This window comes from Malania oleifera, chromosome 4, assembly GCF_029873635.1.
Source record: "Malania oleifera isolate guangnan ecotype guangnan chromosome 4, ASM2987363v1, whole genome shotgun sequence".
Classification (NCBI taxonomy): Eukaryota; Viridiplantae; Streptophyta; class Magnoliopsida; order Santalales; family Ximeniaceae; genus Malania; species Malania oleifera.
Window position 1 is genome coordinate 95,239,053 of NC_080420.1, and position 72,089 is coordinate 95,311,141.

General features: G+C 36.6%; 1 protein-coding gene across 1 annotated transcript; it reads left to right on the top strand.

Annotated features, from left to right (window-relative positions):
- Positions 1 to 15,822: 15,822 nt before the first annotated feature.
- On the top strand, positions 15,823 to 27,136 carry LOC131153621 (chromatin assembly factor 1 subunit FAS1). Its single transcript, XM_058106050.1, has 12 exons — positions 15,823 to 16,694; positions 18,829 to 18,928; positions 20,455 to 20,602; positions 20,690 to 20,813; positions 21,158 to 21,525; positions 21,613 to 21,918; positions 23,662 to 23,743; positions 23,827 to 23,964; positions 24,712 to 25,113; positions 25,316 to 25,453; positions 26,589 to 26,634; positions 26,738 to 27,136. The coding sequence occupies exons 1-12, from the start codon at positions 16,212 to 16,214 to the stop codon at positions 26,923 to 26,925; spliced, it is 2,523 nt and encodes an 840-aa protein (XP_057962033.1). The 5' UTR covers positions 15,823 to 16,211; the 3' UTR covers positions 26,926 to 27,136.
- Positions 27,137 to 72,089: the final 44,953 nt, after the last annotated feature.

Here is a 72,089-nt window from a genome sequence, read left to right on the forward strand (position 1 = left end):
TCATCGGAGTAGGTAAGGTTGGTAAGGAACCTTCCCTAATTATTGACAATGTCTTATTAGTTGATGGTTTAAAACATAGCCAACTGAGTATAAGTCAATTATGTGACAAAGGTTATAAAGTGTTTTTTGAAAATAACAAATGCATTGTTGAAAATAAATCTAATAACAAAATTCTTTTTAATGCTGATCGTCACGAAAATGTTTACACCACTAGTTTTAATAACTTAGCTTTACAACATGTAACATGTTTTTCTGCTATAAATAAAGCAAGTTGGTTGTGGCATAAGCGTCTAGGGCATGCCAGTATGGATCTTTTATTAAAACTTGTGAAAAAGGACTTAGTTAAAGGCTTACCAAAAACACCTTTTGTGAAAAATAAAATTTATGATGCATGTCAAATAGGTAAGCAAACGAGGTCAAGTTTTAAGAAAAATAAAATCATATCCACTACTAGACCACTTGAAATGTTGCACTTAGACTTATTTGGTCTTAATCAAACTCAAAGTCTTTGAGGAAAACTATATGCATTTGTGATTGTAGATGACAATTCCAGGTTCACATGGATGCTATTTCTTACACATAAAGATGAATCATGTGAACAATTTACTAGACTTTGTAGAAGAATCCAAAATGAAAAGGGCTACAAAATAACATACATTAGAAGTGATAGGGGAACCGAATTCAAAAATGATGGCATAGAGAACTACTGTTACTTAGAGGGTATATCTCATAATTTCTCTACACCTAGGACCCCACAATAAAACGGTGTTGTTGAAAGAAATAATAGGTCCTTGCAAGAAATAGGTAGAACAATGCTTAATGAACACTAATTACCCAAATATTTATAGGCTGAAGCAGTGAGCACTGCTTGTTACATAATGAACAGAGTATTAATCAGACCCTCTATAAATAAAACTTCCTATGAATTATGGAATGGACATAGACCAAACATCTCTTATTTTCATGTTTTTACCTGTAAATGCTTTATACTTAGGGATAATGAGCACCTAGGAAAGTTTGACTCAAAATCTGATGAATGAACTTTTCTAGGTTATTCACTTAATAGCAAGGCTTACAGAGTATTTAATAAAAGAACATTAACTGTTATTGAATCCATCCATGTTGTTTTTTATGAGTCTAATCCTTTTTCCAAAAGTGATGATGAAGATGATATTGAAATTAGAAAAGGATTAGAGAAACTCTCCATTGAAAATAATATAGATAAGAACTCAGAGATTAATGACAAATCCATTGAAAATAATAAAGTTGAAAATAAGGTTCAGGAACTACCTACAGACTGGAAATTATTAGAAACCATTCTTGAGATCAAATCATAGGTGAACCCACACATGGTGTTATCACACGTTCTTCCTTAAGAAACCTGGTTAGTCATTTTGCATTATTATCTTAGGAAAAACCTAAAAATATTAAGGAAGCCATGGAGGATGAATCATGGGTAATGTCTATACAAGAAGAGGTAAATCAATTTGAAATAAGTAAAGTTTGGACTCTCGTTCTTTGACCTGACGATCACACTATTATTGGAACCAAATGGGTTTATAGAAACAAAAAGGATGAAAATGGTGTAGTGACTAGAAACAAAGCTAGGTTAGTAGCCCAGGGGTATAATCGGGAGGAAGGAATAGATTTTGAGGAAACATATGCTCCCGTGACTAGGATAGAAGCCATTCAAATGTTACTTGCATATGTTGCTTTTAAGGATTTTAAATTGTATCAAATGGATGTTAAAAGCGCCTTTTTAAATAGCTATATAAATGAAGAGGTCTATGTAGAACAACCACCAGGATTTGAAAACCATAAATATCCTAACCATGTATATCGATTGTCTAAAGCTTATATGGATTGAAACAAGCTCCTAGAGCTTGGTATGAGAGGATTAGTGGTTTTCTTCTTGAGAATAAATTTACTAGAGGCAAAATTGATTCTACACTTTTTATTAAATCTAAAAATGATCACATGCTCCTTGTACAAATATATATTGATGATATTATCTTTGGAGCTGCAAATGATGAATTGTGCAATGAGTTTTCTAAATGCATACAAAACTAATTTGAAATGAGCATGATGGGTGAACTAAGATTTTTCCCAGGATTCCAGATTAAACCAGTCAAACATGGGACTTTTATATGCCAATCAAAATATGTTAGGGACTTGATTAAGAAATTTAATATGAAAATGGTAAAATTCTAGGAACTCCTATGAGCTCTTCCACTAAACTTGACAAAGATAAGCAAAGGTATTCCCGTTGATGTCAAACTTTATCGCGGCATGATAGCTAGTCTCTTGTATCTTATAGCTAGCATGCCTGACATTATGTTTAGTGTTTGTATGTGTGCTAGATTTTAAGTTGCACCTTAGGAGTCTCACTTGTTAGCAATTAAGAGGACACTTAGGTACCTTGTTGGGATTATTGAGTTAGGATTGTTGTAACGACCCAAAAATTGCACCATTTTTTTTCCTTAAATAAAAACACATAAACTACTCTAATATCCCTGCTATAGCATCTCAAGCCTCAGATGAGCACTGAGGTACTCCTGTACATAATAGACACACCTATACAGTGGAAACATAAGTCATACAACCATACATATACATACAATACCAGAATCTAGTTTTAACAAGCCATAATTATATTTTACATCTCTCACTAGTACCATCCATCCCAAAACACAACGATCTATACACACTTATCCTATAGGCAGGGCAATCAAGGGATCACTCTATCTGTGAGCCTGATTTGCGAGCCTAGCTGGCTCACCTGAAAAATGTTAAAGTAATGGGGTGAGAGAACGCTCAGTAAGTGGAAATATGTCATTACTAGTGTGTAGCAACCAAGTTGTATGACAATTATAATAACATCTGAAACTGTATAAGCTAATAAATCAGTAAAAATATATCTTGCATTTGTCACAGTTTAAAAATATAACTATATCATCTGAATTTTTCTACTTTTCATACTTCTAATAACATACTATATTATCAAATGTTGTAAAATTGTATACGTATACATAACTATGCTTTTTCCCTAAAAATATGTATGTCATGATTTAATCCCTCATGACAGGGTTGTGCGGCCTATAGGCGGAACTTAACTCTAGTTGGCCCACCAGGTAAGTCACTGTACTCAACCCTTCCTCAGTTCAGCCAAACTACATCCTCTCCTAGGCACGGAACTGGACTACTACCTCATTAAACCGGGACCCCTCAACCCAGAAACTGGGGAGCTGCATCCACTTTGGACGCGGTTGACAGTACCCACATATTATCTAAGATATGTGGTTGCATTCTATTCTGTAAATAGCAATGGTACCGTGCTCTGATAACTGTATCTGTCTGTGATATTTTCTCAGGGATATGATATTGTATATATATATACTACTATAATTACCTTACTGTTTTCATCATGTTTCCAAAATAACCAAAACACTATAATTCTATACTGGAAATACTGTATATCTGAATAACATAACTGCAGCATCTGATTGCTATAACTGTATACCTAACTGTATAATTTGTTCGTATAATCTGAGTGTTATGGTATTAGGAAACATGGCATTCTGTAAATACTGTAATATACTAATCTGAATAAAATCTGTAATACTTGTATGATAAATATCTGTTTATATCTGTCTATATCTGTATATACTGTAAATCATGATATGCTGGAAAAAGCTATATAATTTTTATATCATGTAAATATCTACTCAGGCCACACAAACATTAAAACTCACATTCTGTGTAACTAGATAATAAACTGGTATACATATATATAAATCTACATAGAATTTTTGAAAACTTTGTTAAAAACTCCTAGCATAACATATTTCCCTTACTTGATTTCTACGAAAGCCCCCTACTGTGCCTGGTCCTACACCCGCAGGGTTCTCCACTCAATACCCTGAAAACCATCTCCCAGAATAAAATATCATTATTTCTCCACGTACTACATTTTATGTAACTATAGGAAAGGCAAAAACTAAATAAAATGCCTTACGCTGAAATTGGGATGGAATTCAAATCACTTCTACCAACAATCCACTCCAGCAAATTTGCAAAGAACTTTCCAAAGAGCATCGTGGTGACCTCAGATCCTCGATCAGGCAAGAAACGGGGCCGAAATCAAAGAGAGAAGGAGAGAGGGGCGTCTTAGAGAGAGAAAAGGGTCTTCTTGCGCAATTTTCTACTGAAAAATCTGGGTTTTAGCTATTTATAAGCCCAGATTCATCAATGAGACATGTCATCTCGTCGACGAGTCCCTGTAGAAAGTTCGTCCAAGAACATGAACCCCTCGTCAACGAATTTCAGACTGCTAAAAACCCCCTCTCGGTATCTTCTCGTCAACGAGACGTGTCCTCGTCGAATTCTCGTCGAAGAATCCCCTATGTTCGTCGACAAGGCTCTAATTAAAATTTCAAGCTCGAAATTTGATATCAGTGTTGAACTTCATCCATACAATTTATAATCCCATAAAGATAAATGGTCTACTTATTTTATTACTTGCCCTCACTTATGGCGGAAGAATACCGTGGTTACATTCAAGGTCTTGGGAGATTACAATTATAAAAGAAAATTCTCCCAAAACCAAAACACTACCTATCCTATAATCTAAAGAAAATTCAACTATACGTTCATTATCTAATACTAAACAATATAAAACTATTATTCTTGAACTTTACAAACCACTACTATATCCCACTAAACAAATGCGGGTATTTCTATTTAATTTCTTCTTCAAGCTCCCATGAAGCTTCCTCTATAGCATGGTTCCTCCACAAAACTTTCACTAGCTGAATTTCCTTGGTGCGCAGTTCCTGTGTCTTTCGGTTCAAGATCTATACTGATGCTTCCTCATAAACTAGTGAATCTTTAAGCTCTATTTTTGCATAACTGATTATGTGGGATGGGTCTAGTACGTATTTCCTTAACATAGCAACATGAAACACATCATGAATTCTAGACAGAGCTGGCGGCAAAGCTAGCCTATAGGCAACTAACCCCACTATTTCTAGTATCTCAAAAGGGTCAATATGCCTAGGGCTCAACTTGCCCTTCTTTCCAAACCTCATAACCCCTCTTAGAAAAGCTATCTACAAAAACACCCGATCCCCCACATCAAACTCTAATCCCCGGCGGCGTGTGTTTGCATAGCTTTTCTGCCAACTTTGCGCGAATCTGATTCTTTCTTTAATTAGTTGGACCTTATCATACGCCTGTTGCACTATATCTAGACCCAAAACTTGCCTCTCGCCTACTTCATCCCAAAAAAAAGGAGAACTACATCTCCTACCATACAGTGTCTCATAAGGAGCCATCCCGATGCTGGCCTGATAGCTGTTATTGTAAGCAAACTCAATTAACGACATAAACTGGGTCTAGCTACCCCCAAAATCTAACACGCATGCCCGAAGCATATTTTCCAATGTTTGGATTGTCCTCTCAGTTTGACCATCTGTCTGGGGACGGAAAGTAGTGCTGAATGCTAATTGTGTACCCATAGCCTCCTGAAAGCTTTTCCAAAATCATAAGATAAATCAAGGATCTCGATCCGAAATTATGGATACCGGTACACCATGGACTCGAACTATTTCCTAAACATATATTTCTGCCAATCTGTCCATGGAGTAACCGACCTTAATTGGTATGAAATGAGCAGTCTTCGTCAGATGATCAACAATCATCCAAATTACATTCAATCCCTGTTGCACTGGTGGTAACCCAGTAATAAAATCCATAAAGACGTGATCCCATTTCCACTCTAGAATGAACAGTGGCTACAACTGCCCTACTGATCTCTAGTGCTTAGCCTCAACCTGCTGGCACATCAAACACTGCTGTATAAATTCGGCAATTTCTCTTTTCATTCCACTCCACCAGAAATACTCTCGTAGATCCCTATACATTTTAGTACTGTCGGGATGAACTGTGTATAATGATTTGTGAGCCTCTTCCAAAATTGTACTTCTAATATCATCATTTGCATGCACACGCAACCTGGTACAAAACCTCTGGGCTCCATCATCAAAGATACTAAATTCCTTTTCCTGACCTTCCTGTACTCTAGTTATAACCTCTACTAATTCTGTGACATCACTATGAGCGACCTTAATCTTTTCATATAGCGTCAGCTGCACAACTAGGCTGGCATTCAATGCCTGAGGATTATCCTCTACCAACTCTATGCCAAGTCTCTCCAGATCCATCAGGATCGGATGCTAAACCTCCACAACTACCAGTGCTGATCCCACTGATTTCCTACTCAACGCATCTACTACCACATTTGTTTTCCCTAGATGGTAACTAATAGTGTAGTCATAATCTTTGATGAGCTCCAACCACCTTCTTTGTCTCATATTCAATTCTTTCTGGGTAAAGAAATAATTTAAACTTTTATGATCTGTGAAGATTTTGCCTTTCCCACCATATAGATAATGCCTCAAGATCTTGAGAGCGTACACCATTGTAGCTAGCTCCAAATCATGCACCAGATAGTTCTTTTCATATTCTTTAAGCTGTCTAGATGCATAGGCAATAACTCTTCCATGCTGCATTAACACACATCCAAGACCTTTCAAAGATGCATCGCTGTATATCATAAATTCGTCCTCCCCCGATGGAATAGCTAGTACCAAAGCTGAAACCAATCGCCGCTTTAATTCCTGAAAACTCTACTCACAATCATTGGTCCAATTAAACTTCACATTTCTCCTCGTAAGTCGTGTTAATGGACCCGATAATCTTGAGAAACCATCCACAAAGCATCGGTAATAGCCTGCCAATCCCAGAAAACTCCTAACCTCTTGGATATTTTCCAGCCTTTCCCAACTCACCATTGCCTCTATTTTACTCGGATCAACTGATACACCCGCCTTGGAGATTACATGGCCGAGAAAAGAAACCTGTCTTAACCAGAATTCACATTTATTGAATTTTGCGTACAATTTCCTTTCTCTTAATATTTGCAACACCAGCCTCAAATGATGCTCGTGCTCCTTAAAACTCCTCGAGTAGACTAGTATATCATCAATGAATACAACCACAAACTGGTCCAAATATTGGTGGAACACCCGATTCATTAAGTCCATAAATATTGTTGGTGCGTTAGTCAACCCAAATGGCATCACTAGGAACTCGTAATGCTCATGTCTCATTCGAAATGTTGTTTTCGAAATATCTTCTACTCGAACTTTCACCTGATGATAACCCGACCACAAGACAATTTTAGAATAAACTCGGGTCCCCTGGAGCTGATCAAACAAATCATCAATCCTAGGGAGAGGATATTTATTCTTGACTGTCAATTTGTTTATCTCCCTATAATCGATACATAATTTCATGGTCCCATCTTTCTTCTTTACGAATAGAACTGGTGCACCCCAGGGCGCGACACGCTGAGCTTGATAAATCCCTTGTCCAATAATTCCTGTAACCGATATTTCAATTCTTTCAATTCAACTGGAGCTATACGGTATGATGCTTTAGATACCAGTGCTGACCCTAACAATAGATCTATAGTAAACTCAATCTCTTAGTTTGGTGGTAAGCCAGACAATTTCATCTGGAAAGACATCCGGAAATTCACGCACTACTGATATATCAGCTTGTTTTAGTTCCTCATTTGGCGATTCCTTTATATATGCAACATACCCCTGGAAACCACCCTGTAATAGTCTCCTTACCTGAATAGCTGACACAATCTGTGGCAAGGCACGCACGCATGAACCCACAAATCTATATTCTTGCTCACTCGGGGGTCTGAAAATCACTTTTTTTTATGGCAATCTATGCTGACATGATGAGTTGCTAGCCAATCCATACCCAGTATCACATCAAACCTTTGCATATCTAGGACCACAAGATCAGCTGGTAGTACTCTCTCCTGAATACTTACTGGAAAATTCCGAAGCACCTTTTTACACCTTACCACAGATCCCATCGGTGTACCTATGGACAACTCTATATCTAAGAGTTGTGTCTCTACCCTAGTTACTTTGACATACCCTACCGATATAAAGGAATGGGTGGTACCTGTATCAAACAAAACAATAACTTTATATGGTAAAGCAATAAGGGTACCTGTGACCACGCCTTCTGCTGTCTCAGCGTCACCCGGCGTCAACGCATAGACCCTTACCGGTGCAGTATTCCTCTGTCGACCGCCGTAGGGCGCCTGGTATCCACCCCAAAACAGTCTGGGAGCTGATGCATAATTCGATGGCATCTAGCATGATCGAGCCATATGGTCGGGTCTCTTGCAGCGATAGCAAACATTCTCCCATAGCCGGCACTCCCCTGGATGTCTCTGTCCACATACGGGGCAAATGGTAGGAGGTTGTCCACCCTTAAATCCACCGTGCTATACCATCTGCCTCTGTCCCCCTCTAGATTTACCTTCTCTCCATGGGTCTCGGCTGGACCCCACCTGAAAACTTGAGGGTGCGGTTTTCTTCTTCTGGCTCTGTATCTCAGTCTCTCTCAGCAACCTCTCCTATGCTATTATGGCCCGGTCAACCAACTCTGAAAATTTATGTATCCTCAATACTACTACCTGCCTATAAATATCTTGTCTTAGATTTCTCTAGAACATTCTAGCTTTCTTAACTTCATATGGAACAATATAGGGGCAGAAACATGATAATTCAATAAATCTCGTCACGTACTGCTGGACTATCATCGAACCCTGGGACAAGCTCAGAAACTCCTGTACCCTAACCTCTCTAACTAAGGCAAGATAGTATCTATCGAAGAAAATGTCCCTGAATCGAGCCCAGGTCATCAACACTGGAATAACCCTCTGCTCTTCCAATAATCTAGTCGCTGTCCACCACCTTTCTGCCTCCCCTGTCAGCTTGTGCATAGCATAAAGGACCCTATGTTCATCGGTGCAGTGAAGCACTGTCAAAATATTCTCTATCTCTTGCACCCAATTCTCTGCAACTTCGGGATCAGCCGCTCTTGAAAATGCTAGCGGGTTCATTTTCATAAATTTCTCTATCATATACCTTTGAGCTAGAGATGGACCTCCCTGCTCCCTGGAGCTTCGAGCAATCTTAGTCATAACTTGTTGAGCCACACTACGTAGCACAGCATCTGAATCCCCACCTCCTGCACCAGAAGGCCCAGCTCCATCATCCCTACTAGCGTGAGCGCTACTACCTCCTAGGTCTATCCTACAATATTACCAAATTATTTTAAGTATCTGAATCCTACAATACTATACTAAAATACCCCTAACCTCTCATTACTAATTTAAGGTTGAGTCCTACCGTATGAAAATAGAAATCATCGATAGTTTACTATGGTTTTCCTGAAATCGTCACCCCAGGAAAATCACAAAAACCACCCCGAAACTCTGCCTCCAAATCGTAAAACAAAACCCTAAATTCTCAACCTACTTCCCCAATATCACTTTCATTGATACTCTGTTCAACTCTTCTTAAGGGTCCATTCCTAAATTCTAGTATTGTTTTCCATTGTACTATAAAGTCTATAGAACCTAGCAACCTAGGCTCTAATACCAAACTGTAACGACAAAAAATTACACTATTTTTTTCCTTGAATAAAACACATAAACTACTCTGATATTCCTGTTATAGCATCTCAGCCCTCAGATGAGTACTGAGGTATTCCTGTACATAACAGACACACCTATGCAGCGGAAACATAAGTCATACAACCATACATATACATACAATACCAGAATCTAGTGTTAACAAACCATAATTATATTTTACATCTCTCACTAGTACCATCCATCCCAAAACACAACGCTCTATACACACTGACCCTATAGGCCGGGTAATCAAGGGATCACTCTATCTGCGAGCCTGATCTGCTCGCCTAACTGGCTCACCTGAAAAATGTTAAAGTAATAGGGTGAGAGAACGCTCAGTAAGTGGAAATATGTCATTACTAGTGTGTAGCAACCAAGTTGTATGACAATTATAATAACATCTGAAACTGTATAAGCTAATAAATCAGTAAAAATATATCTTGCATTTGTCACAGTTTAAAAATATAACTATATCATCTGAATTTTTCTACTTTTCATACTTCTAATAACATACTATATTATCAAATGCTGTAAAACTGTATATGTATACATAATTGTGTTTTTTCCCTGAAAATTTGTATGTCATGATTTAACCCCTCATGACAGGGTTGTGCGACCTGTAAGTAGGATTTAACTCTGGTTGACTCACCAAGTAAGTCGCTGTACTCAACCCTTCCTCAGTCCGACCAAACTGCATCCTCTCCTAGGCATGGAACTAGATTGCTACCTCGTCAAACCGGGCCCCCTTGACCTAGAAATTGGGAGCTGCATCCACTCCGGGCGCGATTGACAGTACCCACACACTATCTGAGATATGTGGTTGCATTTTATTCTGTAAATAGTAACGATACCGTGCTCTGATAATTGTATCTATCTATAATATTTTCTCAGGGATATGATACTGTATATATATACTACTACTACTATAATTACCTTACTGTTTTCATCATGTTTCCAAAATAACCATAACATTAAAATTTTGTATTGAAAATACTGTATATCTGAATAACATAATTGTACCATTTGATTGCTATAACTATATATCTGACTGTATAATCTGAGTGTTATGGTATTAGGAAATATGACATTTTGTAAATACTGTAATATACTAATCTGAATAAAATCTGTAATACTTGCCTGATAAATATCTGTTTATATCTGTCTATATCTGTATATACTGTAAATCATGATATGCTGGAAAAAAGTTATATAATTTGTATATCATGTAAATATCTACTCAGGCCACACAAACATTAAAACTCACATTCTGTGTAACTGGATAATAAACTGGCATACATATATATATATATAAATCTACATAGAATTTTTGAAAACTTTATTAAAAACTCCTAGCATAGCATATTTCCCTTACTTGAATTCTGCGAAAGCCCCCTACTGTGTTTGATCCTACACCCGTGGGGTTCTCCACTCAACACCTTGAAAACAACATCTCCCAGAATAAAATATCATTATTTCTCCATGTACTACATTTTATGTAACTATAGGAAAAGCAAAAACTGAATAAAATGTCTTACCTTAAAATTGGGATGGAATTCAAATCACTTCTACCAACAATGCACTTCGGCAGATTTGTAGAAAACTTTTCTAGAAGCGTCATGGTGACCTCAGATCGTCGATCCGGTGAGAAACAGGGTCGAAATCGAAAAGAGAAGGAGAGAGGGGTGTCTTAGAGAGAATAAATGGTCTTCTTATGCAATTTTCTATTGAAAAATTCGGGTTTTAGCTATTTATAACCCCGAATTCGTCAACGAGACACGTCATATCATCGACGAGTCCTTGAAGAAAGTTCATCAACAAACATGAACCCCTTGTTGACGAATTTCAGACTGATAAAAACCCCCTCTCGGTATCTTCTTGTCGACGAGACCCTCATGTATTCTCGTTAACGAATCCCTTATGTTCATCGATGAGACCCCGATCAATTTCCTAGGTTATGACAATTGTGGTACTCTGAGCATGCTTCATTTGAGATTGTTAGTTACATGGATGTCGACTTTTCCGGTTGTAAAGTAGATCATAAGGGCACTAGCGGCACTTGTCATTAATTAGGACAATCTCTGGTTTCTTGGTTCTTCAAGAAACAAAACTCAGTTGCCTTATCCACAGCCAAATCGGAATATATTGCGGCTGGAAGTTGTTGTGCTCAAATGCTTTATATAAAGCAACAACTTATGAATTTTGGTTTGCACTATGACACAGTTCCAATCAAATGTGATAACACTAGTGCAATCAATATCTCCAAAAATCCCATTTCACATTCATAAACTAAACACATTGAAATTAGGCGTCATTTCATTCGTGATCATGTGCAAAAGGGGGATGTGGCACTTGAGTTCGTGTGCACTAATGAACAGTGGGCTGATACTTTCACAAAACCTCTTTAGAAGGATAGATTTATACAGATTAGACGTGAATTAGGCCTAATGCACAGTAGAGATGCCACCTAGAAGAATGATTAAATGCATAAATTAAGGGGGAGCTACTTAATTTAGAAAACTACAACTCTAAAATGATAAACAATCTCTCACATCAATTATTAATATACCTTATACTTTGTGAGATCATTTTCATTATCCATTTTGAGCTACATGTCTTTACTATCTCTTTGATGTTGAAAGAAATGTACTTATTGTATAATATGCTTTGATCCCTACTAGACTGTTTGAGTTAATTCATGTGGATTATTGTAATATATTCGTTGAAGCCTATCAAGTCTTTGATTTTTGGGAAACGGTCTATTTTCAAACGGTATGTTACCAAATTTTCTAAAAATCTTCCCAAGAATCATTCATCTGAATAGTTATACCTTGTGTTCATTTTCCTACATTAGCCCCTTCTTGCTGATGTCAAAAGGGGGAGTAGTATAGTATTGCAAAATTGGGAAAGGTAACTACATGGTATTCTTTAAGCTTTAATGAGAAACTCAAAATTGAATGCATACTTTTTGAAATCCTAGTCTTTAGTCGTTCTATGCTTGAGCTCCATTGTTAAAATTAAATTTTATGCATATTTTCATGAGGAGCCTATTAGGCTTTTCCCACTTTTTCTTATTGTATTTGTCATCATAAAAAATGGGGAGAATGTTGACTCTATTAGTCCTTCCCTTTTTGATTATGACAAATCCAATAGTTCTTACCTTTGCACTAAGCTCTTTGAACATGATTATTTGTTGCATGCACTAAGGGTAGGAACACAAGGAAGCCATGAGGAACGCAAATATCTCATCAACTATGGCATGTGAAGAGTAAAGAGGCCAAAGAACCATAAAGAAATGAAGACCATTTATTTATTATCTAATTTATTTTGGGTCTATAATTTTATATGGTTTGTAATAATTAATACATTGCATGCATGATAGGATTGATAAGCTCAAATGACCATATATTGACTTTAGGTCCCTAAACATCACATGAAAAGTCCCCATAACTCCAAAGTCATACTTATGCGAACAGAGGGAACTTCTAATAAAAATCAGGAAATAAAATTAACTTAAAAAAGGCTTCGAGCGACTAAACCAATACAATTATACTATGTTGGGTCGACCGAACCATTGTTGGCTGAAAAGGCATAGCCATGGTCGATCGAACTATGGCAGTATAAATGCCACGGTCGATCGAACGGTCAAAAAAGTTAACATTTTGACTTTGCACAATCGACCATTTTGAAATGAACATGTCATCTACGGTTGACCGAATCACCACGTGTTTGACACCCCAATTGTTTGGTCGACCAAATGTGTAGTTCATTTTGGCCATAGTGGACCAAACCTGATGAGTAGCCGACCGTCCTTTATTTTGGTCGACCGAACCTACGAAGGGGTTCAAAATCAACTTGAGACGGTTGACCATATTGTTAGTTCAAAATCGCCACGATCGACCAAACTTGGCAATATGGTCAACTAAACCATGAATATGGTCGACCAAACCTCTCAGGTTGCCAAACTTTTTACCACAGTAAAATGTGGTTAAACTAGGTTATTTTTAATTAAACCTTTTAAAACATTTTCAAAAATACCCATGCAGTCCCGAACGGTTATATTTTTTGGAGTGTCTATATATACTCCCTCATTTGGTTTGATTAGGGCTGATTAGCAAACATCATTAGCAAAATATTTTTATGAAATTTCAAATACTTATTTCTCTCATACAAGCTTCAAAAACCTACTCTTACTCATTCATATAGCAAGATATCCTTTGTGAGAGTTTCTAGAGATTATTCATATAAGCTTACACTCTCTTTTTCTCTTATTGATATTGATTTTTTATTGAGAGTAAGCTTGAGTTTTCCCTTGTAATTTTATTCAAAAGTCTTCTTTGGTAAAACTCTCTAGGGCTTGTGAGTCTTGCATTATTGTTGCAAAACTCAAAAGCTTGTATTGTGTTTGTTTGTGAAAAATATTTTTTACAAACTAAAACCCAAATATATCGTGTGGTTGATTTTTTGAGAAAAACATTTTTGAGATATTTTCTTGTGTGCTTAAGATCTTTGATACTGCACTTTGTAATTGATATTATTATCTTGATTCAAAGATCCCAACACATAAACTCTCATACTCTGATTGCTATATTTGCATGATTTTGAGAGTAGTCATTTAATCTTCATTGAGTTTATAAATCTTATCATATTGAAGTGCATTGATTGTATTGATATGTATTTGCTCATTGGAGAAGCACATATATTGTTCACGAAAATTTATATTTGATTATCTGTTATATTTCAAGTGTGGCCTATGTATTGATTTAACTCGTAAGAATTTGTTGTAAAGGTTGAGGTAAGCCCTGGTAATTTGACCTGGTGTTGTATTTGGTGTTGTTCCACCCAGAAGTGAGTTTTAATGGAATCCTCGGACTTGCGAGCTAGAGGCGGGGACATAGACATATTAACCGAACCTCAATAACACATCTGGTGTCACCTTTATTTTATATGCTTTACTATATTGTGTTTGGTTGTTTAATTTATCTGGAGCAAATTAATTGCAGCTACCTCTATTGGTTTATTTCATTTATGCTTTAGATTGACTTTAGGTAAGTGAAATACTGTTACTAGTTAGTTGACCTAATTAGAAAATTTTTTAATATCCAATTCACCCCCTCTTGAGATTACAGTAAAGTCAACACATTCCATGTTGTTAACCAAATACAATAATTGTATTTTAGAAACAATCCTATTTCTACCTTAATTCCATTTCTCTTTCAAAATTTGTCTTACTTCAATTTCATTCCACAAGCTAGACAATGGGATAAAGGATAAAACCCTCCCATAGTCAGTAATAGGAGAAGAAATTGACACAAGAAAAGGATGTTGGTGGGAAAATTAAAATAAAAAATAAATTCTAAAATTAGAAACAAAAATAAGAAATTGAAAACCAACAACTTGCTTGACTGGTTAATATTTTTATAATTAAATGCGCTATTGTAAATTATTTTTTCATTATATACAAATAAAAATAGAAAGTAAAAAACAAAATAATATCGAATATATATTTCAAAAAAAATATTGTTGAATAACGTATGTTTTTTAGGAAATTATTTTAAAATGTTTCTTGTGTTTTCAAATACAATTTTCCTAATGAAAACACAAAGTATAAGTAGAATTCACATTTTAAATAGTAATAGTAATAACAAATAGTTACAATTGTTTTATTAAAAAAATATTGGTTTGATTGGCCTTAATTAAACATGTTTTGATTTTTTTTATTTAAAAACAAAAAAATTAGCCTAACGTATTTTCTTGCGTAACAAATGCGGCATTTGATTTTATATTTATATTTATATTTATATTTTCAAAAACAATAATACCGAAATTTATTTTTAAATCTTAACCGAATTGGTACCGTATTTACTTTTTTTTTTTTTACCAAATTGAATTATTAAAAAATAAAATAAAATAATATTATTTTTCGAAACTGAATGCTTTAAGTAAAATAATATTATTTTTCGAAAAAAACAAATAAAAGAAGTAACCACAAATTTCAATATCCGTTTCTACCCGAGCCAAGCCAAGCCAAAAGAAAGCAGTTGCTTTCCCAATTAAACGTGCGGTGCACTTCGATTAAGAAAACAATAAAAAGGAACTAGCGCGCACTAAGCTCGCCCGGTGCGCGGAACGATGGCGCCAAAGCTTGCGCCAAAATGCATAAAATTTTGACACTTGGAGCCAATTTACGTTTTCCCTTGGCGGGAAAAATCATTTTCCATTAATTCCATTTTCTACCCTCTTCTGTTTTAAATATCTTCTAACAAATAATAAGAAGAAGAAAAGTCATTTTCTTTTTTAATCTTGTCCTCTTTAAGCTCGTTTCTCGAGAAACCTCCAAAAATCCCTCAAAACAAACAACAACCCCAGGAAAAGAAAAGAAAAGAAAAGAAACGAAAACAAAAGAAAATCCGAGCTCTCAAAGTGCCCTCAAGCTCACATCGGATCCTCCGAGAGAGAGAGAGAGAGAGAGAGGGAGGGAGAGAGAGAGAGGTAGTGTGGGTGGAGTTCATTTCGGGGAGCGCATGAAACCCTAGATTCTCGATTGAATGCTGCTCGAGCTTCGATCTCTGTAGTGGTAGTCGAGATCAAGGATTTGGTATTTCGATTTGATTGGTTTGCTTCCAGGGGTTGCTCCGCTGCGATGGCGGAAACAATGCTGGTGGACGGGGAGGTCTCGCGAGAGCCGAAAATGAATGATCCGAATCAGGCGAAGAACACTCTGAAGCGCAAGAGGGCGTCGTCTTTGGCGGCGGAATGGCTGAGTTCGGAGGAGAGGGAGGCGAGGGTCGATGGATTGCGAGCGGAACTTGAAGGGCTGTTTCGGTACTTCAAGGAGGTGGCGGATCAGTCGGTGGTGGCGTACGATTTGTTGAAATGCGGGAGCGGGTCGAACTTGAACTCGGCTATCGCGTGTTTGATCGAGGAGAGCAGTAAGCCACTTTCGAAGCTCGTGGAAGAAGTATATGAGAAGGTGAAGAACAAAGAGGGAATGAATGCTGGTATCACTGTTGCGTCGGTGAAGAGTTCCGTGCTTATTATTGGACAAAGATCGTACTACGGAGTGCCTAATGTGGATGCCGATTTGCTGGAGGACGAGACTGAGTCGAGCCTCTGGTGCTGGGAGGTGATTGTTCTCTTCTGTTGACTTCTATTCCGTTTTTATTTTTCATTATTTTTTGAAGTTAATCATTTAATTTTGTTTACTGCGCTTATTTAAACTTTGATAATTTTTTAATTATTCGATATATTAAAATTTTTAAGTATACGTTTTGTTTATATTCTGGGTTTAATTGATATCTGTTAATTTTTTAGTTATTGGGTTTGTTGTCAGTTTTATTGCTGTTATGTTCATTGGTTAACTTTGGTCTTTGTTTTTTCATTGAATTACCAAGTTCGTTGATGTTTTAGAAAATTCTGTTGTTTATCTATGTACAACGTTTATTTGACTCTATTAATGTCTTTGCTCATAAATTCTCCATGCGATTTGGGTAATTAATTTGCGTCCCTTCTGTGTGGAATATTGCTTTTGACATTTGCTGTTTCTCATTTTACCACATTTGTTGCTTGCTTTTGTCGTGATTGTTGATAAATTGATTAGTTTACCATTTCTTATTAGGCAGATTTTCTCTGTTTTTCCCTGGCTTTCAATGCAGCATATGCAATCTTTACCTGTTCTTGTTTTACTTAACATGTATCTATCTACTATTTGTTTCCCTTTCAATTAGTTCCCGCCCTCAGTGCATTTTCTATTGGTTGGCATTATATGCATGACAAATTTTGCCTATTTTTAGCAGTTGAGATTTTGCCACATCACCTGAAGTGGACAGGTCGCTATTTTAGGAAATTAATAACTTTTTATATTGTCTCTGAGAACAGAGTGAATGAATACAAACCCTCCATCTTTGATCTTGCTGTATTCAAAAATCAAAAACCGCCATTTCTGTCAACCTCTGTTCTGAAGTCTACCTGTCAATGGAACTTCCAAAAATATATGAAAAAAAGAAAACTGAAACACTGAGGCGTCATCAGTTCGTTCACTGGCTCCAAATATATCCCTTTTCCCCCCTTCAGAAGGTGGGTGGGCTGAGGAAGGTAAAAAGAACCAAACCACTAATTAATAGTAAGACACTAATCTAGATGCAAATATTTAAATTTTATAATATTGTCTATGAGTCAAATGATATTAAGATTAAATTGGGCTGAAATTTAAGGAGGGAATTAAAACACTCTCCATTGGTGTGAAAAATGTGTAACATGCTCCATTACTGTTATGCACTCTTACCAAAAAAGAAATTTCTTGGAGAGAGAGAGCATATTGGTTCATTAATTTTGTCTGGAAGGGCTGCTGTGAAAATTTGTCAGGGGAGGGGAACACTGGATGAACTTGATGAATGGAGAAAGAATTTAGCTGGTAATTTATTTTTCTGCTATATCTCAACTCTCAAATCCATCCATGTTAATAGGTGTATCTTTGGTGAAATAGAAATTTCAACATGTTTCAAATAATTAGGATGCATCTGTTTGATCCTAAGAATGAAATTGGTGATTTAATGTACTAATGAAGAATTAAGCCTTTTTCTCTCTTGTTTATAGATACACGTTGTTGGGTATGTTTGACCTTTTTAGTTTTCATTTTACCATATGTTATGTATCAAATGTTCTAGGTGTATCTTCATTGTGTGTCTTCTAGTCTTTCTTGGCTGGAAATTTATGATGTGCACATTCCATTGTTAGTTTGGTGCTTATTAATTTGCAATGTTTATTGGGTGTATTAACTTTTGTCTATTTCTAAACTTACCAAATTAATTCGGCTAATCTTTTCAATCTTCAAATTATGTTCTTTCTTATTTATATGGACATTTTGATATTGTACGAATGGTACAATCTTTGTCTATCGTGCCTTTTGTGTGTATTTGACACCTACTGTCTCTTTTCTTACTATGTTTATTATTTCTCCATGTCATAAGTTTTCATCTATTTATTTGAATATATATGTATGTATGTATATATATATATGGCAAGTTTGAGCTTTTTCATTTTTCAAATTAGTGTCTATACTTATTTTCTCCAAATCTTGTTTCTGCAGAACATCTAATCTTTTCTTTCTTCTCATTTTACCATGTTTATTGTGTACAAATGATCTTTATTTGCCCCCGTTTTCATTTTATTATTGAGAGCTCTCACTTTTGATGGATCTTTAAAGTCATACTACTTTATGATGGTGTTAGTTTTAATATTTTTCCACACTTATTGTACAGACAAGAGATTTAAAGTTGATGCCAAAATCCGCTCGTGGGATTCTTAAAATTCGGCGGACTGGTCGGAAGAAGATCCATGAAAGGATTACTGCTGTCTCTTGTATGTGTATATATTTCAAAGTACATGATTGGCCTTTTCTTTTGTCTGCCTTAGCATTTTAGGAATGCATGTCATAATTCTTCATCGAGTGGATGCATTTGGTTTACCCAATGACTTCATGCTGTTTCCTTGTTTTTAAATTTTTTTTGTTTGGTGACCACATTGCTTTGCCTCCTGTGACTAAAGTGTTGTCTTTGTCCTTCTTGGAGTACTAAAAAGCAAGTTTAAAAATATCAATGTTTTAAAAGGCGAAGGCGTAAGGCGAGGCGTTTTAACCCTCAAAAGGCGAGGTGTAAGCCTTAAGGCGTTGGGGCATAGGCCTTTTGAGATTTTTTTTTTAGGAAAAAGAAATTGTTAAATAAAATATATATATTTAAAATAATGTAAAAATTAAGAAAATCACAAATATAATGTTAAAAATAAAAACTAGATGTACTTTGCAAAATACTTGCTGGCCATTCAAAAATTGCTAACTTGGATACATGGCATAAATCATGACAAGAGATAGCTATACCATTACAAAGTTCAAACTATTTTCATGATGTAAGATGCAAGTCTAGTTATTTTTGAAAGGTTGAGGTTCAAGAGTTTTAGAAATAAACTCATATTAAGACATTCCTTTTTTTTCCAAACATGTAGTTAAAATTTTCTAACCAATTCTAACTTGAGAATCACACACCCAAAATGCGTAAGCCTCAACTAAAAAGGCACAAAATGCGTAAGCCTCAGCATGTAATGCGTTAGCCTTTTTGGAATTTGGTATTTTAGATTGAACCTCAAGGCATTTTAAGCATGCCTTGCCTTGAGGCGACCCTCGATTGAGCCTTTTAAAACACTGAAAAATATAATTACTAAATGAAATAATTGTTAAGTGAAATTTTAATATTGGGAATATAACTAAAGGTTAGTCAGTTTTTAGTTTTTAAGTTTTTGTTTTCTTGTTTTTGTGTAATACCAAAACAGACCCTAAGTTTTCAATGAGTTTGCTAATGTGCTAAATAAATTCCAAAATGCAATGTTCGTTATATGTAACAAAATACCTGCAATAGCTGTAACGGTCAGTAACTGCACTGTTACACTGGCTGCAACGGATTTTCAAAACTATGTATATTGCTGCTTCAATTCCTCTTTTATCACTTAGCCAATTCTTTTGAAGTCGCCAAACTCTCACTCAATCAAGTAATTTTTTGTTTCTTGAACTTGTTTGTCTATTTTTTTTTTCTTTTTCAATACATGCATGTAGATGGAGAACCATTATTATGATTTTTCTATGGCTATGGATCTCCTTTGCTATATGATCTATACATGGAAAATCTATGACACAGAACATGTCATTCCCCCGCTTTGATAAATGAGTTTTCCTAATTTGATGAGAATGGTGATGAATTTTAATTGTTCACATCTGAGATTACATGCTGCATTTGTTTATTGCAGAGGGTTAACAGCATTTAAAAAAAAAAAAAAAAAGTAGATTCAGGCTGTGCTTGCATGTAGAATAGGTTACTGATACTTTTGGATTGTTTCAGCAATGATGACAGCATTGCAAAAGCTGGATAGCCGTCAGAACTCTAAGCATGATATACTGAAAGCATCGGAAAAGCTTTGTAAAGTGTTAAGTGAGGCAGATATCCGTTTGTTGGTGGAGAGTATGATACAAAAAAATGGTGCTGACATGTATGTATTGCAGTAGCTGCATCAGTTGCTGTTTGCTGCTCCTTAATATTCTTTCTTTTGATTGATTTTTATAATCTTCTATTCTAGCGCTGAGAAGGAAGTGAAACGGGAAGAGAAAGTACTAATCAAGCAATTGGAGAAAAACAAGCGAGAAGCTGAAAAGGAGAAGAAAAGAGTGGATCGTGAACTTCAAAAGGAGAAATTGCAGAGTGTAAGTGTTAACTGCCTTCTTAAGAATGGGAGCAGTCATTTACTTCTTTTATGGCGCTGGTTGTTTCAACATGTTTGAAGCTAATGAGTCTGCCCAAAAATGAAAGCCTTTGACAATGAAAAGTGTTGGTGAAAAATAGGTTTAATCTGGATCTAACATGTCACTGTTTTCTTCAAGTTGATTGAGAATGGAAGCCTTTGACAATGCAAAGTGTTAATGAAAAATGGGTTTAATTTGAATCTAACATGTCATTGTTTTCGTTAAGTTGGTTAAGGTGGTTGTCGACCAAACTCTTGATAATTTTTATCTGTCCTAGACATCTTAATAGCCTTGCATAATTCCAGGAAAAGGAGCTAAAGCGATTGAAAGATGAGGCAGAGAAAGGCGAAAAGCGTCGAGGGAAAGAAGAATCTGAAATGAGAAAACATCTAAGAAGGCAGCAAGAGGAAGCTGGGAAAGATCAAAGACGTCGGGAGAAGGAAGAGGCAGAGTTGAAAAAGCAACTTGCTATACAAAAGCAAGCTTCAATTATGGAGCGCTTTTTAAGAAGAAACAAGACTAATGTAACTTCCCAGAATGAGCAGTCTGCAACAAAAGCAATGACTCTTGATTCTCTCACAAACAGGAGGGGAGATATATCTGAATCAGTTGTTCAATCAATGGATTGTGCTCTTGCAGTAAAAGATGAGATTAGTATTGAGGGCATTCGCAAGTAATTCTCTTTTTGTCTGCTGCTGGTTCATTTTGTAATATATATGGGCTTGGAACTTTCTTAATTTTCATTTGTTGGACTTTCCAGGTCATTCATAGAATCTTGGCATTGCATTGGTCATTCTACTCGTTCAAATGGAAAACAACACTGGGGCATACGTCAGAAGCCTAAGACTAAATTAATTAAGGAACTTAAACTAACTACTGGTAGAGAACAAGCCCATGATGATGAAATGAACATTGAGAAGCTTGTAGATGGATGGGAAGCAACTGTTACTGATGAAAAGTTGGATAATTCTCTTCCTCATTTGCGGAAGTGCAACCGAAGTAAGCAGTTATTGCAGTTTGATAAGAGCAACAGGCCTGCATTTTATGGAATTTGGCCCAGGCAAAGGTAAGTTCTGTTTCTTTAGTTTATATTTTGTGACATAGGCTGCTTGATTATATAGTTACATTCTACAAGCTCCATAACAGTTACTTTTGTAGTATGCTGAAAGCTAAACAGAAGCATCTGGGATGCAATATCCAGCATCTTCTTGAAGTTAAAGGAGGCATGATGGCCAATTATGTTTTGCCTAAATTGTCAGCTAAGATTTTAGAAGGACCCATTGTGGTCATCCTGTTATAATTGTTGGCTGATAAACGAACAGCTTAAGCTTTTAAATTAAGTAGTGACTGAACATGGACCTAGCTATAGGTTAAAGTTATCTTATGACCCTAATGAATGTTATTCATTGTTTCTTTAACTCGTCACATGAAATTTGCAGCACAGGCGGGGGAGTTTTAAAGGGTTGATATACATTGTTGGCCCACAAACTAACAGCCTAAGCATTTAGTCAAGTGGTGACTTTAAAAGAACTTGTTGTATCTTTAATCACTTTCTTGTTTTTGATTTTCTGTGTAGTCAGAATACTTCCTAGAAGTCAGCTGTCCTAGCTGGACCATCCAACTTGTAAATTAGGCCCAAGGGGGTGGTAGTAACTCTTAGGGCTTGAGGCAATTGGTGACCCATGACCTGAAAGATTAGGTTATAGGTCAGGTGGTTATCTAACTCAGTATCAGAGTTTTGGTTGGTAGGACTCTTTTGTTATTACCATGGCTGTTAGCATTTGAGTTATACAATTTGAATCAATTCAACCCCAAACAAGTTGAATCAAGGAGCTACCTGAATTGACCAGTTCATATGTGAATCAATATGGATTCAGTTGATTTATAACAGTAGGTCACATCCCAAAAGAAACCTTCTTTAAATTCATATTTTTTTCACAAAGGCATTCCTTTCCATCCTATGAATGTTCCATCTTGAAAGACAAGAAAATGAGAATGTTTAGCCTTCTCTTCATGAATGTTCAGCGAACTTGAATTTTGGGCTTCATCTCTCCACTCTTGGAGCAGTACATATGTTATTGAGGAAAAAAAGGTTGTTTTGGTGTGGTACTGGTTGGCTGGGGTGGTTTGGAAGTTTGGAATATTTCTCAGCATTCTAAAATTATTGTTAGTTATTTTTTTGGAATTCTTATTGGTTTTGGTTATGATTTTTTATTAATATTTCTTGATTTTTTGTTCTTATTGAAAGCATACATATTCATAAAGTTCAGTCTTTTAGTAATTTTCTTGATTCTTTCCTATATTTTTTGTTATATATTAGTTCTTTTGATTCATTAGTTTTGAATATAAATCAATATTTGTTATAATATTCAGTTATCAATGCATTTAGTTTGTTTTCATAGACACATGCATCCCATGTAGGATTTATTCTGGAAATTTGTATTGAATTGTATAATTTGATTCTCGATTCTCACTCCTCGAAATTGAGATTTAGATTCGTGATTAAACTCTTGATTTGACGACTATGCTTATTAACCCTATTTGTAGGCTGTCACTTAGGTAGGATCATCTGCATATCGTTTGCAAGAAAGTATCTTATGCCTCCAAGCATTAATGCTGTGGCGTCATAATCTGATCATAACTCATTTTAAAAATTTGAAAATTTATATTTTTTCAGTGGTGGTTGGTCTGGGGCACTGCTGACACTGTGCCAAGCATAGGATACTTTTCCAGCTGTTGTCTAGATCTCTAACTGCAATAGTTTTGCTAGAATATGACATTCATTGAAAGCTCATCTCTTTGTTTTCAGTCAAATTGTTGGGCCTCGTCACCCCTTTAAGAAAGATCCCGAGTTGGATTACGATGTTGACAGCGATGAAGAGTGGGAGGAGGTAATGTCTTTTTCTTTTTCCTCTCCCTGTATTGAAAAAAAAAAAATAAAAATATTTCCTTGAGTGTCATCTCTATCATACAGGAGGATCCTGGTGAAAGCTTATCAGATTGTGATAAAGATGAGGAAGAAGAGTTGGAGGAAGGGTATCCAAAACCTGATGATGAAGATGAAAGTGAAGATGGCTTCTTTGTACCTGATGGATACCTCTCAGAAAATGAGGTAGGAAAATGTTGCTGTTGTAAAGCTATGGTTTGTCTAAAAAAATTTAATTACCATTAAATAATGGTTATTGATTGAAGATTGAGCTTGTGTTTATATGGAAATGTGAATGAAAACTGTCATATGTTGTTTATTATTTAGTTCAAGATGTGCAAGCTATTCATCTTATTTTAAACAGGAGGGAAACTGTTATAAATAAATTAGAGATTGGCTTCTTTTTAGTTTGCAGTGTACTACCTGTTGCATTTTTCCCTTCTTACTAAAAATTTCTTCTTTTGTCTGAGAAAAAAGGAGATCAGGCAACCCAATAAATCTGGTTAGCCACCCAACTTCCTATGAGTGCTAATCACTTTCTTAAAATTCTAGGCCAAATTCTTCATAAAAAAGTTCTCTTTTAAATATCCAAAAATCAAATATGTTTTAATTTGATCCCGTGCTTAAACTGGTCCCTTAATCACCAAAAAATATAATGCTAAAAGGAACATGAGAACATAAGGGATATCCACAAAAAATGGGGACATAGGATTTGTGCTCCTCTTTTGTTTCACTTGCTGAAGTGCTAATGGAATGTTTGATTTGGTGTTTGGGTCTATCTATTGGCTCATTATTTTCAAAAAGAGATCTTCCCTATATTGTTCAATGTGCTGCCACGTAATTAATTTGTAATCTCCGCTGATTATCATTTTTACATACTGAAGAGCTAGCCAGAGTGCTTATTCATGATGCTTATTCATCGTTTGCATGCAGCGAGGACAAGTTGACCAAGTGGAGTCTGATCTATTAAGTTCACCTAGTTGTCAGCAAGAGTTTGAAGCTGAGGAGTTCTGTGCATTGCTTTGGCAACGAAAGTATCTGCAAGGTTTGACCGAGCATGCTCTTCGGAAGAACCAGCCCTTGATTATATTAAATCTACTGCATGACAAGACCCCGTTGTTGGGGGCTGAAGATCTCAGTGGTAGTGCTAAAGTTGAACAGATGTGTTTGCAAGCTCTTAGCATGTGTGCTTTTCCTGGCGGGCCACCTATAGAGATGCCGACAGATAATGACATGAGGGATGAGGACCAAGAGGCTTGTTTCTCAAATGGCAAGGGCAGTGGTACACCTGTGGCAACTGTGACGGCTATACCTGACTCAGATTTGCCTAAAATTGTAAGTATGCAAATGATTTTTGGGTTGATTATAGAATTTTAGAAGTTAATGATGTGAAAAAGTAGGAAATCTGTGTTGCAGAACAAGTAATTAAATAAACCAGTAGATAATAAAGAACCTCAAGATAGATCAGTGGCATTATTAGAGAAACACATGCTAACTCATCCTGCTTTGAAACTGATGGTTTCTTTGAATTATTCAGGTGTCTGCAATCCAGTCATGCCCACAGGGTATCAACAAGGTTGTAGAATCTTTGCAACAAGCTTTTCCCACCATCTCAAAGTCCCAACTGAGAAATAAAGTGCGTGAAATATCTAATTTTGTGGATAATTGCTGGCAGGTTAGTGATTCTAATTCTTCACATTGCTAGAGTTTAGGATCTCCATTTTTGTCTAATCCTGCATTTTTTAATAAGGTAGGTAGATTAGAAGTGAGACTTATATTTTTATTTGAAATGTATTTTGGTTACAGGCACAGAATGTTCTGTTCCTTATTTTCACCCTTCTACCATCACAGAAATAGAATTTGGAGTAATGAGTTGATGAATATCTTTTATGAGCAACATAGGTTGGTCTGAACCACATTTTTACTTGGCCCCTGTTACTTAGGGGTTGGTCTAGGTTTATCAGTTTGGGTATGTGGATCTAATCAAATAAGCAACAAATGTGTTTATTATAGTGATTCACTTTTTAAATTTTGAACTTTGATATTCGTCACTAATTAAATCACACCCCATTTCGAAGGGATAATTGAACTTGTGTCAGTAGCTTGTTTTGATGGTGGTTTAGGTTTGAGCTGTACTTGTTAGTTTCCTGATCATGAGGGATGCACTTAGGTGGTTGGTGCATTAGAGCATCTCGTACTGTTAGAGAGCTCATCTTCAAAACCTAGGTGTTAAGGAGAGAGAGTTAAGAGGATCTTATACTGGTTTTGGAACTGTTCACAGAGACGGTGTGGGATTGGACGGACATTAATACTCCCCCTCGAGTCCATGGGGGAAATGAGGCGACGAGAGCCCATGGGGGGAAATGAGGCGAGGAGAAGTCCAGCCCATGGAGGAGCTAAGTAGCCCAAGGCCCAGTTCTGATACCATGTTAGAGAGCTCATCCTCAAAACTTATGTATTAAGGAGAGAGAGTTGGGGATCTTATACTGACTTTGGAACTGCTCATAGAGACAGTGTGGGATTGGACGGACATTAATACGTACATTTATGTTTTATGCAAAAACCAGCCCCAGCCAAAAAATGAGAATGGAGGAATAGAGGGCGAGAGCATGTGGGTGTGGGTAGAGGGGGGGGGGGGGGAGGTGGGGTTTGAAAAAAGGGCTTGCTGCCCCTGGTGGTGGTGGTAGTTACGTAATTATATATGCCTGAAACAGATGACAAGCTTCTTTTGAGAGCCTCATCAAATTTTATTTTTATTTTTGGTAATTGAACAAGTTTTCATTTGCTGATGTTAATCCTGTCATGGGCAGGTCAAGAAAGATGTATTGGACAAGCTTGGGCTATCAATTTCACCAGGTATGTATGTATCGGGTTTTAGACCATATTGTTTCCATCTGATTTGATTGGTACATAGGTTAATTAGGGCATGTTGGTAAGAAAAGTTGTCTTGAATTAGCAGAGAAGCGTGGTGGGAGGACAAGAAGTATTGCCACATTTTTCTCTAAAAGGTGCCATCCCCCTGCGGGCAAGTGCATCAACTCCAGCGAAGGCTCTCCGGAGTCGTCCCAGAAGACAGCTCCAGTTGTCCAGCAGGCCACAGGGTTGCACATACAACAGTCGTCTCTGGAGAACCTCACGCATCCGTGACTCTTGGTTTCTATTGTTTCTCCTTTTTGGTTTTTGTTCTTTAGTTTTCTGTAATAGTTATCTGCCCCCATATGTATTTACAAGCCCCTCACGTAGACTGAACTGTAGAAGTCTCTTGATTTTCACATGATGGAATTGTCTTTTTTTTTTTTTTTGGGGTGGGTTAAACTGTTTGCGAAAGCTCTATGAAATGTGGTCTTAGTTGGGAACCTTTTTTCGTTATTTTTTTCCTGGGTGTTAAAGCAGTGATAGCATCTAATTACACAATTAATTCGGTGCAATGCGAGTATTTGGCCTTCTTGGGACGTGAAACGACGTCATAACATTATTTTAGTACGAATGTTAGTGGGCACCTAGTCCTAGTCCAAACTAGATGCTTTAAGTACTTCACGAAATTATTAAGAAAAAAAAAAGAAAAAAGAGAAATATGCACGTTGGGGTGAATTTTTATAAAAATATGCCAAATTCGTTAGGTAGATTAGAAGTGACTTACATTTTTATTTGAAATGTATTTTGGTTACAGGCACAGAATGTTCTGTTCCTTATTTTCACCCTTCCACCATCACAGAAATAGAATTTGGAGTAATGAGTTGATGAATATCTTTTGAGCAACATAGGTAGATCTGAACCACAGTTTTTACTTGGCCCCTTTACTAAGGGTTGGTCTAGGTTTATCCTTTTGGGCATGTGAATCAAATCAAATAAGCAACAGATGTGTTTATTATAGTGATTCACCTTTTAAATTTTGAACTTTGATATTCGTAACTAATTAAATCACACCCAATTTTGACGTGATAATTGAACTTGTGTTAGACTACTTGGATGCGACCCGATTGAAGTGGACAAATTGGCTTGTTCCTGTCTATGTCATGGATGGACATCCTCACACCCAATCTTCCTAATAATGCATCAAAGGAGTGAGTACTGTATGCTCCAGTGTATATACTACAACTCATGCGGCTTCTTGTTTATAAACAAGTGGCAATACTATACTTTGTTAATATTCCTACCTTTGCTCAGCGATTTGGACAGGGTGTCCATGTATAGCTAGGGTAGTGCTGCACATGCATGATTGTACAAAAAGATGTGTTAGTTTGGTCGTGTTGGGGCGCAATTAGTTGGAGGTCCGCTGTTTCTCTTGAAAGATTTGGGCATGGGAGTACATGCCCTTTCTTACTCTAATTAGACTTGGCTTGCCACATCTTCTTGCTAATGTCGACGATGACTCATTCCTATTTGTGGTCATGTTAGTATATATTTTACTTTTGATAATTTTAAAATGTTTTAGTGTAACTTTATATGAATATAATATATTGCAGGTGGCGAGTTTCATTTCATGTCTCGCACACCCCTCAGCATACTCTGCGGTTATATTAATATGACATTGATATGATGCATGAGGACGAGTAATACAATTTTATTTTTATTGGAATCGTAAAATGTGGTTATGTAATGTTTAGTATTTTTAGTAATTTTTTTTTACATAAATTGTTTGTTAGTAGTTTATATGAATGTTGTACACAAAGGATGTGTACGCCAATTTATCACCCATGTGTTTCACTGGAGTACATGTTTGGTTTGTTCGCACCCCCTGTTGACTTTTTGAGTCCGATCTTTATTTTGATGCTGACAAAGCACAAAGATCTTATGTGTATTTAAGTGCTCAAATAAGTTTATACCTTGGCACGCCATAAGAATAAAGGGTCATGGGAGCCATGAAGCGCAGGAAGCTCGTATCACATACTTGGCTTATTCCATGGATAAGAAGAGCAAGAAAGAAAACATATATTTTTATTGTAAAAGCATTTAGTTTTTATAATTTGGTCTGTAATAATGCAATGCATGCATGATATGGATGAAAGTTCAAAATGACCATAAACTGACCATAAGGGACCAACAAATTTTCAGAAAAATTATTTAGGGTAAAAAATAGGGCCATAATTAATTTTACAAAGAGGTTGACCGACGTTGGGTTTTTAAACTTAATTAAAAAGCCTTGATCGATCGGCCCTATAGCGTTGTAATCACCTCAGTCGATCGACCACACATAATGCCTAGAAGTCAAATGTTTGACTTGGCTATGCCGACTGACCCTATTTTGAACTAAGCTTCTATGGTTAATCGACCTTTGAAATTTGACTTTTTACCTTCCTCAGCCGATCAACCATATCAGTTCAAAGTTACCCTCGGCTGACCGAACCTCATGAACTGACAGACTGGCCTTAAGGTCAGCCAATCGAACCTATGAAGGGTGGAAAATCACCTTTCGCCAGCAGACTCATCCTTCCATTGGCCAATTGAACCTAGTATTAAAATTCAAATTCATTGTATCTGTTCGGTTAATTGAACCTTTTGAGTTCAGTTATTTTAACTGCGCTAATCAGGGTTAAAATTTAATTAAACAAATTCAAAATGACCTCTGTGTCCCTAAACGGTCATTTTTCCATAGAGTCTATATATACCCCCTCATAACTCAAATTTTAACCAATGCTTAGATTAGAAAATCCTCCCAAATAATTTTAGTACTTCATTGATTTTACTCTCTTGCATTCACTCATTTCATACATTTTCAAGAGAGCATTTGATTTAGAATCATTTTTCTTGGGCATTTGTTATATCATTCAAAGTATCATACTCTCGCTCATCTTGTTTGTTGAAAATCCACTTTGAGAGTTTAGCTATAGGTTCCCCCATATATTTTACTTGATAGATATTTTTGGGGTGAACTAATTACAACTTGTGGATCTTAGCATAATTGTAGCAAGATTCCACAAGCCCATTGTGTTTTCATTGTAAAAATTGTTTTGAGCTATAATCCTTGCTTCCCTTGAGTTGTAATATTTGAATATCATTTTTTGGGAAGATTTATTAAGGGTTCAAGATCTTTGAATATATTGCATACTTTGTTTTAGATCAGAGATTGTATATTGTTATTTTGGCAAAAATCATTTGAAGGGAAAAGCCCTAGGTTCTCCTACACTTTTTTATTGAAAAATATTTTGGAGAAAGATTTCATTTGGATTTAATCTTTGAAGTGCATTATCATATATATATATAGATATATCATCTTCCAAAGATTATAAAATTACTTTGTGAAATTGCACATACTCACATTGAGCTTATATTCATATCATACGTGAGTGCATTTTAGTGCTTAATTGTGTACACGTCTGCTTGTTGTAGAAGCATTCATTTTTGTATGAAAAATTATCATTGTTGTAATTTTCGACGTGTGGTCGGAAGAAGATTGCATTGGCTTGTAACGTACATAAGATAGTTCAGACCTAGTTAGGAGGACCTGTTGCACCGTAACGTATAGTTGTGTACGGGTTGGGGCCAGCCCTGTGAATTTGATTTGGTGTGTTCCTCGCTCAGTAAGGACAGGAGGTTTGTAATCGGTGTCGCTCCACTCGTAAGTGGGCAAAGGATAGTGGAATCCTCTTGCTTGTTAGCTTGAGGTGGGGACATAGGCAGTATTGGCCGAACCTCGATAACAAATTTTGTGTCGGGCCTTTATTTTATCTCCGCACTTTCAATTTCAGTGCGTGTATGTTTTATGTTTGATTTATTATATGTTGTACATGTGTTTAATTGTTTGAATATTTGATTGAGTTTTTGATTGTATAAAAAGACCCTAGGTTACGAAATACTGTTTGTTATCTATCTTAACCTAGGAAGAAATTTTAAATACCCAATTCACCCTCCTTTTAGGAATACACCAATTCCAAAAATTGGTATCAGAGCCTCGTTACAAAAAACTTAACCGCTTATGCTAAAGATCGCTATGACTCACTTTGGTGTTTCTCCATTCGGTGAGGGACAATCATTTACCAGTCCTCCATTATTTTGCGGTGAAGATTACACCACCTGGAAAATACGAATGAGTATATTTATAAATCAATGGATTGGAGGGCCTGACAAATGTCCGTTAAAGGAAATCGCCTACAAATAAGTGAAAATGATTTTAGCTTAATAAATTCAAATGCCATGGATATGTTATACTGTTCTTTAGATTCAAATGTTCTTCATAATATTATGGCATCTAAATGTGCAAGGGAAATCTGGGATGAACTTGAAAAGAAATATGGAAAATCTTGGGAGAATGAGATCACCACTCCGGAAGTATCAAGTTCAGATGATCAGGAAATGGTGATTGATAGGGTAATTGCATTATCAGAAGAAAAGGTTTATGATCCTAACTCAACCTCTGTAGATGATTCTTGTGCTGAATGCTGCTATATATTATGTATTGAATCATCTGGTGAATCTATTGATAATATTGTTAATGTTGCATGCAATGATTCATGTGATAGGTATTGTGTTAAGTCTTGTGATGAATCATGTGTTGAATTTAATAATGAAAGCATTCCCTCACATAGAGAACTAGAAAAGGCTTCACTTAAAATACATAAGATTCTAGTTAAAATATCTAAGCATAGAATCTTCTTGATAAATGAAAATAGAACGTTGGTAAAACAATTAGAAAGTCTAAAAGAATATCATGCCACCTTAGAAAAGAAAAAGGTTGAGAAGATATTGAAAATCACTTGCTAGGAAAGAACAATGAAATATTATCCTGATATAACATCAAAAGTTGAAAATGAAAAGAATAATCATATTAAATCCTTAGGATCTAAAAGAAATAAGTCTTTTGAAAAGGGTTCATCCTTTATATCCCATAGTCATGTCTCATCGAGCAAAAATAGAATAAGCAAGTTTAGTCTTTCACGCATATACAAAACTTGCTTATATTGTAAACTGAAAAGGCACACCACATATAATCATCCATTTAGAGGTGCCAGAGGCATAGATAAGAAAATGATATGGGTAATCAGAAAGGCTAACCCTGTACGACCTGAGGAAGATTGGATCTCATCTAGAATTACATAACCATTTAATCCTTCCTTAGTTCTTAGGTTTAGGGAGAGTGATGACCAAAGGCTTGGAAATTGGTTTGTGTCTAAAATGTCAAATCTTAGTAGATGCATTCACTATACACTATATTGAATACTAAGATCATTAGAAATTCAAGCCAATGTGCAAATTCAAGGAAAATATCCAACCTGAACTTAATACATATGTATATCATAATGATTGGATAAAATGTGAATATATTGGCTTAAGCGTGTTCGAACAAATCCACTCCCAAATGGACAAGGCATTTTTGCCTGATAAATTATTCTTATTTCTTAACTCATACTTAAATGTGAATATCTAAAGTTAAGCATACTCTGTCCATTGCACAAGTTTGAGTTTTAGGAGATGAATCCTTCTATTTAAACATCTTGAAAGCCTTAAATGCCTAATAAAATTTTTAGTCATCACTCTAAGCTTAAAACACTAATAATCATAAATCCCTATTCTACAAGTGCAAATCAAAAGACTTCCTCCTCGTAATCAAAATTAGAAGCATCCACTAAGGGATTCATGTTTTATTGTTAAATCAAATTATTCCCTTTGAATCTAAAATATAAATCCTTTAATCTTGATTCACCTATCACCTCCATAGGAAATCTTTACCACATCATGGTCACATCTAGTAAAGTTTTATCCTATTCCTTGGCTTGTATCCTTGTTTAAAATTGAAGTCACATCTAAAGGATACCTTCCATCAGAGGCAAATCTGAAATGACCAAAGAGCATTATTCTAGAAAGATCATATACTCCAAAAATGCTCTGTGCCTAAACGTTAGGACATATTAACTAGCACGAAAATATTTTGAAGAATGTCCTGCTACTTCCAAAATACTCTTTTGAACTTATTAATGATTCATTTTTCAAAGAGTATCTATTCACATTCCTTTCATAAGCTTTTAAACTTTAAGTCAAACCCATTAGAGCTTCATATCCTTAGAGATAAGTTGAATTGCTAAGTTGGTTGCACTAGGTCTTAATCTAGATGAATGCATAAACTTCAAGGAGACCTATGCACATGCAGTTTAAATGGAAAGCCATTCTAACTTGGGCCTCTTATGCATTGAGATTCATAAGAAAAGAGGCAAGGTAGGCTTATGACCCTGAAGAAATATTGATTGTGACTTATTGGTCCTCTAGGCCTAAGAATTCATAGCCAAGCTTAAATCATTGAAAAGCTAAAACACTTGGCTAAGTTATGAAAAGATCAAGGCATAAGATGGAAATAAATAGAGCACATAACTCAGAGGGAGCATTTCTTTTTCATGCCTGTATAATTTAAATGCTCTCTTGATCTTATATCATATTTTATGCTTATATGCCTTTATGGGAGCTAAATTGCACATTGCTATCTATTGACTTTTTGAGTCTGATATCTATTTTAATGCTGACAAAGCATATGTTTCTCACTTGTGCATTCAGTGCTTGAACAGGTCTATATCTTGGCATGCACATGTGATTAAGGGAATGAAATCCAGAAAGGACTTAAAGCCCACACACTCCTGGCGAATTCCATGGGAAAACGGAAGAGCAAAAGAAGAAGACATGAAATTTCTTGTTGGAATTGCATTTAGTTTATATTTTTGGGTTTGTAATATTATAGTCTGTAATATTTGCATCTTATGCATGATAAGGGTTGAATGCTCAAGATACAAAAGACCATAGACTAGCCACTAGGACCCTAAGACCTTAGCACAAAATGCTATAACTTATTCACACATAGTTGAATAAGTTTATGGTCAAAATTAGGGCTTACAAAGACTTCAGTCGACCGACGCTTGATTTTTTGGTTTAGTTAAAAAGCCTCGGTCGACCGACCCATGGCATTATAAACGCCTCAGTTGACCGAACCAGTCAGAAGTCAAATCTTTGACTTTGCTTGGGCAACCGAACGACTTTTGAACTAAACTTCCACGGTAGACTGACCTTAAAAGTTGACTTTTTCTACCATCCCCGGGCGACCGATTATTCAGTTTAAAAAATACCTCGGTCTACCGATCTTATCCACTCGGCAAACCGACCAATACTCACGGGTGCCTGAACCTATGAAAGTTTGGAAAATCGCTTTGGTTCGGCCGACCGGTACTGTGCAAAGCCAACTGAACCCAACTTAAAAGGAAAAATTTGTGTCTATTCGGGCGACCAAACCTCTCGGGTTCTTCATTTTTTACCGTGAGTAATCAGGATTAATTTTTAATTAAACTTTTCAAAAATACCGACCGTGTCCTTGATGGTTATATTTTTTGGAAAACCTATAAAGACTGTCTCATTTGTCTTTATTAGCAACTTGGTTAGACATGAGATTAGCCAGATTTTCTCTCAAAATTTCTTTGTGCTTTTATTGCATATTATTTCAAAATCAAGCATACACTTATAATCTCTCTTATTTTTAATACAAAATCATTTTAAAAGAAGAGAGTTCTATTTGCTTATCCTCTTCATTTGCAAACTCATTGCAACTTGAAGAGTGTTTGGTTTATTGTTGTGTGGCTATTCATATATCAGTTCTAAGCTAATACTCTCTCATACTCATACATTTTGAAAAACCCTCTTGAAAGTTAGCTTTGATATTTTTCCATATAATTTCATATTGATAAATTTTCGTTGGAAAAATCTCTTAATTGCTTGTGAGTCTTTTGGCATATTAATTGCAAGAGTCAAGAGCTTTTCTTGTACATATTGCTAAAATTAATTTTTTTAAGCCATATCCAACATCTCCTATACTTTATCTTGAAAGTATTTTGGAGATTTTGTTGCACACATTATGTAATAGCCCCAAAAATGGTTATACAAGATTAGTGGAGTGATTTCAAAAATAAAAATAAATAAATAATATATTAATATAATATAATATATTATTATATTATAATATATATATAAGTAAAGCTTCCAGCTTCAGGAAGCATTTGATTTACAATTTGCAGAGGAGAAGCTGCGCCCCCTTGAGTCTCTCTCGTCACCTTCGTCTCTCTCTCTCCCACTCTCTTTAATTTTTCGGCTGATTTTCGCTCGATCGAAAATTAGAAAATATCGTTGGGCTCCATTCTCCACCACCGACATTTCTACCGGAGTGGATTTGTCATGAAAACAACGTAAGCATATCCCCTTGGGTAAGGTAAATTCTCACTCTTACCTCAATTTTTCTTAAATCTTAAGCCTAATGGACGATCGAACACCACCACGAGAATCTAGGGATGATTCTTTATAAGTCTAACGGAATAGATTTCTCGTGGGGTCGTTGTAGGCATAGCCCCAAAATTAGGATAAGAGGGTTGTTTAGGGATTAATTATTATTTAATTAATGTAGATTTGGAATGTTAGAATATTGGTCATTCTGAGCTTGAACTTGGGTTATTGAATTTAGAATTTGGGAGAGCGCCACTGGTATAATTTTGGGATCCCTACAAGCGTAGTTCAAGAAAATCAGGGTAAGTGGAGTATTTTAGAATTTTAATGTTAATTTGGAATATACGAAATCTAGGAAGTGATAAACGAAAGTTATTCTAGGAGTTGAGTTGAATAATTTGGGAAAAATGTGAATTTCAGGTTTTTGGGCTGCGAACGTCGAGGGGCATAGGGATTGGGTATTTTTAACGGGATCTCAGTAAGTCAGGTAAGGGGAATAAATTATTACAGTTATTTTTGAGAATTACTGATTTAGTTAATACATGAAAATGAGAATATGTTATTTTGCTTGAAATTATTATTGTCGCGACAATTCGGACCCGCCAAAAACACTAGCACAGGTGCGGCTGTGAATTGGGAAAAATGGTGTGAATTTTGAAAATGAATATTTTCGTGAAAAAATAAGGTGTGATGGAGTCGCCACTAACCTTTTGAAGTTTGGTTAGAACACTTGATTACTACCCAATTAAGGGTAGAATCGGTCTACATTACCAGAGTCGGGCTCGGGAGTGCGGTTACGCGAGGGGAAGGTATTAGCACCCTCTACAAGCCCATTCTTACGAACGGTACTAGATTAATTGAAGATTATCTCACAAATTAAATGTAATAAGCCTTTAAGATTACTCCTTTCCAAGAATAAAAAAATAAAAGTACTATTAGGTATTCCCTTAGAACTGGGGCATATCATGCTCTGAAGAGCTCATGCCTCTCTTTGAAATCATCGGGATGGAAAATCGAGAAAATAGTTTACAAAAATACAGTCTCGGGGTTTTGAAATTTTTATAGAATTTTCTAAGTGAAAAGTAATATTTCGGGAGGTTTTGGAAGTTGTTTGGGATGGAAACAATTTTCTAGGCCTAAAATATTCTTGTGACTTTTTTTCTAAGTGTGAAAACATTTTTTTTGTGTTTTTGGTGATTTTTTCAATATTTTTCCATGAACTTTAAAATAGCATAAATAAAATTAAGACAAAAACCATGAAAATCAAAATTCGAAAATATTTTGGTGACTTTTCTGACTTTTTATGTTTTGTGGATTTTGGTGCATTTTGGAATTATTCAAGTAGAAATGACACAAACTGAACCAGCTTAGTCGTGGTTCAAAGGACCCGATTGCTTCGGGGAGAAAACCGGAAAGGTCAACCTATTTAGGGTCTGCTCAAGACCAAGGAGCTTAGGGCGTGTGCGCGAATATGTATGTAAAACAAATGTGGAGATATGTGTGCATGTGTATGTGTGTGTGTACGTGTTAGAATGCATAGATGTGGACATGCATGAATGAAAGTGCATTTGGGTGAGTGTGTACTTGCATGTGCATGCATGCATGTGTGTGTGTGAGTGCATGAGTGTGGACATGCATGAATGAAAGTGCACGTGTGTGGGTGTGTACATGCATGTGCATGCATGCATGTGTGTGTAAGTGTTAGAATGAAAGTGCACGTGGGTGGGTGTGTCTATGCATGTGCATGCATGCATGTGTGTGGGTGTGTATAGGGCTGACTCTTCACAATATGGGGCCCTAGGTGAATGATTTAATCAGGGACCCTTAATATTTTCTTTTTCTTTTTCTTCGTTTTTCATATCCAGATTCATATTTTCTCGTTGACATAATTAAATTTCAAAATTAACACTAACTATAAATTGACAAATTATGTAAACAAATAAAAATAAATTTAATAAATCTATAGAAATAATAGATTGAAAAAATATAACCTATTTATTATTATTATTGCAAATCGATCGGCGAGCGAGGCTTTAGAGATATCGGATTCTTGTTGGATACAACGCTCTAACCTCAAAGCTTCCAAAATGTAAGAAAAAATAGAAAAAAAAAAAATTCAAAGTGAAAATAATAGAAAAATAATGCGCAAACATTGAAATCAAATTTAGGATTGATGAAAATTACAGAGAATCAGAGGCCCGAAGATGATGAACACAAGAGTCGGAGCAAAAATCATAGAGAGACCGAGAGATGAGAGTGAGAGAGTGTGAGAGATGGAAAGATCTTTTTAAAGAGGCTAAGAGAAAGAAATGAGAGTAATAGATAGTTAGAAACATAATAAAGTTGTTAGTTGGGAAGTCAATGAGACTTGAAAAAAAAAAATTAAATTGCATTTACTTTACATTTTAAAATACAATTTCATTTATTTGTTGGTTGGGAAGTCAATGTATAAGAAAAGAGCATAATAAATAATGTTAACATTATTCAATTAAAAAAAAAAATTTAGGGCCCCAAAAATATATTATTATATTAAAAAAATTTTGGAGGTCCCAAAATTTTTTGGGCCCTAGGTGAACACCTCAGCCACCTAATGGTTAGGCCGGCCCTGGGTGTGTACGTGCATGTGCATGCATGTATGTGTGTGTAGTTGTTAGAATGCATGCATGAATGGAGGTGCACTTGTGTGAATGTATACATGCATGAGCATGTATGTATGTGTGTGTAAGTGTTGGAGCATAGGTATGAATGAGGGTGTATTTATGTGAGTGTGTACATGCATGCGTGTGTGCATAAGTGTTAGAATGCTTGTGAGTGAACATGTGTGATGGAATTATGACTTGAAATATTTTGATAATTTTCTCTTATATTCCTAGATTTTTCGGCATTTTTCCAGGATTTTTTTGAGTTTTTATGGTTTTTTAGAAGATAATTATTTAAAATAAAATAAGCCGGTAAGAACCGATTTGGGGAGGAGGCAAGACCGGTCTGAGGAAAACCGGTTTAAGGTCTGGGTCAGGACCATCTGCCACGATTCAGCCTGCGAATGGAGGAAGCGCGTAGGTGAGGATCTTACCACGTGGTTCAATCCTGAGCATTCAATGGGTAAGAGATCCAACGGTAGGCAGAAAATCACCACGAGCATTGATTGATGGGGAACTGGGCGGCCATATGGCGACACACGAATGGGTGAGCAGGGATTCATAATGACCCTTGCTACAAGCAATTTGGACCGTCCAACGATACTCCGATCGGACGGTGGGTAACAGAGGAACTCGAGTTGATTTGACGATTCACGGCGAGTTGCAGGGAGCATTAATGAGCTGGGAATGAGAGCACCATGCGTTGCCCAGTGAGCAGAGAAGTGTGCATGCATTCATAATGACACCTACCATGGATAATCCAGGCTATTGAAACGCTGCGGAGATTGGACGGTGGCGATCAAACATGCCAGAGATACTGACATTGACGGGATCATAGCTGTCCAAGCTAAACCGATCAAACAGTGATGAATCAATGATTGATATGGCTTCATCTAGAGCGTTCAAGGGAAACGCTGATCGTGCGATTTTAAGGTTGACACGTAGCTCTCTTGATCGAACGGGTATGAATTTGCCACATGGCGTGATCTTGGGGCTTCGAGGACGATCATACTTAAACCCAATTTTTTTGTTCATTCCCTGTTTCGAAAACTCTTTCCCCCCCTTCTCTCTTCTCTCTCTCCCTCTATTTCTCCCGTCTCTCATTCTCTCTTTCTAACTCTCATTTTCCATTCTCATTTGCAAGCCTGGAAACCCTAAACCTGAAACATTCTACCACTTAACTCTCACTCTTCTCTTATCCTCAAACCTTCAAAACTCACGTTCCTCAGGTCCTCTATTCAAATGAAGAAACCCTAACCTGCCCCTGTCTCCTCCTCTTTCTCTTCCTTTGACGTGACTATTAAGTTCCAAGGTTTATGGGAAACCCTACAAGTTAGATCCCAACACTTTGGGATTCTTTGGTGAGGCCATGGGGAACCAGCAAACAACACAAGGGTTCTAGGTAAAAGGGTAAACTAAGACCTCGATAGGGTCAAAAAGATAAGTTCCTCTCCCCCCTTTTCCCTTTTATTATATTTTTGAAAATTTAGATTTTTTTATATGAACATGGTTACTGGGGTTCTAGTTACTTGTGATCGAATGTTGAGGATCCGAACCTAGTTGATGAGTCCTGGCAACTTAGTCAGGATTTTAGGGTAGGTAGGTTTAAAGTTCCAAGTCTCGGATGGGTGCTTGAATTAAGGTCACTGAGTCAAGGTTTGATTGCAGGATCAATGGTGAAGACGAGTCAACTCGTCTTCACCCAATGTGTGAGTGAGGGAGGGTTGACTTATATGAGTCAACCCAGAGCAAGTGGTGGAAACTCGGGTAAACTCGAGTGAGCTAGGTCGCACGTGTGGCTTGGCACACGAGAGGTCCGGGTTAGTGTGGGCTTTAGATTGTTTTTCTAATGGGCTCAGAAGTTTAGACTTCAAATGAGCTGGCCTGGGTTGATTTTCAAAATGGGCTTGGGTATTTTGATCACAGGTGGGCTCAGGTTTGTTTTAAAACACAGGTAGGCTTGGGGTTAGTTTAAATGGGCTTGGGTTAAAACTTTTAGAAGATGGGTGGGCTTGGTTTATTTATTATTATTATTATTATTATTATTTTTAAAAACAGGCAAGCTCGGTCACTTTTTAAAAACAGGGCTTGGTTTATTATTATTATTATTTTTAAAAAGGGTCGGCCTAGTTGCTTTTTTTTTTTTTTAATAAAAAAAACAAGGCCTGAATTTATTTTTAAAAGGAAATGGGCTTTATTTCTAAAATGGTCTTTTACTTTAGATTCAAACCAATGCCCGAAGTTTTTTTTTTAAAAAGGCTCGGCCCCAATTAGACTTTCAAAACAAAACAGGCCGAAGGCAAATTTTCAAATGGGCTTAGCTTTTAAACAAGGTTTGGGGTTTTAGGTCTACGCCCAAGATCAGGTGGGTATCAAGGGCTCAGACCCGAATTCCTATTCGGGTCTGGGAGATTGGGTGTGGTTCACAAGGAACCACACCCGGGTTCGAGTTCTGAGAAGTTCTGTTCGAGTTCGACCCGGAACCTAAAATTAAAATGGGGAGATTTGCACACAGCCTAATACATTTTAACAGTTAAGGATTGAGGTAGGAAGGGGAGATTACCTACAATCTTGTACTCCTCCGACCTTCTTTTCCTCTCTCAGAGTTTGTCTGAATTATCTTCGGGTGTATGGTCTAGAGATTGGTTCGGTTCAATTCTGAATTGCTCCTCTTCTTCTTTCCTTCTCGACTTTGCAATTTAGCAAAGTTTCACTCATCTAATCCTCTGAATTCTATGCTCTTTGCAACTTCCCGCAGAGTTTTCCTCACTTTTCTCAGTTGCTCTCTCTTTCTAATTCCCTTTCTTTGTTGTTTATTCCGCTATGCAATTTCATTATACGATCCATATCACAACAAATTGGTATCAGAGCGATTGTTGTTATGGCATCAGGATCGTCTTCTGCAAGATTTGACATTGTCAAATTTGATGGAACCGGAAACTTCGGTTTATGGCAGAGGATAGTGAAAGATATTCTTATGCAACAAGGAATGACTAAGGCTCTGCTTGATACTCAACCAGAAGGAATGGATGAGGCAATATGGTTAGATTTGAAAGCAAAGGCAGCGTCGACAATACGCTTGTGTTTGGCTGACGAAGTTCTCTATCGGGTGATGGAAGAAGATTCTCCAGCGACTATCTGGAGAAAGTTAGAAAGTCGTTACATGTCTAAATCCCTTAATAACAAACTTTTTCTAAAGTAACGTTTAAATTGGCTTAAGATGGTATAAGGATCTAGTCTAGATCAACACATCAATGCATTTAATTAAATCATAAGTGATCTTATGAGAGTTGATGTGAAGTTTGATGAGGATGATAAGGCTTTGATGCTGTTAAATTCTTTACCCTCAACTCATACCTACGAAAATCTTGTGACCACTCTTACGTGGGGAAAAGAAGCACTTGATTTGGAAGAGGTAACAAGTGCTTTGTTAAATTTTTATCAAAGGTTTAAAATATGTGATGAAGAGGAAGGACTTGTGGTAAAGGGTTGTAATGAGCGAGGCAAAGGAAAGTTTAAAAATGGGTCTAACCAGAAATCCCGGAATCAATCCAAGAAGAAGAAGGAAATCTGGTGTTATAAATGCGGTAAAAAGGGGCATGTGAAACCGGAGTGTCCAGATTGGAAGAAGGGAAATGCTAATAAGCATAAAGGGATTTCTAAATCTGTGAATGTTGTTCAATAAGAGAATTTAGCGGATGGTGATGTTCTATCAGTTTCAGCGGAGTAAAATAATCTAACGGACTCTTGGATACTTGACTCGGCATATTCTTATCACATGACTCCAAACAAGGAGTGGTTCAGCACTTACAGGTTAGTAAATTCTAGATCAGTTCTTATGGGTAATGATGCTTCTTGCAAGATCGTTGGCATAGGAAATGTAAAGTTAAAATTGTTTGATGGTGCTGTAAGAACATTGTGTAATGTAAGACATATACCTGAGTTGAGAAAGAGTTTGATATCTCTTGGCACTTTGGATTGTAATGGCTTTAATTACTAGTCCAAAGGTGGAGTCTTGACGGTATGGAAAGGTAATTTGATTGTAGTGAAAGGGCTAAGACTGGATGGAAATATTTACACATTGCAGGGAATTACCGTTGTAGGTGGAGTTGCTGCAGTTTATGCTGAATTTGATGAGACCGTCTTATGGCATATGTGTCTTGGGCATATGGGAAAACATGGCATGAAAGAACTACACAAGAGAAAATTATTGAAAGTTTTGAAAACGTGTCAGTTGGAATTTTGCAGGTTTTGTGTTTTTGGAAAACAAAACAGGGCAAAATTTAGATCAACTACTCACAAGACGAAAGGAATTCTTGACTATGTACATTCAGATGTTTAGGGCCCAGTTAGAGTTGCATCAAAGGGTGGACATGTGTACTATGTGAGTTTCATTGATGATTACTCTCGAAAGGTTTGGGTTTACTTCATGCGTCACAAATCTAGTACATTTGCCAAGTTTACGATTTGGAAGGCTGAAGTGAAAAACCTGACAGGGAGGAGAATCAAATACTTAAGGTCGGATAATGGGACCGAGTACGCTAATTCTTGGTTTATGGAGTTTTGTGTGGAGCAGGGCATCAAGAGATATTTTACAGTTCGCTGGACACCTCAGCAAAATGGTGTGGCAGAATGGATGAATTAGACTCTTGCTGATGGGGCTCGGTATCTCAGATTGAATGCAGGGCTACCGAAGAACTTTTGGGCCTAGGCAGTTAGTATGACTTTTTTTTAGGTTAACCGATCACCAAGGGCATCACTAGCGGGTAAAGTGGTGGAAGAGGTTTGGACGGGAAATGTAGTAGACTACTCCGAATTGAAGGTATTCGGGTGTCTAGCTTATGTCCATGTGTTTAGTGAGGAGAGGTCTAAGCTTGACCTGAAGTCTCATCATTGCATCTTCTTGGGATATCCATAAGGTGTGAAGGTGTATAAGCTGTGGGACCCAGTGGCAAACAAGGTGGTGATTAGTAGAGATGTAGTGTTTGATGAGAAGGTTATGGTGAAGCGTACTCAAGAGTTTGATGAACAGAAATAGAAGCTAGAAAGTTAGGGCTGTGATGAACATGTTGTGCGGGTGGAGTTGAAAGCTCAGGGCAACGAAAATGATTATGGTCTTGTGGTTGCAAAGAGCTCTAGCTCGGGAAACCAGCAAGTCGACAATATTCCTATATGGAGATCCGGACGTACTATCAGGCCTCCATCAAGGTATGGTTTTGATGAGTTAGTATCTTATGCTCTCCTTATTTGTTGCAAAGATCCCACTTCTTCTCAAGAGGTAGTGCACAACCAGGAAAAAGATAGATGGATGGGAGCAATGATTGAGGAAATCGAGTCACTACGTAAAAATCAAACTTGGGAGTTGGTGGAGCTTCCAGAAGGGAAGAGACCGATAGGTTGCAAATGGGTGTATAGGAAGAAGGAGGTAATTTCCAAAAAGGAAGGAGAGAAATTCAAGGCATAGTTGGTGGCAAAAGGATACTCACAAAAGAAGGGGATAGATTATGATGAAATCTTTTCTCCAGTGGTCCGACATACTTTTATCAGAGTTATGTTGGGGTTGGTAGCTTATTACGATCTTTATTTGGAATAAATGGATGTGAAGACGGCGTTTCTTCACGGTGACTTGGAGGAACAAATCTATATAGTACAACTAGAGGGATTCATTGAACCAAGAAAAGAAATTTTTGTTTGTAGGTTGAAGAAATCTCTTTATGGGCTGAAATAGTCTCTAAGGCAATGGTATAAACGGTTTGATTTGTATATGATGAAAATTGGCTACAAACGGTGTGAGTATGATTGTTGCGTTTATGTGAATAAACTTGAAGAGTTTTCTTGTTAGTGTACGTCGATGACATGTTGATAGCTGCAAAGGATTTAACTGAGGTGAATCAGTTAAAGGACCTGTTGCATAAGGAATTTGACATGAAGGATCTTGGTTCAGCCAAGAAAACACTTGGGATGGAGATTCCTTGTGACAGGACTGCAGGAAGATTATGGTTATCTTAGGGTGATTATGTTCAGAAGGTGTTGGAGAGGTTTAACATGACTGATGCAAGACCGGTGTGTACACCTCTAGCGAATCATTTCAAATTGTCTTCTGTAGATTGCCCAAGTTCGGATGAGTAAATCTGGGACATATCAAAGGTCCCCTATGCTAGTTTCGTGGGGAGTTTAATGTATGCCATGGTATGTACGAGACCAGATTTAGCTCATGCAGTGAGCGTGGTGAGCAAGTTCCTCTCTAATCTAGGAAGATAGCATTGGGAAGCTGTAAAATGGATACTCAGATACTTGCGGGGTACATTAGGATATGACATCATGTTCGGCAAGCAACAGGGTTGTCCTTTAATTATGGGGTTTGTTGATGCAGATTATGCAGGAGATATGAGCGACAAAAGGTCTACAGTGAGATATGTGTTTACCCTTGTAGGAGGAACGGTATGTTGGAGACCTATGGTACAGTTTCTGGTTGCATTGTCCACGACTGAGGCGGAATATATGACAGTTTCCGAAGCTGCAAAGGAAGCATTATGACTTATTGGTTTAGTTAGAGAGCTGGGGTTACAGTAAGATGGTGTGGCGCTGCATTGTGATAGTCAGAGTACCATTTACTTGGCAAAAAATCAGGTATACCATGATAGAACCAAGCACATTGATGTGAGGTTCCACAGGGTTCGAGAATTGATTGCTTCAGGTGAACTTGTGTTGGAGAAAGTTCACACATCTAAAAATGTAGTGGATATTTTGACGAAATCTGTTACTTCAGAGAAGTTCAAACATTGCTTGGACTTACTCCATGTCTCCAAGTGATAGAAGGGAGACATACCCAATTAAGCATTTTTAAGTTCAAAGTGAAACAATTCATGTTTTTGAGATTCTCCTAAGAGGCGTATAATTGCCAAGGTGGAGATTGTTATTTGTGACTCTTATACTTATATTTTGATAAGTAAAGAAAGAAGAAGGAAAAACATGAAGGGGGCAGCATAGCAGGACTCGTCGATGAAGGGCCTATGCTCGTCGACGAGGGAACAACAGAGGTTTGTCGACGAAGGCTCTGAAGTTCATCGACGAATAATTACCGAGAGTAGGAAATTTCAGAATTTTGGCTTCGTCGACGGGAGCCTTGTATTCATCGACAAAGGTTCTTCTTAATCTCATCGACGAAAGGGGCACCTGGGCTGCGGCAGTTTGTTGAATTTTTGAATTTTGAACATTGGGTGGTTGGGAAAACGGGGGTAAACCTCTGAGGAAACTATATATATGTCATCTCGGCATATTTTGAGAGTGAGGGTGATCATTATTGAAGTTTATTGTGTATATTGTGATTTCCATAGTGAAAATTGTGTGCCTTTTGCTTCCGTGGATGTAAGCTGTATCGAACTACGTAAATTTTTGTGTTGTTGTTCTTATTGATTGTGTTATTTATTTCTTGTTGTTTATTCTGCTGTGCAATTTCATTATACGATCCATATTACAACATTTATTTTGCTTTGCTTTTCGTACTGTTAATGTGCAATCCGCGCACACTTAATATCAAGCAGAGAACCGACTTTTGGAAACTCGGTTTCAATTTTTTTATTTTATTTTTATTTTTTTACTTTAATTATGTGCGCTGACTGGCGTTGTCTCGTATGTTGACATGACTGACACACATGTTTTTAATTTTGTTTTAATACCAAACTGACTTTTCAAAAGTCGGTATTGATACATTTTTGTAATTTTTCCTCCCACTGTACATATTTGTATTTTTTCCTTTTTTTTCTTAATAATTCCGTAAAACACTCCTTCAAGAAGCCTGGATCAAATCAAGTACCAGTCAAAATATGCCATGTGGCAGTTTGCAGAAAAAATTAAAAGGCTATTCCAGTCATCTTCGCTTTCATCAACTTTTTACAATTGCAAGGAGCCTGACTTTGCTTATTAAAAATTGTAAATTGATAAAAAACAATGTGGTAAGTAAATATTATTAAATTTAATATCTTATAAGTAATAATTACTCATTAGGAAAATGCCACATCTTTAATGACTTTTTTTTTTTTTTTTAATTTCTACTGGAAAAACATTTAAATAGTTGAATGCATTTAACAAATTGGTAATTGAGGGAACGCTTGCAATTTCTTTTGAAAATTGAAAATTAAAAAGATGTTCTTATTTAAGGAATAATTGTTTTCATTTTATAAAAGAATATTAAATGAAAATAAGCAGTTTGAAAAGATTGCTAGTTATATTTTACTAAAATATCTACTACTTAAAAGAACTAACATTAATTAATTATTTATATATTGGAGGTTTTAGGTTTACATCTCTTGAGAGAAGTGAAAGCTGTATGAGATGGGGGATGAATTATTTTTTAGTGGGCTATTCATAAGCCTTAAATCATCTAGGAAAAAATTAATATGCATTTAAATTCACTATTTATATATCTTTTTTTCAATGTATGTTGAATGCATTTAAATTAAACTAATAATAATGACACTCTCCTTAAAGGCATTGTAGGATATTAAAGCCACTGTTGTTGATGTCGGATTTCATTCGAAGTGTCGATGAGGAGAATCTTCCCCCAAAACCCCAAGTGATTCCCAAATTAGGAAAAGTTGAGGAAGAGGATGAAGACAAAGAGATTGACAAAACAAAAGAAAGATGCAAACAACATCATCGTCACCTTATTTTTTGAAAGGGAAAATAAAGAAAACCGAAGTCTATGAAAATCAAAGGTTGGGTTCGAGCGTAATTTTATATGTAAGGAAGGTGGTAGACTAACCATCTTAGCAATGGTTAACCAACTAGCATCGTGATCGCCTTACGACGCTCATTCATGGCATGGTCATCGCAATTACATGCATGTGTGCCTTTTAAAAGGTAAGAATATAGATGATAAAAAGTAGAATGAAAAGACCCTTTGGATCATCAAATATTGACATTGTTATTATTTATGAGCACTCTAAAATGACTTAATTAAGAAGTCTACAGTATTGCTCTGAAAGGGATTGACCTTAGATCCCTAATTTTTGAAAAGATGATGATGATGCAAATTCAAAAAGTTGGTTTCACAGTATTAGGATGTTATTGATTGAAAACATATGTTTGAGTGTCGGGATGTAGTTGCCCTAAAAATGGTTTGAGATGAGGAAATGGTGTGTATGAATTTGATAATAAAGTATAGGGTTTCATCATCCCTCCCTTTCAATAAAAAAAAATTCAAGGAGAATACTGAAAACATTTTTTAGTCTTTTGTAAACATTTTCTAGGTGGGTACTCTCAAAATACCAAGTAGACAACCATTTAGGTAGTCCTTAGATCATTTAATCCAACTCGATTAAAACAATAATTTCCCCTAATCATATGATCTTTAAGGTTTATAAACCTTCACAATGCCTACAAACAAGGAAAAGAAAATAATATTCATTTCCCTTATTTCATCATAAATTAAGGTTAGATTTGGAGAACTGATGTTACATAATTGATGGCATGAACATGCACACAAATAAACGACTCTTCATTTTTGATTGCTTGAAACAACATAATTAATAGGAAAGGAATAAACAAACCACAATAATGGAGATACAAATAAAACAATACTAATACACATATTTCGACTATACTAACCAATACATGCATGCTTATACACCCATTAAGAAATCACTAAGGTATACCGCACACACTCATATATATAATATACACACACACACATGCATACATATATGCATACACATATAACCGCACACATTACACACACATGCACATACGCACACTTCCACACACTTATGCACCATTCACACATGCATACACACATTACACACACATGCATACATACACGCATACTGTAGACACCCCAATTTTAACCAGACCCGCCTAAGGAAGACCCGGTGTAATAAAAATTGACTTTAAATCCCTGGAGTTGAAGCGCCCTTTTTGAAAAAATTCGACTGAGTCTTGAGTGTCAAAATGGAACCCTTTTTCAAATTCAAGCGCCGGTTATTTTCAATTGGGTCCCTTAGTCCAAGAATGGTGACTCAAGTCCTGTATTTTCAAAATTGAGTCTTCTTGATTTTAGTTTTAAATTTAGTATAGGTCTTTAGTTGCAAAATTAATCTTTTTTATTAGTTAAGGCCTCGTAATTTCAAAATCAATTTCCCTTATTAGGCTAAGTATTGTGATTTAAGTCTAGAAATTTTTAATTTGAGTCCTTCAAATATCAAATCAAGCTTTTAGATCTTAAGTTGAGCCTTTCAAAAGTTTTTAAATTGAGCCTTTTAATTTTCAAATTGGGTCTTTTAATTTTGAAACTAGGTATTTTGTAGGGTCTTAATATCAGTTTTTAAGCTGGGAAAAATTGGTCAACTCTGAAATGCGATTTTGGGTCAAAATTGATGCACAAATGAGGTCACACTTTATTAAAAGAAGGGGAGGGGGAGCACGTGCCCCAAGTGTGGTACAAGTACACGCAGGAAATTGCACATGTAGAAAGTTTACAACAAAAAAACATAGGAAATAAAAAATTCAAAAAAAAAAAAATACAGAAAATTAAAAAAAAAAACCAAAAATACAGGAAAATAAGATGCAAGGATATAGGGAAATAAAAAGCAGTTACAAAGAAATGTTGCAGCACAGAGAAATACGGGGGGGGGGGGGGGGGGGGGGGGGGGGGGGGGGGTGGGGGTACTTCCAAAGCACCAAATACATACAAAATCACAAAAAATAAACAAAATGAAAATTGAAGCAGCCAATCCCTGATTGCCAAATGGGTGCAGCATTCGGAAGTCTTGCGCACAAAGGAAGAGAGAAATTCACAAGTGCGCAGGGGAAGGAATGAAAGCTGGCAAGGAAGTATTCCTTATCAGAGAATCACAGAGGGGTTCTTAGAAGGGAATTCGGTTGAGGGGGAGCCTCGCGGGAAGCTTTTTGGCGCCAAATCAGACCCCCAACCTCCTTATAAATAGGGAGGCTCGCACTGTAACAAAGTATTAGAAAATCTATGCAGAAATGAAAAAATTACAGAGCTTTAGAGAGAAACTCTGCAAGATTAGAGAGAGGGACAATTACGGAGAGCATTAGAAAACCTTTGGTAAAATTGAGAGACAACTAGAGAGCTAGAAGAGCTCTGCAGAAATTAAGAGAGGGTCAGAACATTGCAGAGAAGCTCTGCAGAAATTGATAGCAGAGAGAGCAGAAAGCAGGGAGCAGGGCTTAGAAGCTCACCTAGAATAGACACACTGGAAGCAGAACAACACTCAAGGCATAACACACATTCAGAATACCAGATCAGGTGCGCATAGACAGGCACTCACGAAGTGGAGAAGAAGACCGGAGGAAAGAAAGGTTTGAGGTGAAAGTGTCACATCCATTTTCTGTTTGGATTACATACTAAATTATGCCTGTGAGTGTGTGAGCATGAATGCAGCCCCCCGCTTCCCTAAGCTTCATCAGGCTCGAACCTGAATCCTAGTTGACTCAGGATCAAATCAACCCCCCATTTCCTATCTCCTCAAATCCGAATCCAAGCTTAGGTCCAAACCATATGAACTAGATCACCAGACCTGAACCCCCTTGACTCGAACTTAAATTTGGGTTTGAAGTCATTTAACCCCAGGCCCGTTACCTAGTTCTCATTTTAAAAGCCCCGGCCCAATTCATTTTAAAAAGCCCCCGACCCAGTTCACTTTAAAATCCTTGAAGCCCAAATTCCATGTTCATAAAAAATGGCCTCTTTAATTCCTTTAAATCTCTCGGCCCATTTCAAAAATTTACTCAAAAGTCCATTTGTTTTTAAATAAACCCAGCCCAATTTTAAATCTCCCTGGGCCCATTTTTCAAAATATAATTCGAGGCCCAACTATTGCTTTAAAATTAACCGAGGCCCAATTTTTTTTTAAAATCACCCTGATCCCCTTTGAAAAATTCACTTAAAGCCCATTTGAATCAGACCCATTTTATAAAACTTACCCCAAGCCCAATTTCAAAATGCATACCCGGGCCTAATTTTGAACAAAAGTAAACCCGATCCCCACACATGTCAAGTCACATGTTGTAATGACCTGCTTATCTTAATGAAAAATGAAACATAATAAATAAAATAGTCAACCTGAACCCGTGGGCAATGGGGATAGACCAGTCATAAACAGCGGAAACTTAAGCAGCAGTGAGTATAAAATTAGAACCATCCAACCATAAAACATAATATCAGAGTCTACTTAAATCAAAATAACATATATATATATATATATATATATATATATATATTTGCAATCTCCCATAACATTCCAAATACAACTAGTATCTCACAACAAAATAATCCTAATCCTAGTACAAAATTTTACCCTCCTAGTAGGGTAACTCAACAAACTCAATGGCAGCCACGACCCGACGGTCTCTCAGGGTTTCCTGAAAAATTAATTAAGTTCGGGGGTGAGACACTTCTCAGTAAAGGAAAATAAACTACATATAACTGTTTGACAACATGAATACTTAATGATAATATAGATATACAGTACAATCTTCATACTAGAAAACATTCATCATTTAATAATTACAAAAACGTATACTTTCATATTTCTAATACATCATACTAATCATAACTATCTGGTATAACTAATAATATTGAAAACATATCCAAGATGAATAGCTAGCTGGTGTCATGTATTACCCCCCATGACGGGTTGTACAGTCCGAAGGCGGGACCCGACAATGGCTGGTCGACCACTGCCGAGTCCAAAATGTTTGTAAGTACGATGGGCCCGCCACAGCCTGGTTCGGATTGCTAGGTGGACGTCTACACTCTACACTGAAAGTCACATCGACTATCATCTTCTACCTCCTCGTGGGATGGTTAGCACCAATTTGATCATAGATATCTAATCTATAAGCTACGGTACCGAACTCTTGAAGTTGAACTAAATTAACATTCGGGTTCTGATAACATATAATACATGATATTATAGCATTTTTCATAATTTCATAAATACGGCCTCGTGCCGAAAATCATTTCATAAATACGGCCTTACGCCGAACATCATTTCATAAATACGACATCGCGCCGAAATTATTTCATATATATATATATATGTGTGTGTGTGTCCTCACGCCGAAATCATTTCATACATATCATTCTGAAAATAATCAATTATCATGTACTTATCAAAATCATCATAATATACTGTATCTTTTCATAACTTTTGAAAATATGCTTTATTCATAAAATTTATCATATCATTACTTTTCATGAAAAATAACATTCATGCCACACAAAGTTGAATAATTCTGTACATTTCATTCTAAAATCACATTTTTCGTATAATAGCAGTATTTTCCCAATAACATACATTTTCTTAATAATATTCAAATATCATTTATGCTTTCCTGAAAATTAATTTACTGATAAATAATAATAATAATACGCGTGGAAAATAATTGTTTTAGTTTATTCCCTTACCTAATAACTAAAAAGCCCCTATGAATTCTTGGACTCACACTTGTAGGATTTCCTAATCAATATCCTGAAAATGAAAACTTCAGTACTAAACTTCAATATTTCCACGTGTATATCATTTCCTATAACTATGAAAAGACCAAATTCGGCATAAAAAGCCTTACCTCAACTCAGGAATGATTTTCGACTAGCTTTCACCAACGATTCGCACCGGAAAATTTGGAGAGAACTTCCCCAAGAGCGTCGTGGTGGCCTCAGATCATTGATTCGGCAAGTGACAGAGTCGGAATCGAAGAGAGAGGAGAGAGAAATCGAAGGGGGAGAGAGAGAGTGTGAGGGTTTCTTATTTTTTGTGTAAATCCGAGTTTTTGCACTATTTATAGGGCCGAATTCGTTGACGAGACATGTCACCTCGTTGATGAGTCCTCTAGAAAGTTCATCGACGAACCTGCACCTTCGTCGAAGAATTTCAGACTTCCCCAAAAACACTTTCTTGGTATCTTCTCATTGACGAAATTTGTCTTCGTTGACGAGGCCCTCTTGTACCTTCGTTGACGAAGTTTGCTACCTCCTTTTGTTACTGTTTCCATTTCCCTTCCTCTTTATTTAAATTACATTATTATTATTCGGGTCATTACACATGTGCACGGGCTCGCCCGAGTTCACACAACCGCCTTGGGTTGACTCTAGCGAGTCAACCCATTATCCACTCATTGGGATGGGACGATTCGACTCGTCTTCGTCCCAAAAATTGACGCTTAAGACCCTAATCCCAACCTAAACCCCAACAGATCTGAAACCACAGAGTGCATACACAAACACTGAAACACAAGCAAGCACAAAGATCTTTGTTTTTAACCCAAATCACGTGGATCTGAACACAACCTGGCATTCAAATCTCAAACATCACAACATCAGAAAATATAAAATGAAAGTGGGAAAGATACTTAGCTTCTGGGGGCTCACAAGCTTGAATAGGTCTTAGGTTTGAACCCCCATTTAGGTAGTGTACTTGGCACCATCCCTACGAACCTCCTCGAGTGTTCAAATTACATCTGAACCACGATCTTCAGCTTTGCGGAGAGTGTTAGTTGAAGCCTTCGGTTCTATTTCACAATGAATAGAGAAGGTTGGAGATTTGGGTTTTCTCAGGGAGTCTCCTAATAGAGAGCAAGAAGGGGAAAGGCTAGGGTTTTAAAATTTTGGGGAACGTAGGGTTTTCGAAGGTCGGGGCTTTCAGAGATCTGCAAGTCAGATTAGAGGGACTGCAGAGAACAGAGAAAAGAAAAGAGCTTGAGAGAGAAGGGAATAAGGGTTAGGGTTTCTAATTTCGATAAGGGAAGTTAGGATCTTTAGAGATCTGAGCTAGGTTTCTTTTTTAGATTGAGGAAGAGGAAGATCAAAAGGAGAGAGAGAGTGCTCGAGAGAAAGGAGAGTGGAATAGGGGCAAGTGAGATTGAGAGAGAGTTGCAGAGGGGCTAGGGTTTGTTAGTAGAAAGAGGAAGGAAGAAGATTAGGGGAGAAGGAAAGAAGAAGATCTGGTCCGCAGAGAAGAGAGAGAAGGGAGCGAAGAGAGGAGAGAAGGAAGAGAGTGAAAAATGAGGAAAACAAAAAAAAAGGGTTTAAATATCTCCCACCTTGGAGCCACCAAATCCTCACATGTGGCAACATCTTGTCCATTTGTTAAGGGAACGATGTGGTTAAATCCCAGCCATCCGTGTTGTGTTTTCTGGACATGGCCAAGATATCGCCAGGTCACCAATCCGTGCATGCTTAGTTTCCCATCACACGATCGAAGTTTCTGTGGGTGGCTCAGATTAATGCCACATCATTGATCTAGAGGTACCCACTCCCAGCCGTTGGATCCCTGCTCCCTTTGACTGTTGCGATCACGCCGTATGAGATGTCCCTTCGATGTCCATTCCTTCATCTGTTGGCCAACACGTGGCATCTCTACCATCACTCACACAGGAGATCACGCGGCTCCTCTTGAACCGTTCGATCCAAGCTTCTGAGGATGGCTAGGATCAAGCCATGCCATTGATCGTGTCCGTTCCTAACCCACCATCCATACGCGGACACATGGCCTTGACTAGACCTTAAACCGGTTGGCCTTGACTAGGCCTTAAACCGGTTGGCCCTGACCCGGCCTTAAACCTATTGACCTTCCCCCATTGACTGGTTATTTCCTATACTGATTTGGTTCGCCGAACTGGTCGTGAACCAATTTGTATGATTTTATTATATTATCTTATTTAAATATTTAAAAATTCATGAAAAATTTAGAAAAAATCATGAAAAATTCAAAAAAAAAAAAATCATAAAAATTCAGAGAAGATTAGGAGAAAAATCTAGAAATATTTTTGACTTGATTTTCATTATTTTTATTTAATTGTATTTTTTTATTTAAAAAAATTCAAAAAAAAAAAAATGGGAAAATTACAAAAATTCTAAAAAATATAGAAAATATCAAGAAAAATATTTTGAGACTTGAAAACCATTATTGACATCCTTTTCTATCTCGAAAGAGTTCAAAATCCTCCCAAAATAGTATTTTCATGCTTAGAAAAATCCTATAAAATTTCAAAATTTTGGGAGTGTATTTGTAAAGTATTTTCTCGATTTTCATTTCCCTATGATTTTAAACAAAGGGCTTGAGCTCCTTATGCTTCCTGTGCCTTATTTCTGAGGGAATACTTATATGGTATTCAATGTTGTGTAATTTTCAAAGGGAGTAATGTAAAAGGTTGTTAAATTTAATCTAAGAGATAGTTGTCAATTAATTAGGTACCGTTCATAGAACGAGCGTGTAAGAGGTGCTAATACCTTCCCCTCATGTAACCGAACTCTCGATCCCTGCTTTGGTAACGTAGACCGATTGTACTGTTAATTGAGTAGTAATCAAGTGTTCTAACTACATTCTAAAAGGTTACTGACGATTCCATTACTCCATGTTTTCTATAGAAATATTAAAATCACATTTTTCAATTTACACCAATCCCGGGGCACCATTTCGCTCTGCGGGAACGTCATGACACGTACATTACATACATGCATATTAACTCATGTATATACCCCCTATGCATGCATGCATGCGTAGAAACATACATACTCACCGATGGTGGATCCAGAATTACATTTAAGGGAGAGCAAAGTATACGAATAAATAATTTATTAATAATATTTAATAATTTTTTGTAATATTTAAAAACATTTTCATTCATAATTAAGAGTTTAACGATATAGATTTCAAGGTTTGGATTTAGATTTTTATGGATTTGGACAAAATCTAATACAATTTTACATTACATTTAACTCAAATTCATACAAATCCAAATCTAAGACTTCTCCCAAACACAAGGTAATTATATTTAATATACAAAGGAAAAAACAATAAAAAGTTAAAGTATTTTTAACGACGTTTTGGCCTAATGATAACTGTAAATCATTTATACGTGGCCAATTATCCTAAACTTGAGAGCATAGATTTCATGGTTTAGATTTGTGTTTGAATTTTTTTTTTGTTGATTTAAACAAAATATAGTACACAATTATATCCAATTTACCAATTTTATGCACAATTCAAGGTCAAGTTCTGAATTTACATTTCCAAACACGTTCTAAGATTAAGCATATGATTCACAATTTTATATGATTATATGAAAAAAACTATCAATAATTAATCTAATACAAATTCACGACATAATAATATTTTACTACACAAATTCACAATAAACAAACACAAATATTATTATATTAATATAATAATATATTAACATTGTACAATATAAAAGTATAAATAACCAACGTAATAACTTATGACTCTCACATTTGCCTATGCCATAAAGAGTAAACCATACCATAAAACCACATACTGCAATCCACATTAGGGGAGAGGGGGGGGGGGGGATGATACTCACATGCAAACACATGCATATACTTACATGCACACACATGCAGATACTCACATGCATACATGCAAACACCCGCATGCATCCATGATACGTACTCTTAAACATACATGCATACATACATATACCTCCATGTATGCATGCAAACATACCTAACACGTATGCACATGTACCTATCCACATGCATACCTTCATGCCATCACCTGCATGCATACATGCATGCACATATCCACGTAGATTCATACATTCAAGATCACACATTTATCATATTCCCGAAAATTTTGAAAAATGTCCAAACTAAATGTCCTCTTAAGGTTTTAAAAGAAACTTTTGTTTTTAAAGTCTCATTTTTATGTAAGTAAATTTTTAATACAATATGGCTTTTGCATACACTACTCTCTTAGTTAAGACACACTAGTTTACTTATATTAATTGTAGCAATTTTATCACATTAAAAAAAATTCATTTTGTTAAGAGTATAGATTTCAAGTTATATATAAATTTAGTTTCGTATGAATTTGAATGAGATTTATTATAATTAATTAGGTTAGAGAGAGATAGAATTTGTGTGCCTAAAGCACATAGGTGTGTGTGTGTGTATGTGTGTGTGATAAACCTCCCTTTCATATTTCAAAAATGTGATAAACCTTTGATCATAAAATTTGTTAAAAAGATACAAGTCTCCAATAAAAAAATTTGTCTTTTTGTAAAATATAAGGAAACGTTTGTGTCTTTTTGACAAATCTTAAGTAAGGTCTCGGGATTCTTGAAGCTTTAAGAGATGTTTTTAAAATTTTTGAAATTTTAAGAAAGGTTATTGTATTTTTACCAAACTTTAGGTAAATTTTATGTCTTTAAAATTGTACTACTGCGCTACTCACTTCACCCCATTTCTACTTTCTACTTGCATATTTATATGATTGTAAATATGAAAATGGTATATTTTCTCAGAAGATACTATCACAGCTATGTTTATATGTTATGATATAATGAAACTCATACTGTCACACACTGTAGATAATTTATCTGTCTTACTGAGATGTGTCTCACCCAATCATTTAAATATTTTAGGAAACCAAGATAGACTCGGTGATAGAGCTCCGAGATAGAAGGGAGCAAATACCCTGGATAGACAGGGTAAGAATTTTGAGCTAGGGTGGTTTGTTTCCCCTAGAGGTTGTGGTAGATTTGTATTTATGGATGGTTGGTACTCTAGTATGTGTATTCGCTGTGGTATGTATATATATGAAATGACTTTTGTTGTTAGGTTGTGTATATGAGAATGAATGTGTACTTGGTACCCTCTTCGGGTCAGGTTATGTTTATGTGGTATTAGAGGAGTTGACGTGGTCGATGTGTGATTTATATGTATTTATTTGTTAAAAAATGGTATGAAAAATCGGGGCGTCATAGTTTGGTATTAGAGCCTAGGTTTGCTAGGTTTTGCAGACTTTAGTAAATAGTGAAATACAATGCCAGGGTATAGGAATGAATATTGGCGATATATGAGTCAGTTGTTCTTAGATGATCAGATTAGAATTCAGGGTTTTGTCTTGCGACCTGGAAGCAAAAGTTCCGTGGTTGTTTCTGTGTTTTTCCTGGGGTGACGACTTTTAGAAAACCATAGATAGTATCGTTGGATCGTGCTTCTAAGTGGTAGGATTGAACCTTAAATGGGGATTAAGAGTGTTAAGAGAAATGTTTATAGTCGAATATTTTGTGTGTTTTAGTATGCTGGGTATGTTGTAAGCTATGATGATAGAGTTCTAAAACAATTTTATACCTTTTGCAGGATGGATCCAAGGAGTAGTTGTGCACAGGCTAGAGGGGATGATGCAGGGCCTTCCAGTATGGGTGGAGGAGACCCTAGTGTTGTACTATGTAGTGTCACCCAGTAAGTGATGGCAGAAATGGCTAGAGGTTGAGGGGAGTGGAGCTGCACGATTGAGCAGTTTATGCATATGAGACCCCTATCATTTTCTAGAGGAGCTGACCCACTTGTGGTTGAGAACTAGGTCCAAGACATAGAGGATATGATGACAGTTCTTCCACGTATAGATGAGTAAAAAGTTTTATTTGCGACATTTAAGCTGACAGGGGAGGCAAAGCATTGGTGGAGATCAGTGAGATTGTTGGAGGAGCGAAGAACGAACCCTGTAGCGGTGACGTGGAGCTACTTTAGGGAGATCTTTTTCGAGGGGTACTTTCCCACTACTGTTAGAAGTGCGAAGGTAGTGGAGTTTTTACATCTGATGCAGGGACCGTTGACAGTATAGCAGTATGCGACCAGATTCATTGAGCTGCCTCAGTTTGCTCCGTACTTGGTACTAGATGAGGTGAGGAAGGCAAGGAAGTTTGAGGAGAGTCTGAGGCAAAGTCTGTTTGGGTAGGTTATAGGCTTTTGGGCTCAGACATTTGTAGAGGCAGTAGATAGAGTTGCCGTGATTGGGAGTGACCTTCAGAGAGGCACCGTAGCAGAGAGCCAGGGAAAGAGGCCCACACCTCCGGATGTTCAGGTAGGGTCTAGCCAATGGCCTTGGAGGAGGTAGGATAGCAAAGGAGGACGGAAACAGGGAGGAGGAGATCGGGCAATGTAGGGCAGGCTAATGCCCCATTTTTGCCCTGTATGCTACAGGAGACACTCGAGAGAGTGTCGGGTTAGGGAGATTGTATGTTATTAGTTTCGTTAGCTGGGGCATATGATGAGGGACTGCAGAGCACCGCCAGTTGTTGCGCCTGCTTATAGACCATACCGAGGAGGTCATTAGGCACCCCAAGGCGGACATCAGAGGAATATTGCCCAAGCACGAGTCTACGCGTTGACACCAGGGGATGCATAGGCAGCAGGAGATGTTGATATAGGTATAGTTTCAATTTTGTCATTTATAACTACTGCTTTATTTGATTTAGGGGCGACTCATTCTTTTATCGCTCAAGAGTTTGTTAAATTTTGTGGGTTAGAAACACAGTAGTTGGGTGTCAGTTTGTCAGTGGCTACACTGACAGGGGTTGTGGGGATATGTGATAAGGTACTTAGTAACTGTTTAGTATGCATTCAGGGGAGGTCATTATTAGCTGATTTGGTGGTCTTTGATATGCATGGGTTTGAGGTGATACTGGGTATAGACTAGTTAGCTGCTCACTATGCCAGTATAGATTGTCATCAGAGAGAGGTAGTGTTTAGACCTCCAGGGAAACAGGAGTACATGTTTGCAGGGTCTTGAGTGCGTACCCCACCACAGTTGTTATCCGCCATTCAGGCGAGGCAGTTGCTGCTAGAGGATTGTTAGGGTTATGTGGTCTATGTAAAAGCAGTATTAGAAGGAGAGTTGAGGATAGAGGATATCCCAGTAATAAGGGTTTTCCTAATGTTGGACTTGGTGTGATCCCAAGAGGGGGGTGAATTGAGTTTTAAAACATTTTTCACTAATTTAAACAATTATACCGATTCACCACATATCATATCCCATTCAATGTATACGCGTGTATGTAAAATAATTTTAACAGTGAAAGCAAACATACACGTGTGCAGTATCTTATTTAAATCAATTGTGTGTATGCAAATAATTTTGACATTAAATAAACATTCATACACATGCTGAAATTATATGGTTAACTAATTTATTTATACAATTGTAAAAACTAAGAAAATGCCAGATGAATGGAGGAAAAGCACTTTAATACCTATATACAAAAATAAAGGAGATATTCAAAATTATAATAACTATCGTGGAATTAAACTTATGAATCATACGATGAAACTATGGGAAATAGTAGTTGAACAAAGATTAAGGTTAGAAACGAAGATCTCAGAAAATTAATTTGGTTTTATGCCTCGGAGATCTAACACAGAAGCTATTTATCTTTTAAGAAAATTAATGGAAAAGTTTAGGGAAAAGAAAAGGGACTTGCATATGATATTTATTGACCTTGAGAAAGCATATGATAGGATACCTAGGGAAGTTTTGTGGTGGGTTTTAGAAAAAAAGGGTATATGTTGTAGGTATGCTGATGTCATTAAGGATATGTACGATGGAGTAATGACTAGTGTAAGGACTATAGATGGAGAAACTAGAGAATTTCCAATTACCATAGGTGTACATCAAGGATCTGCTTTGAGTCCTTATCTTTTTGCTTTAGTGATGGATCCAATTGACTAAAAGTATTCAAAAGGAGGTTCCATGGTGTATGTTGTTTGCAGATGATATTGTATTAATTGACAAAACTAGGGATGGAGTAGAGGATGAGTTAGAATTATAGAGAGAAGCTTTGGAATCTAGAGGCTTTAGGATAAGTAGAAATAAAACAGAATATATGAAATGTAATTTTAGTAATGATAGGAGGAATTTTGGAGACAAAGTTAAACTTGATGATGAAGAAATAAATAGCACTTATAGATTTCGATACCTTGGATCTATTATGCAAGCTGAAGGAGAAATTGAAGATGATGTAATGCATAGAGTTAAAGCAGGTTGAATAAAATGGAGAAGTGCTTCAAGTGTACTATGTGATCGTAGAATACCTTTAAAATTGAAAGGAAAGTTTTATGGGACAACTATAAGACCAACTATGCTACATGGATAAGAATGTTGGGCGACGAAGAAACATAATATCCAAAAAGTAAAAGTTGCCGAGATGAGGATGCTTAGATGGATGAGTGGTATAACATTGAAAGATAAATTAAGGAATGAACATATTTGTGGTAAGTTAGGTGTAGCTTCTATAGAAGATAAGATAAGGGAGGGACGACTCAGATGGTGTGGACACTTGCAACGTAGGCCTTATAGTGCAACTGTGAGGAAGAGTGACTTAGTTATTGTGGGGGGCAGTAGAAGGGGTGAGGGTAGACATAAAATAACTTGGGAGGAGATAGTGAGTAAGGATTTAATATCCTTGAATCTATAAAAAAAAATGGTCTATGATTGCATAAATTGGCGGAAAAGGATTCATATAGCCGACCCCACTTAGTGGGACTAAGGCTTAGTTTTGTTGTTATTGTACACATGTTGAAATTAAAGTGCAGGAATTTAAATAAGATAGAGAGAGCTACACCAGATTTGTTATCGAGGTTCGGCCAAATTAGCCTACGTCCTCGCCTTGGGCATACCCCCCAAGGATTTCACTATACCCGCTCACTTAACTGGGCGGAGCAGAAGCCTTTTACATCCTCTCCTTATAGGGCGAGGAAAACCCCAATTCAATTTTCGGGTTGAACGGAATCGGTCTCATTTACGGGGCTGAGACTCGCCACTTCAATTTCGAGCTGAACCCAACCATCACGCCTTACCAGGATGACGCTCCTAACTTTCCTAACCGGGTCTAAGTCAGTTTGGGACTTCCTTAACCGAGTCTAAGTCTATCCGGGACTTTTCATAGAGCGAGTCTCCTTCTTCAGGCCATGCCTGGAATACAAATATATTTAATAAAATTTTCGTACAAACAAATGCTTATAAACTAAGCAGGGATGTACAACATTAAAATCTAATATGCACTCTCATATGATTTTGAAATGAAGCTCATATAGAGTATGAGTTTTCTCTCAAAATATTTTTCAAGTAAAACTTGAGAGTTTGGAAAATGATTTTCTTTTCTAAAATGATTGACATTTTCAAATTCAAATAAAAAAGGTTACCAAGCAAAAAGGAATATATGTTTTAGCCTTTTTTCAAGAAGTTTTTCAAGCCAATATATATTAATGAATATATACTCAAAGCTCTTAAATAACCCAAAGAGTTTCTCCAAAAATATACTTCAAGATAAGTAGTAGAAACTAGGATTTTGCTATCAAAATGATTGACCTTTATAAAATATAAGGAGAAGCCTCTCAAGCAAGTAAATATTAAATTGATATATGCTCAAGGCTCCCTCTTGTATAACCCAAGGAAATTCTCCAACAAATATATTTCAAGATAAGAATAGGAGAATATTAGGGTTTTCTTCAAAATGATCGATCTTAGTAAAATTAATCCCAAGAAGGCATTCAAGCAAAATATATGAGTAAGAATATTAGCCCAAGCCTTCAAGACATTATTCACAAGAAATTTTTCCAAAAAATATTTTTCCAAATAAAAGAATATGGAAGAAATTTAATCTTTGAAAACATGAAAAATAGAGAGGCCTTCAAGCAATATACATATAGAGAATGTTATATGCTCAAACCTCTCCAAATATAACCCCAAAAATATTTTCCCCAAAAATGGTTTTCAAAAGAAGAGTATAGGAGAAGTTTTAATCTTTGAAAATATATCACAAATGAAAGAAGAAGGCCATCAAGCAATATATATGTATATGATATATGCTCAAGCCTCTTCACATAAAACCTCCAAGAATATTTTCTCCCAAAATGATTTTCAAATAAAAGAGAGCAGGAGAAAAATGAGAATTTAAAGAAAAAATGGGTTATAGAAGTGTGGGAGAATCAAAGAATGATAAACTAAATTAACAAAGGGATTCTCCAACATTTTTCAAGTGTTTTGGGGTTGTATTTATAGGCAAAAACCCTTTGTGATTGTTATATAGCCCTTGGGACCTTAAAATATATTTTTATTTTGAAAACTAGCCATTTTTTGGCCTTTGGGATGCTTTCCTGAGAAGGTCAGTCAACCAAGCTCAAGGTTCGGTTGACCGACGCTTGAAATTCACGAGCTTCGATCGACCATAGTGAAGGTTTGGTCGACCGGTCTCAATTTTTCTGTGCGTACACTGTTTAGTGTTTTGACCATAACATTTTCTATACAACTCCAAATTGGATGTTCTTGTTATCAATGGAAAGTTAAGAGAAAATCCACAAATTTCATGTTGAACAAATTTTAAGATAATAAGTTTTGGATTGAGAAAAATGCCCATCAATGAGATGAAAGAAACATAAAGGGAGTTTTTCTATTACGGACACCTTTTAGTGTTTTAGCCATAATTTTTTCTTTGTTACTCCAATTTGGACGTTCTTGGTATCAAATGAAAGCTAAGGGAAAATATCACAATTTATGTTGAACATAGTTTGAGATGAGATCGAATTGAGTGAGAAACTTGCTCATTTCTAACGTTCGGTCGATTGGCTGGTTGACCGACCCCTTTGAAAAATTTAGTTTTACCCTTCTTTTAACTTTAAAACCATTTAAAAACCTTTGTATAAGTTAGACATTTTATGAAAAGGGTTTTTCATGTTACTTGGAGGTCCTATGGTCAATCTAAGGTCAGGTAGAGCTTTAATTTAAATCATGTAAGATGCATGCACATTCAACCCTATTTACTATTACAACCCAGAAAATAAATATAGTCTTTGTGTCTTCTGCTCCTCAATGTTCCATGGAATACGCTGATTGGTGTTCTTCTCAGTGCTCTTTATAGCTTCCATTTTGCTTTCATCACTTATGCTTACAGAAATATAAACTTGTTTTTACTCAGTTGCACAAGTAGGATACTGTGGTTTGTCATTATCAAAACAGGGATTGGACTCAAAAAGTCAACACCTGATGTGTTCTCGAGGATTTGTCTGGACTACCTTCTGATCATGAGGTAGAGTTTACTATGGATTTGGTTCTAGGGACAACGCTAATTTTGAAAGTGCCGTACAAAATGGCATCGACGAAATTAAAAGAATTAAAGGATTAGTTGCAGAAACTGTTAGATAAGGTATTCATTCGACTCAGTGTGTCGCCCTGAGGAGCGCCGATATTGTTTGTGAAAAAGAAAGATGGGTTGATGAGAATGTGCATCGACTACCAATAAATTAATAAAGTGACTATCAAGAATAAATACCCGCTTCCTCGCATCAATGATTTGTTTGACCAGCTACAGGGGACACATGTTTTCTCAAAGATAGATTTACAGTCTGGGTATCATCAGGTAAAGGTCAGAGCAGAGGATGTTTCAAAGACAACATTTAGAACTCAATGTGGCCACTACGAATTCTTAGTTATGCCATTTAGATTGAAAAATGCTCCTACAGTGTTTATGGATTTGATGAACTGGGTATTTCACTAGTATTTGGATCAGTTTTTGGTAGTGTTTATTAATGACATACTGGTGTATTCAAAGAGCCTAGAGGAGCACGAGGAACATCTGAGGATAGTGCTTCAGGTACTGAGGGAAAGAAAAATGTTTGCGAAATTCAAGAAGTGAGAGTTTTATCTAGAGCAGGTTACCTTCCTTAGACACGTGATATCCAAGGGTGGTATTTCAGTAGACTCGAACAAGATTGAGGCGGTAGTAGATTGGGTACGATCGAAGAATGTGTACGAAATTAGAAGTTTCGTAGGATTGGCTGGGTACTACCGTAAGTTTGTTGATGGTTTTTACAAATTTTTGGGTCCATTGACTAGATTGACCAGGAAAGGGGTGAAATTTGAGTGGTCTAATGAATGTGAGCAGAGCTTCCAGGAGTTGAAGCAGCGGCTCATCACTGCACCGGTGTTGACAATTCCTTCAGGTGAAGAGGGTTTCGTGATTTATTGTGATGCATCACATAAAGGGCTCGACTGTGTTCTGATGTAACAGGGGAGAGTTATAGGATATGCCTCACGACAGTTGAAAGAATATGAGAAGAATTACCCTACCCATGATCTGGAGTTAGCAGCAGTGGTGTACACGCTGAAGATCTAGAGACATTATCTTTATGGGGGTAGGTGTGAAATTTTCACTGATTAGAAGAGCCTAAAATACTTTTTTTCACATAGAAAGAATTGAACATGAGGTAGAGGAGGTGGTTGGAGCTGATAAAAGATTACGACTGCACCATCAGTTACCACCCGGGAAAGGCTAATGTGGTGGGTGATGCCTTGAGCTGGAAATCAGTGGGTACATCAATATATGCAGTGGAGATCCAGCATTCGGTTTAGAAGGATCTGGAGAGACTGGGGATATAACTTGCAGAGGGTGATCATCAGACATTTATTGTCAATCTAATGTTGCAACCGACTTTACAGGAAAGAATTAAAGAAACACAGAGGAGTGAGTCAGAACTGGTAGAGCTTATAAAAAAAGTACATGATGGTATGGAGGAGGATTTCAGTATCTTATATGATGGGGCCTTGAGCTTTCGTACCAGATTATGTGTACCTGCCGATCCTGAGATTAAGAAAGCAATTTTGGAAGAAGCGCACCAATCCATGTATACAGTACATCCTGGTAGTACTAAAATGTATAGGAATCTTCAATATTTTTGGTGGAGTGGAATGAAAAGAGAGATTGCTGAGTTTGTAGCACAGTGTTTGACATGCTAGCAGGTGAAAGCTGAGCATCAGAGACCGGTGGAGTCATTGCATCCACTGTATATTCCCGAGTGGAAGTGGGAGTATATAGCAATGGATTTTTTCACTGGGTTACCGTTGGCACTACATGGACATGATGCCATTTGGGTAGTTGTAGATTGACTTATGAAGACTACCCATTTTTTGCCTACCAGAGTTAACTAGTCCTTAAACAGATAGGCAGAGTTGTATGTACAGGAGATAGTCAGGATGCATGGCGTGCCTGCGTCCATAGTTTTCGACCGAGACCCACGATTCACATCCTGTTTCTGGAGGAGTTTGCAAGAAGCTATAGGTTCTTAGTTGTCGTTCAGCACATCATTTCATCCTTAGAAAAATGGACAGACGGAGAGGATGATACATATATTGCAGGATATGCTACATGCATGCGTGCTAGACTTTGGAGGCAGTTGGTTATGATTTATACCACTAGTCGAGTTTGCGTATATTAATAGCTATTAGACCAGTATTGGGATGACACCATTTGAGGCATTGTATGGTAGGAGATGCCGATCCCCATTGTATTGGGATGAGATTGGAGAGACATATATTGGGGCCAGAGCTGTTGCAACATACTTAGGAAAAAGTCAGACTTATCAGGGACAAGATCAGAGCAGCACAGAGTCGGCAGAAGAGTTATGCAGATACTTGCCAATGAGAGTTAGAGTTTGACACTGGGGATCATGCGTTTCTACGGGTGGCACCGCTGAAAGGAGTTATGAAGTTTGGGAGGAAGGTTAAGCTGAGCCCTAGGTATATTGGACCATTTGAGATTCTTGAAAGAGTGGGTCCAGTTGCTTACAAGTTAGCTTTACCACCAGTTTTGTCTATAATTCTTGACGTATTTCACGTATCCATGTTGAGGAAATACGTTCCAGATCCCACCCATGTGATTAGATATGAGGCATTGGAGCTTAGTGATGCTTTGTCTTATGAGAAAATGCCAGTGCAGATTTTGGATCGGAAAGAACAAGAACTTCGTACGAAAAGCAAACCGCTGGTAAAAGTTCTGTGGTGCAACCATGCAGTAGAAGAAGCTTTTTGGGAATTAAAGAAGCAGATGCGCAAGAAATACCCGCACCTGTTCAGTGGGAACCAGGGTTAAAGGTATATAATTTGATTTGTATACGTATATGTTAGGTAGTGTTTGGATTTGAATGGTTTAAGGGAAAATTTTCTTTCAATGGTTGTAATATCCTAGAACCCCTTTTGTAATCGTGGTATTCTTTTGCCATAAGTGATGGTAATAAATAAAATGGTGGTGTTGTTTTTAAGAATGGAAATGTGATAAGTGGCAAATTTCGAGGACGAAATTTTATAAGGAGGGGAGAATGTAGAGACTCGAAAAATAAAATAATAAAATAAATTGAGAAAAGAAGGTTTTTGGTTGAAAGGGGAGAAAACCGGCGACGATTTTTTGGAGGGAACAAAAAATCGGCTGCGGTTTTAGAATTTACCGCGGAGCGATGACGGGTAAATGATAAAACTAGGGTCAGTTAAATAAAAAATTGACGATGATTTTCTAGGAGTCAGAGAAAACCGGCGACGGTTTTCTCTGTAGACTTGAATATAACAAAGTCTCGCGAGCTATTTCATTTCAACAAATAAAAATCTCCTTCTCTCTCCTTCTAAACCCTATGAAACCCCTTCCATTCTTCCTTCAATTTTGGCTCCATTAAAGCCCAGATTGACGATCAAGAACCACCACGAGGTTTCTGAGAAGATTTTTTGAAACGAAGGCGGAGTAGATTTTCAAGTTGGGGTTTCGAGGCACCATCCCAAAACTAGGGTAAATTTCAGGTTTTTGGGCTACGAACACCGAAGGGCGTAGAAATTGGGTGTTTTAACGAAATCTCAATGACTCAGGTAAGAGGAATAAATTATTACAGTCGATTTGAGAAATACTGATTGAGTTATTATGTGAAAATAGTATTATGATATTTTACCTGAAATTTATTATGATATAACTATTAGATGAAATTTGTGTAGCATATGATTTATATTGCCATATGTTTGAAACTGGGTTAAATGATTTACCCTGAGAATTATAAGATTATGAAATGAGTATTGAAATACGAGGTTGAAATGTGGAAAATGATGAAAGTAATTTGTACTGAAAATATATCTTTTGAGAAATGATGAAATGTGAAATATGGAAATGTGTTTTTGAGAAATACTGAATAATGTGAAATGAGATATGTATATGGTAATATAAGATGAAATGAGTTATGAATACTAAATTGCGAAAACTGAGTTGAGAATATTGATTATGTGAATATTTCAATATTAATATTGCAATGCAGACTTTGAAATGTGGAAAAGAGAAATGAAAATATTGCAACGTAAATACTATAATATGAATGTGATTTGAGTATATTGAAAATGTAAACATTGCAATGATAATGCTGCAATGAGAATACTGATATGTGAATACTAATATGTAAATATGAATTTGATAATATGAGAATGGGAAATATTGCAATGTAAAATTCTGCAATATGAATATTGAATTGTGAGAATTGAAATGTGAAATTCTGAAATATGAATACAGAAATGTGAATGATGAAATATCAATACCGCATAATGATTGCAGGTATGTGGGTAGTGATAACCCTGATGGATGGATATCAAAACCCTAATGATGGGTTGTGATATAGAGCACAGTACTGTTGCTAGTGGAGACAGTGCCACCACACGGGTGGAGCATGTGGCATGATAGTAGACTGAGTTGTATAGTAGAGTTGTTGTGCCCCCTGAGTCCGGATCAAGGCTATAGGCCAGTCAATCGTACTACAAACATGGGATATATGATGATATTTTGATCTAACTGGGTCTGCCAACTGCGGTTAGATCTAGCCTTCGGGCACAACTCTATTCATTGGGGGAAGCATGACGTAGAGAGATATCCTCAGGGCAGCCATGAGTTATAGACATAGATGTATTGGTTTCGAGGACACTCATAAGCTAGATGTGAAATGGAAAAGGAAATGAAATGAAATGAAATAGCGTGAGTTAATAATATAAATAATTAGAGCGAAGTAAAACACTCTGCCTGAGGGCTTACTGAGTAAGGTGAGTGTCCTGATAAGTATCAGTTGTTGCCGAACCCGAGTTATTCAGGTAAGAATACAAACGATATCAGGGCAGAGGCAAGCTGCTTGTATGAGCGAGTAAGCTTCCCTATTCTCAGGAACTTTGTAGGTAAACATGGGTTGTGTATGAACATATTTGGAAATGAATCGAAAGCTTGTGAAAGCTTGTGTTGTATATTTATATGATTGTAAATGTGGAAATGGTATATTTTCTCAAAAGATACTATCACAACTATGTTTATATGTTATGATATAATGAAATTCATACTGTCACACACTATAGATAATTTATTCCGTCTTACTGAGATGTGTCTTACCCAATCATTTAAATATTTCAAGAAACTGAGATAGACCGGTGATAGAGCTCCGAGATAGAGGGTAGTAGATACCCTGGATAGACAGGGTAAGAATTTTGAGCTAGGGTGGTTTGTTTCCCCTAGAGGTTTTGTGGTAGACTTGTATTTATGGATGGTTGGTACTCTGGTATGTGTATTCTCTGTGGTATGTATATATATGAAATGACTTCCACTGTTAGGTTGTGTATATGAGAATGAATGTGTACCCAGTACCCTCTTCAGGTCGGGTTATGTTTATGTGGTATTAAAAGAGTTGACGTGGCCGATGTGTGATTTATATGTATTTATTTGTTAAAAAAAATGGTATGACAAATCGGGGTGTCACAGCAGCCACCAAGGATGGTTGATCCACATCATCCAACATATGTTTGTAAACTACAATGTGCACTCTATGGCTTAAAACAAGCACCTTAGGCTTGGTTTAATCGATTTAGTTCTTTTCTTCTTAAATATGGTATCTTTTGTAGCGTGGTTGACCCTTCCCTATTTGTTCTTCACTCTAATTTTGGCTCCCTAATTTAACTTCTTTATGTGGACGATATATTACTCATTGGCTCTACTCCAACACTTGTTACATATTTCATTCAACTCCTTAGTAGTGAATTCGCGATGAAAGACTTAGGGCCTATTCATCACTTCCTTAGATAGAAATAGCTCCAACACCCAATAGGCTTCATCTATCCTAATCATACTACGCTCTCACTATTCTTGAACACTCCAACATGGTTGATTGTAAACCCATGAGTACACCACTTGAAGCTAAAACTAAACTTTCTTCCAATGACACTCCCATCAACGATCCTAGTTACTATCGGGGACTTGTTGGTGCTTTACATTATTTCACACTCACTCATCCTGACCTTTAATCTAGTGTTAATTATGTCTTACAATTCATGCATACTCCCACAATGACACACTTACAAATGGTTCGTTGTATCCTACGGTATGTCAAAGGGTCAATTGGCATGGGGTTACATTTTTCTTCACACTATACACTTGATCTAGTTGCTTTTTCATATGTAGATTGGGAAGGATATCCTACAACGAGACGATCAACCACAGGCTATTGTACATTCCTTGGCGGGAACCTCATCTCGTGGTATGCAAAGAAACAACACACCATTTCAAGTTCAAGCACGGAGGTCGAGTATCGTGCCATGGCCAACACTGCAACTGAACTCACTTGGATCACCTTTGTCCTCCAAGACCTTCGAATTACATTATCGTCACCTCCTATACTCTACTACAGCAACCTCAGTGGGCTTCACACGACCGTTAATACGCTCGTAGCAAACATATTGAGTTGGATTATCATTTTGTGCGCAAACGTGTTGCACATGGTTTGATCATCACTCAACATGTCTCAACCACTCAACAGGTCACCGATCTCTTTACAAAGCCAATGTATAAGTTAGCTCTTCATTATTTTCATACCAAAATTTGCCTCCAGATCCAACAAGGTTTGCAAGAGGGTATTAGCAACACACTCCCCACAATAAATTCCATCCATGAAGACATCAATTCCACCCATGAAGACACTTCAACAAATCATGAAAAAATCAATTCCACCCATGAAGACACTTCAGCAAATCATGAAGAAATCAATTCCACCTATGAAGACACTTCAGTAAATCTCTCACTAATTAAAGAAGAATTCAAACTTTTGCTGCACACTTATTTAAGATCAGATTCTAATCTTCAAGGAGCCTCAATGAACCAAATTTTTGAAATTCAAAATACCATAATTGTATCATTCATCCCCTATAAATACTACCCATTGTATAGCCTAAGTGTTCACGTTGCCACATTTTGAAATAAAATTATTTTTTTCTTCCAAATTCATTGTGTTTCTAATTTTCTTTAATAGGTACTCTCTAGATATTGAGGAACGAAGGTCAAGATATTCATTTGCCAACTATGTATCTACAAAACAACTATCTGAACCCCTTAAAATTTTTGCACACGAACTTTCCTCGTGCCATGTTCCCGCCAATGTTCATGAAGCTCTAATAGACTCTAAGTGGACTTAGGCTATAAAAGAAGAGATGAAGGCTTTACTAAAGAACAAAACATGGGCTCTTGTGTTGTTGCCTAAAGGAAAAAGGATGGTAGGGGGCAAATGGGTGTTCTATATCAAACACAAGGCAAATGGATCTATTGAATGATATAAAGCAAGGCTAGTGGCAAAGGGCTATACACAAACATATGGCGTGGACTATTAAGAAACATTCTCACTAGTAGCCAAGTTGAATACAGTTAGAGTCTTGTTATATCTAGCAGCAAACCTCGACTAGATACTGCACCAATTGGATGTAAAGAATGCCTTTCTTCACGGTGATCTTGAGGAGGAAGTGTATATGGATATTCCACCAGGATACACAGCAACCTCAATGACTGAGGTTGTGTGTAAGTTACAACGCACAATGTATGGACTAAAGCAATGACCATGAGCATGGTTTGGGCGATTTAGCTTGGCAATGAAGAAATATGGTTTTCAACAAAGCAACTCAGACCATGCACACTTACTGAAGCATAAACTACGCTAGGTAATAGTATTGATAATTTATGTAGATGACATGATTATTATGCGAAATGATTTAGAAGAAATTTTGAAACTCCAAAAGCAATTGGCAACTGATTTTGAGATAAAGAACTTGGGAGGACTCAAATATTCTCTAGGAATTGAAGTGTCTAGATCGAAGCAAGGCATATTTCTCTCCTAGAGAAAATATATACTTGATCTATTATTTGAGGTGGATTTACTAGAGTGTAAACCTACAGAGACACCAATAGTTCAAAACCACAAACTTGGAGAATATCCAGATCAAGTGCCGACATACAAAGAAAGGTACCAGAGGTTTGGTGGAAAACTTATCTACCTCTCACATACTCGTCCATATATTGCTTATGCTGTAAGTATAGTAAGTCAATTCACGCACATTCCTAGTGAGGATCACATGGATGTAGCATTCAGGATTCTTTGCTACTTAAAGTCATCTTCTAGAAAATGACTTATGTTCTCAAAGAATAATCATCTTAGGGTTGAAGGATATATTGATGCAGATTGGGCAGGGAATATTTCAGATAGAAAATCCACCTCAAGTTATTTCACGTTTGTTGGAGGGAACCTGGTTACATGGAGAAGTAAGAAGCAAAAGGTGGTAGCATTATCAAGTGCCGAAGCTAAGTTTCGTGGGATGGCTAAGGGTCTGTGTGAGCTTCTTTGGCTTCGAAGACTATTAACTAAAATTTGCTTTGTCCCAAACTACGAGATGGACTTATTTTGTGATAACAAGACTGCTATTGACATTTCTCATAATCCAGTTCAACATGACCGGACCAAACATGTAGAAGTAGATCGACACTTCATCAAACATAATCATGAGGCCAAGACAATTCGATTTCCATTCGTTAAGTACGAAGACCAATTGGCAGATATACTTACAAAATCTGTGTGCAACAAGAGCTAATACAACTCACTTGGCAAATTGGGCATTAGAGATATATATGCACCAACTTGAGGGGGAGTGTTAGCGGGATTGTAGGAGGGAATTGTGGATAGATAGTTGGCATGATTGTAGGAGGAAATTATAGATAGATAATTTTTTTTGTTATATATACCCATTCATCCTTGTATGAATTGATGGAGAAAAATATACTGAATTTTTCCATATTCTGTCAAGGTTAACAAGTTACTTTGAACTGGGAATTTAGGTCATGTGGGCTTGGGTTATTGGGTTTGTTGACTTGGGTATACGAGTTGGACTGACTCGGGTTATTTGGTATGTTTGACTTGGGTATTCCGGAAATGTAAATGCATTTTAAACATGCATAACTGCAACAAATGGGAGACGTACGTCAAGAATATTATTTGAAGCCCTTTTTAATTTTTTTTTTCAGGGGTTAAATGCTCCTCTAGGCCCTAAGTATCCATTTGGATTAATATTTTGTTTGAAAAAGAGAAGAAGAAAATAACGAGAAAATTCATTTTTTATTATATTTTTCTTCTACATAAAATTGTATTAAAAAATGAAAGTTTATTTTTATGTGATCAAAATTGAGAAAACTAAATATTAATTATGTGTAAAATTAAAATTTTATTTGTGAATTTGGTATATTTTTCATTTCCTTTCTTACTTTCCTCGATGATTAAATATGAAAACGTGAATTCCTTAATATTTTACTTTCTTTTTCCTAATATTTTTTAAATTCTAACACCAAAAAGCAATATTTTCGCTTCACTTGTAATTGAATTTTTTTTTTAATTTTTTTTTAATTATTATTTTAAATGCACAGTGATCCAAAAAAGAAAACCCAAATTTCAAAAATAAAGTTTTAAAAAAACTACATTGTCTAGATGATTAAAGGCATATATAATTTCATTTTATCTAAATGAGTAAAACGGAAGGAATTGCATGAATATATCTTCATTAGGCATCCAAATGTGGC

Excerpts from the sequence above, each read along its gene's own strand:
- LOC131153621 (XM_058106050.1), top strand. The coding sequence starts at position 16,212 with ATGGCGGAAACAATGCTGGTGGACGGGGAGGTCTCGCGAGAGCCGAAA. Across the intron at positions 21,919-23,661 it reads GGAATTTGGCCCAGGCAAAG|TCAAATTGTTGGGCCTCGTC; the intron begins GTAAGTTCTGTT and ends CTTTGTTTTCAG. Across the intron at positions 25,114-25,315 it reads ACTCAGATTTGCCTAAAATT|GTGTCTGCAATCCAGTCATG; the intron begins GTAAGTATGCAA and ends TGAATTATTCAG.